The sequence below is a fragment of the Lathamus discolor genome, chromosome 9 (genome assembly GCF_037157495.1).
Source record: "Lathamus discolor isolate bLatDis1 chromosome 9, bLatDis1.hap1, whole genome shotgun sequence".
Lineage (NCBI taxonomy): Eukaryota > Metazoa > Chordata > Aves > Psittaciformes > Psittacidae > Lathamus > Lathamus discolor.
The window spans coordinates 9,475,336-9,547,222 of record NC_088892.1 but is presented as its reverse complement, the minus strand read 5'-3'; the positions used below and the strand labels follow the sequence as shown (position 1 = coordinate 9,547,222).

General features: G+C 45.7%; 1 protein-coding gene across 4 annotated transcripts; it reads right to left on the bottom strand.

Moving 5' to 3' along the window:
- Positions 1-18,004: 18,004 nt before the first annotated feature.
- GABRQ (gamma-aminobutyric acid type A receptor subunit theta) lies at positions 18,005-70,387 on the bottom strand. Of its 4 annotated transcripts, none has more exons than XM_065689338.1 (8): positions 70,363-70,387; positions 61,034-61,101; positions 40,739-40,959; positions 28,271-28,353; positions 23,934-24,071; positions 22,057-22,209; positions 19,059-19,315; positions 18,005-18,581 (listed from the first exon to the last, which is right to left on the bottom strand). In XM_065689338.1, exons 1-8 carry the CDS (start codon positions 70,373-70,375, stop codon positions 18,204-18,206), a joined length of 1,311 nt encoding a protein of 436 aa, XP_065545410.1. In that variant the 5' UTR covers positions 70,376-70,387; the 3' UTR covers positions 18,005-18,203. The 4 variants fall into 4 exon arrangements, with proteins under 4 accessions (XP_065545410.1, XP_065545411.1, XP_065545413.1 ...); XM_065689339.1 differs by having other exon boundaries at positions 19,071-19,315; XM_065689341.1 differs by lacking the exon at positions 70,363-70,387 and adding an exon at positions 69,675-69,750.
- Between the last annotated feature and the right edge of the window lie 1,500 nt (positions 70,388-71,887).

Sequence of the window (71,887 nt, the reverse complement as noted above, 5' to 3'; positions counted from 1 at the left end):
TTATTCCACTAGCAAGCCAGGACAGAGCCCAGCACAGCTCATATCAGGACTAGGTCTCAAGTGAGGCTGTTCAGGCAACTTAAAGCCTCTTGGTGCAGGCAAGGCCCTGACACAGGACAGCAAACAGCATGACTTGGATGGATTCTTTGCAGGTACCTGGTTTGCTTTAGTGGGTTTACCTGCTGCAGGAGCGAGGCCCCTGCACCTTCTGCAGCTCACTGGTATAGCACAGCAGCTTCAAATATCTGCCAAGAAAAGAGAGAAAAGCCACCCTTCTTCCTTTCTGTCTTTGGCTTTAATGTCCCCTATGTCAACATCTGGTGGGACTGAATGTGTGTTGATAAAATGAGTGGAGAAAAGGCAGAGCACAATAATGAGCTGCATGGCTTAGTCCCTACAGCTGAAATGGGGAGATGTAGAGCTGGTTCACAAGAAACTTCCACACCTCAGATGAGCTAAAGAGAACAAACCCAAATCTCTACAGGCAAGCTTAGTCTGTGCGTGAGTCCACCATGGTATTGAATAACTCACAGCACATGAAACAAAACAAAGGTATTCAACCTGCCAAGAGAAACTGGCCCCTATAATCTGGTTAGCTGTCACTAGTACCAAGTTCTTCCAGTCCTGGTCTTTTCTAAGTGATAACTATTTTCAACTGATAACTGTGAGTGCCCTTTTTTTCACTCATACTCTTAGGAGCCTTTCTCCTCTCTCATTTTTATTTCTGCTCTGCGTTTGACTTTGTATAATGCATCTTGTCTTCTCCATTTGCCTTCTGGCTGAAACACTTTACCAGCTGAGCTTTCCCCCTCTGAAGAGTTTCCTCTCTTCCTGTAAAGCTTACAGAAGTGCTAACTCCACATCTTTGTTCCTCCCAGGAAGATGCATGGAGCAGGTGGGGTTGCTGTCCTGGGACTGTGCAGTACTCTTAGGTTAATTTGTGAAATTCAGACTCAGCAGCTGCTGTGGCTGCTGCAACTCCAAGGGAGAAGAAAAATGCTGATGGTAACAGCTGCCTCTATGATTTACGAGCCATACTGGAGCATCTAGCAAGCTCCAGAGAGCTGCATATGGAAGGGGATTTTCCTGTGAATTACCTTCTTTAGGGAAAGGTACTGGGTATATATTTGAGGGGAAATTGCAAAAGGCTCCCTCAGCGATGAGCAGTTCCATCTTCTTTTTGCCTGTCAACCCCCTCCCTGCTGTAAGGAATTATGATAAAGTGGTGATCTGAAGACACTTTCAGGGAAAGGATCGTCTTCTGTAAAACACTGTCCACTCACCTCTAAGATCTGTGGAGATGATGCTTTTCATGACCCCAGTACCTCAACATGAGTGTCTAGGAGCTTTGCATAGTGGCATGTAGGTCAATGTGTGTGAATCTGTAAAGCAGTGAGAAGATGGGTGAAACATCCTCTTCTGTTTTACTGTTCTTGACACCCTTCTGTGGACAAGCTTTTCACACAGTTAGGGAGATCCAGGGCTCACAACAGCTTCTGCCAATGCAGCACTCACATTGTCATAACAGGTCGTAGGACTTTCTCCCTAAGTTGCACAGCATATGCCTTATCCTGCCTCCAAAGACATTACAATGCTTCCCACCACTCCAGCTGGACAGCTCTACCAGTAAATGACATCAGCTGATTGGGATGACAGTCCTGTCTTGTCTTTCTGAACCATCACTGGAAGGGGATCAAGCTCTGCTCTGCAGCAGGAATCCTTGTAAATTCCCCATAAGGACCACAAATGTTCTCTGATTCTGCCACGCTCCAGTGGGTAGGGTACAGCACCTAGGGGATCTAGAGACCTGAACTCTATGTTTCTGGTTTTCTTGTTTATACCATTCTTGGGTGTTCCCTCTTGCTCTGTTTACATACCTCCTGGGGCATTCACGTGCTCCTGTAGTGTGAATCATCATTGCTTTTTCATAACATGAAGCCAGGTGGACACTTTATCCAACAAAAATGTAACAATGAGCAGGCATGTACTTCTATGCCATCCTTGTTTTCAGAGCATAAATTATGGGGTTTTTTTCCCTTTGTCCAGCAAAGCTGACCAGAAGCATTGCTGTGAGACAGTCCCAGAAGAGAAAGCTAAATTCTTCTGGGGGTGGTGCTGGGATATATACATATATGTATGTTGCAGGGGAAGGATGCTGAGGAGATTTTGGGCCTGGCACAGAAATACCATTAGACTCAAATATTCAATAATCATTAGTTATTTGCCTTTTCACTTCTGCAAAATCTTGATTTTGACTTGAAACCTATTGCCTAATTAATAAACACTTAATAGCACGTTCCCTTAATCTACCTGCTGGTAACTGGCTCCAGCACTCACATTTATGAAAGCTTGTCTCCAAGTCAGAAACTTACTTTTTGTTTTCAATGCAAACACAGCCCTGGATGTATTCCCATGAATCGAAGAACATGTTGTTGTTTTTTTGAAGAAGGACTTAGAACTAGGCTCATGGTTAATTCAACAAATTAAATTAAACCAGTTGGCATCTCTGATTTAAAGTTGGCTCATTTTCACCCATCTGACTTCAAAATGGCAGAATGGATTTTGCTCAAACATGAGGAAAAAAAAGAAAAGAGCTTGCCTTTGGGAAAAGGAACAGAGACTAGAAATAGAAATATGAAATAATAATAGTATTTTTATATCCTTCTTGTTCATCCCATGTTAAGCAGAAGAACTGGCTTGCCAGCGCTCTGCCTGCAGGTGCGCAGCAGGGGAGGGATGTCTTTGTCAGATGACAATGACATCCAAGTGCAGAACTGAGATGCCATAGTGGTTTCTGATCCAGCAGGATTGCAACCAGTGGTGATCAGCAGAGTGCTGACTTTCTGCCCCTTTCCTGTAAAGAGACTCCATCTTTACCTGCAGCACCCACATTTAAACTCAGTATTTCAACAAACTGGGCAACAGCTCCTGTTGTGCTCTTCACAGCTCCCTGAGGAGGGTGCATCTCCGCATAGCAACTGAAAGATGAATCCAGTTGAAAATGTTCTCATCATTCACCAATAAACCCACAGAGTGAAAGAATATACAGTGTGAGGATGTGGGTGGGTGAGGATGGATATACCCTGTGAGATCGGGTACATGCTAGATGGGCCATCTCAAAACAGCACCGCTGTGAGCTCTGTACCATGCCACCAAAATGCTGGCTTTTTCCGCAGGGGGAAAGTTCTTTCCTGAGGGCTTGTACAGCAGAGATTTTTGACATGGAGCATGAGGAGCACCGCCTTGTATCTGCCATATCTGCTGATACTGCTTCTTATTTCAACAACTGATACTTTCTAATTGGTCTTGCATGTTTACCTGACAACATCTCCTAAGAGAATGGTGTGAGTGCTAAAGCTGAACTCTTTTCTTGTCGCATGAATGCAAGTACAGGGGAAAGGAATGGGTAGATCTTTCTTCCATATAATGGATACAGGCTAAAGTCAGACACTTCCTTGACAGAGAATAATGAGCTTTAGGGAGCTCCTCTAAATCCTGATTTAAGATTTGGCCTGTAAATACACAATGCAAATGAGACTGCTATTTAACATACAGGCTATAGAGGTGAATTTTCAGTCTTAAAACTGAGGTCATAATACAAAAACACTGTCTGTAACAGTTTATATAAATCACATTTTTAACCAGGAACTCCTCTGGAGACAATTTTTCCAACCACAGTCTTTGCTATCATAATTTGTACCTTCAGTATTGCACTGTTCTCACCATGATGTCAACTTCAGTGAAGCCATTCACCAAAGTTGGTGCAAACCCTGACATGATGCTTGTTAGCAATATCCATCGCTATGTTGTTTGGTCTCAAGCATGTTAGCTTTCTGGTGGTTTATAGGAAGGTTTGATGGTTTGGGATATTTTGGCCAAGTAGCCAAAGACCTCAAACCTAGCTGTTTTGGAGGTGGGAGGTCCTCAGTTTTATGGAGAAGGAGCCTTCATCCCTTCAGCAGGTATGTCCTGGGATGATTTACTTTTGCCGTGTGTTTGCTGCAGCCCTGTCTTCCTACACTGCCCTTTTGGTGTAAGAAACAGTGTCAGAGCTGGCTGTTGGAAAGGAATGTGGGCTATCTCCACTTTGTTCATGATTTAACAGCTCCGATGGGGCTAAAAAGTCCATAGCGGGATTCAAGGTTGAATCCTCTGTCTGATACTGCATTTCCCAGGGGCTGGTGAGAACACATGGAACAGTTAATATTTAAACTGTTGACACAGTGCCCGATTTAGACAGCTGCTTCAGTGTCACCCTCATCTGGGGAAGTGAATTGTCTGGGGGAAAGCCGCATGATCTAAACAGCAAGCACAAAATGTCAGGGCTCCCTCAAACCACGTGCTTTGGTTGCAGCCGAGTTGGCTTGGTTCTACTCTCCAGGCAAAGAATGACTTACGAGGGCTTTTCAGCACAGGTTCTGATAGACGAAACTCCACAAGACAACTGGCTGGAAAATGTTTGTTGTTCTTTTTCCTTCAAAAAAATCTGCATTTTTTCCAAAACCTGTAAAAAGGACAGTGAAATCATGCTCATTCGAATGCAATGATTTCAACTGCCTTGAAATAAAATCTTTTATTTCATTTAAGTTTTAATGTCCACTTTGAGCTCTAATTTAACTTCTCTGAATTTCCCTCCTTCTGCCTCTGCCTGCTTGAAATTACTCAATGAAAATTGTGTAGATAGAAATCAAAACACGATCTATTCTTGGACACAAAATGCTCCAAAGACATACCAATGAAAAACTGAAATCTTTTTGACACTGAACATTTCACATGCATTAAAGACATTAGTTTGAAATTTCCAAAACAACTCATTATATAGAATCTCTGGTCTTTCTCAAATTTAAGAGGTTATATACTTGCTTTAATGTATGATAGTTGGCAGAGCAATGCACTAAACTCTGCCAAGTTGCTACCTTCAGAACTCTGGGAGGTTGATCTGCAGAGGTATTTTCTGCAAATACAGTTAGGAAAGAGTGTATTGATAGTCCTGCATGCTGTTATACACACTGATCTTGAGGATTCCTTTCTACAAACTTTGTGTATTATTTTGGATATAAATTCCCAAGCCATTGAAAAGTCAGAGGAACTTGGATGCTTCAATCACGAAGGGGTTTTGAAAATGTGGAGCTCTCATTATTTGAATATTCAGTAAGTTTATCAGCAGCATTGATGGTAACAATATCCCTGCTGTTATTAGCAAAAAATCTGTTCAGTATCCCATGACAGAGGTGGACAGGTATTGAATTTAATGGGGTGTTTATTGCTGCAAATGTTGTAGACCTGCCCTCTCTGGGCTTCCAGGATGTTTGGGTGGATACTGGTGCTGCTTACTAAGGACATGGGTTAATATAGCAAAATTGCTGTAATTTTAATCTAGACAAAATATTCTTCATGAAAGGACAGAGGATAGTTACCTTGGTCAGGTGTGAACCCTGGAGACTGTCTATGGACGTGAAGCAGTTATTAGCACATTGTCCCAACTATGGCTAGAAGGAATCATTAAAGCTTTTTCCCTGTTGCAGTATGAGATCTACTAATGGGAACCCAGGGGGCAATAGACTAAACAGAAGAGAACAGGAAGGTATGGTGAGATTAACAGGGCTAAAATCTCACTTCAAATTAAATGAGATGGCAAGATGAGGAATTATTTACAGCAGTTAAACATACACACAGTTATCTCTTTAACAAAATGAAAGAGGGGTAAAAGGAGCATCACAGAAGCTCTCCAGACTGGCAGGTTACAGGAACTGTAACTCATCATCACAGCTTGAAAAGATTTCTGGTTTTCTGCTCTCCTCTGCTCTATTCTTTCATTATTTAAGTGTAAACATGGCAGACACCATCCACTTGCTATTTCTTTTTTAAAGCTACCAAATAACTGGCTTTTACTGTTTTTATACTGGGGGCAAAGCCTCTTTATCTCTCACTTGCGATTTTGGTGAGGCTGAGACACTCAAGAGTTTGGACATCCGAGACTGTGGACCAGATGTCTAGCTCACACATTAGGTTTCTAAAAACTTCAGCTTTACACAATTATAGGGTCAGTGGCAAGGAGTTCCAAGAGGAAAGGGCAGCAATGCTCCCAGGGCCTCCTCACTGTCAGGAAAGGGCAGCTTCTCAGGTCAGTATGGCTTAGGGCTTTTAGAGACAAGAACTGTCCTAATGGCTGGTGGGGGGAGCTGAAAGTTGAATTGTAATATTTGAAGAAAGGAAGGTAATGGTTTTGTATTATACATAGACTTCAGTGAAAAAAAATCCAAAGATATTACCTGCCAAATGTCATACAGTTGGTTTGCTGAACGGGTGGTGGCTTCAATCAGTGTTGGAGACGGGAGCAAGAACTGGATTCCATATGTTGGGTGCTGAATGGAGTTCCTAGCATGATTTTTCATCCTGACTTTTCATCCTAGCACCCACACTGATGCCACTGGCAGTAGGTCCCACTTAAGAAGAGATTCAGATACCTGAATGCTCAGCTGGAGCATATCAGCGTAAATCTTCCTGTTTTCCTGCCTGCTTCAGGGGTGTAAGGATGGTTCCATCAGTGGCAAGCAGGTTTCCAGCATCCCATTGGCGTTCCTGCACTATTCAATTTCCCTACACTTTTAACACTTTTACTTAGATGTATGCTTACAGTGTAAAGCCACAGAGGTGTGGAGCAGATTAAGCTGTGAAAGAACACAGCCTTGATGGAGCATGGACACACAGCGCAGCTGCAGTCAGCAACTTTGGGCTGGTAACATCAGTCTGCACCACAGAGAACTGGGGATTCAAAGCCAGCTCCTTCCTTTTATCTGCATTCACAGCTGACCATGCATCCCACCTCCCTAACAGCATCCCCCTGTATCCCCACAGCCCCTTGCTGCATGGTGCACCTGGCTGCTCAATACATTTGCCCACTCTGCACTAGTTGTCCATGGTTGTTCATACAGCCTTACTTGCACATTCAAAAAACTTCTAGATCACCCCAAAAGGCCAAGCCTTTTAAACTTTTAAAATGAAATTTGGGAGTTTAAGACTCAGACTATTAACATGAAATACCTCAGTGCCTTACTGATAGTGGTCCTGTCCAATCCACTTTTGGTTAACATGGCAAAGTCCATAAATGCTTGAGTACTTCACTTGCTTGTGGAAGGACTCAAGAGCCTTTGAAAATGTAATCTGTGATCTTTGTTCCTCAGAGTTAGGGTAAGGTACTCACCTTATGGTGAAATAATAAGACTAGGGATTTATTCTAATTTTCCCTTAGGGTCTAGGAACTGTCACAGAGCTAGTGCATATCCCAGCTCTTGGTTAAAACCAGCAGAAAGCCTGGACATGCAGAAAACTTTGCTTATGTCTTAGCAAAGTCTTAAGTCCTTTGGGCACACATTTCAAGCAGCATCACTACAGTTATGTTCTAAGTTAAGGACTTTGTGAGTGAGAATCCTCTGGATGGTAAGGTCAATTTGCGTTCAGAGGCCAGTAATACAGATCTGGCCTAAAGACAGCACTTTGAAATGGAAACATGTAAGAACATTCAAACCAGCAGAGAAAAAGTTGACTGTTTCTCCTTTAAAGGCTGTATTTTGTAAGTGTTACTTTTGTTTTGGGTAAGAAAAAGAAAACCCCCAAGCCCAAGAAAGATTCCTAACCAACCGATAAGTAACAGTGTTCAAGTACGTTTATGTCCACATACAGCATTCGTTAAAAAAAGAAACAGTTTTTGTGTTTCAACACCTTTTTTTTTTCAAAAAAAAAAAAAAAAAGAAAAAACAAAAGAAAAAGGAGAAGAAGTGAATGTACACATTACATCGGTTTGGCACTGGAATGGACCATTTTTAAAAACATTTCTTGTCAGTATTTATAATGGTTTGTACAAAATTGTAAACTGTTTTCAAGTTTGCTTGTTTTGTTCGTGATCACCTTTCCAAAACTGTTGCTGCAGGAACGAAAACACGCCAAACGGAACCCCAAAAGCAAACCAAGGCAACTCTCCCTGCCCCTTCCCCTTAGAGAAGGTGGAGGAGACAGCTTCTGAAAGCACCCGGCAGTAATGGGTGAGCACATCCTGCTGCACCCTGGGCTCCGGCTGACACAGGACGGCTCTCAGAGCAGAGAGTGCCACCCACCGATCACACCTTCCCGCCTCTGGAGTAGACAAAGATGGCTCTTTAGGTCATTTTATGTTATTTCTTTGTTGTTTGTCGTGTGTCCCCCCCCCCCTTTTTTTTCTTTTTTCCCCTTTTTATTTTCTTTTTTACAAAAATGTCTACATCTAAATCACTTTCTAGAAACATTATTTTTCCTTCTTTCTTTTTTTTTCTTTTTTTTTTTACATCAGTTAAAGCAGAATCTGCTTTTGTGAAAAAAGACAAGGATCAAGGTCTTACTTCATGCAGAAAATGCAAATGAAAGATCATAAAAATGGGTGGTTCTGGTTTTTTGATTTTTGTTTCTTTTTTTTTGTTGTTGTGTAACGCTGTACAGGATGCAATGCAGCCACTCAGGGTACATTAAGATGGTTCACAGCAGTCCCTTTGATAGTATACACTGACATTGATCTCTCTGTCCTGTTGTCACTGCTGTTCAGTTAGCTGTTTGTCTGAATTTCAGGCCACATAAGATGTCCCCAGTTAGAAAAGACATTGATGCTTCTTCATCTTTGAGAGGAAGATGGAAGGGCGTGCAGTTTAAGAGGACAATACATTGGCATAAATGGTCTAGATTTTCCTGGGAAGGATGTCCAAGCCTTCAAGATCTCATTTGTTCACTTTGATACCTCTTGGAATAACATCCCTCTAGTGAGCACAATGTGAGAGGGCATTTATCCATCAGAAACTGGTTTCTCTTCTGAAAAGAGATGTGATTTCACACTAAGGAACAATATTATGACATGCCAGGCAATGGAAAGAAAAAACATCACAGACTGGACAAAGGTTCTGCCACCAGGGTTGAATGTATTCCCAATGGATGGGACATTTCTGGGTAACTCTTGAGGCTTTCTTTTTCTGAGTTTTTCGTGTTCTTCTCTAGCATCCAGCTATTCATCTTTCCCGATGTTAGAAACTTCCGTGTGACAACTGCTGAGCCTTTCTAGAGGGCTGCTCACTAAGGATCTTTCTTTTTGGTCTGCCAAGCACATTGGCTCCAACCCAGTGAAGCTGTCAGATTCAGGCATGATTTTAAGCAGATGTGCAGTCATCAGGTCTCCTCCTGTGCTGACTTGAGCAGGGGATGGGGCTTTGCTGAACTGGCACACTGTGTGGGTTTAATCTCACCATGCTTCTCTGCTCTGCCCATCCTCTTCTTGCTTTGGTGCAGTTGAAATGGGAGAGGGGGAAGTTGTGTCAGCCTCCCCTCCCCTTCTAACCTCTTTCATCATCATCACCTAGCCTCGACAGAGGCTGAAACTCGGGGATTTTTGCTCAGTCTCTGCTTGTGAGAGGCTCTGGGACGCATCTCCCATCTCTCTGCCCCCAAATTCATGGGACTGGTGAGATCTTTAATAACAGCTTAGAAGCTGTACTAGCAAGAGATATATTCCCGTTAAAAACTCCCCTTATGGGTCCCCTAATATCCCTGAGGCAGGTATCACAGGGGTCTCCAGAACTTCAGGTCCTGTGGGCCACTGCCTCTGGAGAAACAAGGATAAACATCTGCAGATATGCCAGTGACAGCTTTCTCTTGAGGTGCACCTCCTCCTCAGCTTCCCACCTGACATGTCATGATATTGTGCACAGGCACTGCTGCAGTGAGGAGTTACCTCTCATCTCCTGCACCCACCACCAAGACCCCCTGGTCTCATTGGGAATGGCAATTGCCTCAGCAAAACTTAGTGCTGCAGCAGCACAGGCTCCATGGCCCTGGGAACAGCCAGGGAATGGTGATGACAATGAAGAGACCAACGAAATGCACCATCCCCAGGTAAAAATAAAGAGGGCCTGCTCGAAGACTTAGTGGGGTTGCGCGAGTCCATCCCAGTGTGGGGCAAAGCATCTGTCAGTGAAGAGGCAGTGCTGGTTCCTTTCTCTGCAGAGAAGAGTTGAGATCAGCCACTGAGAAATGCCTCTGCTAACCTGAGACAGGGTGTTCCTGTTGCTGAAAACCTGTCATTGTCCCTTGTCTGAGTCCCCAGGAGGTTTCGCCATCACAGTAAAGGCAATCATGTCTTCCTTTCTTGCTGGTCTGGCTTCTCCAAGCCTGTTGGTTCCCAAGTCCTCCTTACCAGGTTCAGCAATGCCAGGGCTGTCTGTGCAGCTGGGGAGTGTGAGCCACCAGACAGCGTACCCAGTAAAGCACACTGTAGCCAAAGACATGCCTGAGGGCTGGGAAAGTCAGGGAAAATATCTTTGACCCTCCTTCCTGGACATTCTGTCCACTGGATCCCCAAATAAGACCTAGACCCAGCATATGAGTATGGCAATTAACCCTGGAGCTGCCCATATCATTCAGCTGGCATGGCACTGAGAGCTGGGAGGCATCAGCCTTTAAGGCAAGCCAATACTGTTTTGCTGTTTAAAACAGATACTGGAGGAGAAATTATCACCCTCTCCAAAAAGCCAATGTTACTCACCATGTGCTACCTCATCATTTCTGGGGGAAAAGTTTGCCAGTGTAACTGCTGATCTCAGCCTGTGCAAATGATAAAATGTGAATCCCTGTATCATAAATGGGTCTACCTCTCCTCATCTCCCTGCTTTGTCACACACATATTCAATACTATTCTGTAAGCGCTTCCTGGCTGTGGCACTGGCGAGTTCTAGCTATCTTAGATGGGAGCAGGCAGCCCATAGCATAGAGCTGAGAACAGGTGGCTTGAGGTGGTTTGAGCCCATTGTCTCTAGGAGATAGATGATGACAGCAAAATCTTCTTGGAGTAAGGGATTGCATTCTGTTCCAGGGTTTGCTAGTCTAGAGCACAATAGGGTGCAGGAGCTCATGCTCACACAACTCCTTGTTCTGGCTCTGCAAAAAACTTGTCCTTGCTTATCCACCAGTCCTGCTTGGCCCACTCATCAGCAGAAATGGCTGAGTCAGAGCTGTGTGGCTGCACTGTGCTGATGCACTCTAGCTGGAGTAGCATCTGCAGTGGAGAGAAGCCTTACTGCTGAACAACAGCCTTTCCTAAGAGAACTAACACTTCCCTCTGGTTTGACTTCCACCTGAAGTTTTTTTCTTTCAGCCTCGCTGCAGTAACACAAACGATACAACACTCTTTGGCCCAGCTGTAGAAAAAAGCCATTTCTGCCCCATGGAGGCAAGACTGTCCTCTGCTTTTCCAAAGCACTAAGCACAAGACAGGTAATTTCTCATATTGCTTTTTGCTCTCGACACGCCTCCCAGTCCAAACAAAGATGGATTGTAACACAGAGGGTCACCTGTATGTCTCAGACTCACTACCATCATCATCCTTGACATTCCCCATCACTTATTTCTGCTAACTGGAAGCTGCATAGAAACCAGGTGCCCCTCAATCCAAATTCAATCATTCCCCACACTTGAGCCTACACATTTGTACTTCTGACCCGTACTTCTGCTGAAAAATTTGTCTCTGCAAGGCCAATGGCCACTAAACCAGATAACTAAGCTTAACACATAGTCCCTGCTTTTCACTCCCTTCTAAACTCATGCTTCACAAAACTTGCCAAGAACAGCAAGGTTCTACTGAATTGCAAAGCATCTTAAGATAAATCTTCACATTTTCTGAGCAGCTGGACATTTCCTAGCACTTACCATGCTAGAATAAATCACAGGGCAGAAAGCAGTAGCAGCACAAGCTTTTCAAAGTAAGTTCAAACTCATACTGCCTTCATCCGTGTTACTTCATGTATGCAAGTGATACTTGAGATCGTCTTCACCCCCATCACTACGTCCCAAGGTACAGTAAGGCATACTGCAGGTTGGCTGTCCAGGAAGAGACCATCTGCGCAAGAGGTTAGAGTTCAATACACAGCCTCCTCCTCCTCCCATTGTCCTCAGGGGTGGTAGGATTAAACACTAGAAGTTACTTATATACCATCACTTCCAACTCGACTGCCCACCTCTTCTGCACTGCGCCTGGAGGTGGATCAGGGAGCCAGCCCTAAGGTCACCATCCCAGCGGGCTGCACCTCTGTGTGCAGACACAGGCACCGGGTTTGCCCTCCAACCCCTGTGGGAAAAGTCTGGGGAAATGCGTTATAGTATCAGCCTGGAGGACAGTGCTTCTTTATTACACTTGTCACCTTTCAGCTGTTCTTTACTTCCGAATGTACAGAACCATTTTTATTTGGTTTACATCAAGACATTAGAAATCAAACATTTAAAAAAAAAAAAAAAAAGGAAAAAGAAAAAAGAAAAAAAGAACAAAACCAAACAAAAATCCAAATGAAAAATAAAACCCAAGCCCCAAGACTATTTACATCTTCTCCTCCCCAGTCTCCGCTCCCTTCCCTCCCTTCCCACCCTTTCACCCTCCCTCCCAGCATCTGCGTTAGGTCCTGCTTCCAACACATAGTTTTCACATCTCTCACCCAAACCGATGCTCCCAACCCAGTTTCCATGTCTACTGTAAAGACATCCCACCCTGCTTGGTAAGCCCAGTTGCATCTCCAAGAAAGCATTTGGTAACCCGCACGGTGTTTCTTGCCCAGTTGGCTCTGATCTCTGACACCAGGGGAGAGCTCAGCCCTTGCCCCAGCTTGGCATTCACTCCCTTGCGCATCCCAGTCCAGCTCCTGCAACACTATCCTGATGCAAATGATTGTCCCTGCCTAAAGGGACTGAGCTCATGCTGATGGCAGTGCACCATGAGTCTCCCTCTGTTTATCCCATTTCTGACCTCACCATCTCCCAGAGACCAGGAACTGCTGCCATGGCCGGGTTTCCTCGAGTGCTGCCTGCAGCTATACCCAGCCTGTCTGACTCAGTAGAGGTCCCCAGTTTTCGGTGCTCTAGTCCCTTCAAACCTATTGTATTGCACATACATTTTCACTACCTCTCTCCTATTTGCTTCTGAAGTTACAGCTCTCTCCCATCCCATTAGGATTTCAGTAGCCACCTTCCCTAAAGCCTTTGGTCTGCAGCTCCAGAGGTTTCTCCTCTGCCTGATAACAGAGATTTAAAACCCCTTCCTCTGCCTCACAAGAAAGAAAACAAAACCAGATCCTCCCCACCCCACCCTTATCTCCTCCTGCCAGAGCCTCTGGAGCAGATCTGGTCAAACAGACCAGCTGAATCAGTTCCCCACATGGCTCTGCTTCTGGGAAGTGGATGTGCTGTCCATTGGACAGAGGAAGTGCCAAGCCTTGGCAGGTTCCCTACTTATTTGCAAGACATAAGCTGCTGGCGTGGTGTCAGATGTGCATGCAAGAAAGCTGGATGCCAGTTAAGACCTACAGTCCTGTTTGTTTCATGCACTGTGAACTTAACCTATATACACTACGGGCTGGTTTATGCTTGAAGACATGAATATAAAGGTATATATTTTCCTTTTACCTTAGTAACCAAAGCCTTACTTTCACCCATGGAATAGCAGGGATTTGCTAGCAGGGCTCTTGTTTTCCTCTTTTGCTCTTTCTCTCATTCTCTTTTCAGTTCTTAATACTCAAGGTGAAAGGGGGATAGGAGGGGGACAGGTAGGATTACAGTCCCAAGGTCCTAGTTCCTAAAGGTCCCTGAGTGACAGCACTATACAGTATCAGAAAATGAAACAATAGAGTTGCGTTGGCCATGTATATCCTGAGAGAGATTTCATTTCTATTTCTCCTCTTCCTTCTCCTCCTCCACATGCCTGCCTTAGGCTGTCATGCATCAGAAAGTTGCAAAGCGTTCTCCCCCAGTCCAGCTCCCTCAGGCAGCCCAGAGCATCCCTCATGCTCATGTTTGCAGTCTCTGCTAAAAACCACAACCCAGCAAGCAGCAATCTTGCCCCAAGCTGCGAACAAACCAAGCCCCAGTCAGAACTGCCTCCTGCACCACTACAGTGAAAGTCAGAAGCAGCTCCACTTTGGGACATTCTTTCCTCCCTTTTTCCACACTACTCTCCCTTTACAAAGAAAAGGTGGACAGCAGCAGGCCCATGAGCTGCAGTGTGAAAATCCCCTCCACTTTTCCTATGGGATGAACTTTGTACCCACTGCATGACAGGTTCATGCCTTTCCTCATGCTTGTATGGCTTGAAGCCTCTGAGCCTTAAGTATGATCAAAAATGCCTTTTTTTCTCCACTATCTTCTTTCTGGATCACTGGACCTCAAAACGAGACATGGGTTTGTTGTCTTTCTTAGTGGTGGATCTGGACAGCTATGGAGGGTGAAAATGGGGGTGCCACCTCAGTTATGGAGGAGGGCATTTCTAAAGGCCTTCAGCATTCTTCCCTCACCCCTGTATGGGAACATATTTTCTATTACTCATCTGAGACACAGGACACTCAGTTGTTCTCCAGCTTTCTGCCCTGTCACCAGAAATTATAAGACAGTTCCTGAACTGTGAAAAGTCCTGACCTCACACTCTTTGGCAAAGACTATTGTGTAGGACCAAATAGTCCAGATGTCTGAATATATTAAGACTGACTCTATGAAGTAAAACTGACCTGGTAATACCAGGTCAGAAACATTCAAAGAGAGAAACTAGGACGACTCCCGATAAGAAAGAGAACCCAGCCAACAGAGAACCGAGGCAATAGCAAAGGAGTCTGGCTTCCAGTCCCAGCAGGTAAAAAAATAAGCTGGGCTGAGCTTTTTCCCTGGAAAGCTTTTGGATTGTCTCTATGAAATTCTGGGCTCAATCTCTGATTGAAGCCTCAAATATGAAAAACAGCCCAGCTGTGCCTGATCTCCAGCTGGAGGCCCTGGGCTGTACCTGCAGGGTGCTGGATGGGGTCAGTTAGGACCCTACTCTGTTTGGGGCTCAGTGCCTAAGCAGCAAAGAGCATAGCGGGTTTTGCATCATCTGTGTGCTGTTGCTCCTGCTGGTCTTTGGGACCAGCTGAGAGAGCTCTCAGGTCTCTAATTCCTAACACACGTTTGTCAGGCTTTTACTACAACTATCAAATTACTGGAGGTCCTGAGTCATCTCCCCCAGCTTCATAATATCTTACCGCATGGCTATTTGTTCTCCCTCCAATGGTTATAGGCTTCTTATAACTGCCTTGTTTTTTCCCTTCTCTGGTTTTTACCACCCTTTACATTGCAATCACATATATAAAGGGTAAGTGTTCAGATATTGTATTTATTCATCAATCAGCTGGTTAGACTCCCCTTGAAAACTGAACCTGCTGATAGGCAGCCTCCATCAGGAAACTGCATTCATCTGGCATGCATATATCCACCTACATTATACTGCTGATGTCATAAAACACAACTTTATGACTTCCATTAAAACCTTTAAAAGCCGTTTCCAAATAGAATTCCACTAGAAAGCATAAGTTTCTCCATTGGCCAGGCTTTAACTTCCTGTGTATGGGGTAAACAAAATTACTCAATCCAGCACTATCATCCAGCTCCATTCACTTTTCAGACATTCCTATACAGACCCATCTAGACCATAAACTATAACAATATTGGGAAAACCCATTTTCAACAGCATCACTCTTGAATATGGAAACCAGCAAGAGACTGTTCTGCAGGACAGCTGGAAATCTAAGTCTGATTTAACAATTGTGCTAAAACCTTGGTGAGTCCAAGGAGGCCTGGACCAAATGTGTGCATGCATGAACATGAGAGGAGGAGACAGATTGGGAGTGATTGAGAAGGATGGACTACGCTTAGGACTCTGTTAGTAGAAAATGCATAAGACACATTACTGATATAAAAATAACAATACTTATTACTCTGATGAGCCCTGATCCTGCTTCATCCAAGTCGAGGCAAAACTTTTCATGACTTTAGTGCTACTAGGTCGGGCCTATAATGAATGATTCACATTTTCTGTAGAGACATGAATGAACGAACGAACGAACGAACGAATGAATGAATGAAAAGATGTGCATTAGATGCATCTGTCATCTGAAAAACAGGAGTTTCCCTGGTCTCAGAGGATCACTCTGCTCACCCAAACAAAAAGAATCAAGGAAAAAAGAAGGGAATGCTAGCAGGAAAATAAAGGTATGGCTGGATTCAAGGTAGTGTGTGTGTCTGGCATGTAAAAACTTCCATCAGGTAAGAACAAGGTTCTCATCTTTACTCCAGGAATGGCAGAATGACCTTAGTTTTAAAGTTTTGCACTTGTGAATTTATTATTTTCATGGCTTTTGTTAATATTATGAGGGACATTATTAATCAACAGTGATTGCCAAAGTGGCCAATAATTCAGTGATTTTCCTGAAAGTCACTGGCTCCTTTGGAAAAAGTTGACCTTGCTGTCCCAGGCCAAGTTAGTTACCCTTCTGTACCTTTATAATGAGTGCCAGTGGCTGGAAGCTGCTGTAGACTTAGGGGCTTCCATAAGCACTGACAAGCTCAGGATTTTCATTGCAAGCTTCACCCTGCCCAGGCTTTGAAGACTCTTTTCTTCCAGCAGGATGATGCTGCATGGAACTCTACAGCATCCTTAGTTACATCTTCTGCAAGAAGGGACACAGGGTGCTCTTCTCTACACTCCACATATATTAACAGACATAAAGCAAGGCCTGATAGAAGCAGTACAGATCAGAGGGTTCCAGCCCACAGTTTGCTTCTGAACTTCTTAGGAAAGGGGATAGTTATAATTTCCAGACTTTTTCATTCCAAAGCACAAAGTTAAATGACAACCACCCTTTCCAGCACCTTGCCGTAGGCTATGGTCACTCAGTGGGCTGGAGTGCGAAGTCCCTTGTCTGGCACAAGGAACAGGTATGGGGGGGGGGGAAGGGCTGAGTATTCAGAGTCCTGCAACTGCCTTTCTTACCAAACTCAGTAAGAAAGATGCAGGGTAGGAATGATTGGGAACAACCCCTCCTTTCAGGGCTGAATCAGCTTAGTCTATGAGAGATCAGATGCCAGCAGTGAACAGCAGCACTGTCCTGTTGCTGACCCCCAAAGCCCTCTCTTTCCTCAACAAGTATATATTTGCACAGTTTACCTCCCCAGCTCTGTTTCTTATACGAGCTGAGACTCCGACCTCCAAACTCACGAAGCTGCAGTGAGCAAACAAAACCCTGCTATTCCCCCGAAACACTGCCAGTTAAATGTCATCTGTGTTCTCTTTCTACAAAAGACATTACAAAACCCCCCTCCCCAGCTCCCCTCCCCAGAAAACATGCTTGCACGCACACATCCGTATCTACATACATGCGTACATACACGCACACAGATGCTTCGCACGCACACATGCACTCATACAGGAAAAACAGTTTGCAAACTCCTGAAGGTGGAAAAAGGCAACTTGCAAATGTGCCTTTGTTTTTGATAAGCTCCCTCCTCACTCCCCCCCTCCCGTAACCCCACAGTGCCCCTTCCCTCCCAAATAATTGCCTTGTCCTCCCCCCTTCCCAGCTCTTCCAAAATAAATATTCTTTTTTATTTGTTGGTTTAAAAGATTCTTTTAGGCTTGTAAGCAAGAGAGAGGGAGAGGGAGAGAGAAAAAGAAAAGAGAAATCTCATAGCATGAGAATGAGCCCCCACTGTCTCATGAATCCATGAAAGGATAGATATGAAGGGGTTAAGAGCAGTGACAGAAGAAAGATTAAAAAAATATAACAACACTGAGAAGAGAAAGATGAAATTCAGTAGTGAAATGGAAGTGAGGATAGCGCATTAGTGAGCACAGCCAAAGATAACCTATCGCCCCACCAGCTTTTGACTCTATTTCTTTAAATCTCCCTCCCCCCCTTTTTTAAACTTTTTCTTGGTTTTTGTGTGTTTTTTCTTTTTTTTTATGTCATTTTTTTCTCTTTTTTTCTTCCTTTTTTTTTTTTTTTTTGATTTTTTGAGTGTTCTTTTTTTTTTGTGGTTTTGTTTGTTTGGTTTTTTTTTTTACAATGGTTGAAGTCCTTCAGCAGGAAACCAAAATCAAGGCAAACACATCCCTCCCTGAAACCAAAACCCCTCCCATATACCCTTCTCTCCCTTACCCCCCCAACACACACTCCGTGGTTCTACATGTGCTGAAAAGAGAAGAGTAAGCTTAGAATAAATCTAATGAATCAAAGGAATAAATGATAATGATAGTAAAGAGTAAAACCCAAACCCAAAAGACCACAACACTCCTGTGTTGTCATTGTCTGAGTGTCTGTCCCTATCTCTCTTGGAGGCTGCAGGCATCAATTTACATAGTACAACCAGTAAACAAGGTTGAAGAATCCAAAGGTGATTGGAAAAATGATTCGTGACCACTTGTCAATGGTGCTGACGTCTGCCAGGTCTGGAATTTTGAGCTTCAGCTTAGATGACCGCCGGCGGAGACGGCTGTTGGCACGGTTGCGGGCTGCAGCATGGTGGGTCAGCGGACCGTGGCGGTCCAGGGTTGGGTGGTGACCAAATCCATCCCGAGAGGCCAGCTGCTTGCGGAACTGGATTCCTGAGCCTTCGAAGGACATGACAGAGTTTCGAGAGTCGCCAACGCTGCTCATCATGTCCGTGGCCAGCAGCTCATTGTTCATCTCCAGAGTGCTGAGGAGGATGTTACCGTAAGGGTCAACCTACAACAGGGAAGACAGAGAAAAAGGTAGGGGGGATATCCTGTGTACAAAGCACACAGGGACACACCCTCAGGGATGATGCTGAGCTGTTTTCTTTGTAGCAATACCAGTGACAGGGTCATTTTGTGAGCTCTGAACCTGGACTTTTGCACTTGAAAATGTGGTCCCACCAGTACTGGAGTCAAAGGACCGGCCACATGTACTTGCAACAAACTTGAGTTGGGTAGTATGATTTGCCCAACATGGTAGAAATAAAAGTCACATGGGTACTTCCGGGTACACCGGCCCTATGCGAGAGGATTGTCCTGATGAGACTGGCTTGAGGATGACGACAAAATGATCAGGGAGGAAAATCATACCAGACAGGGGAAGTGGAATTGATCTTTCGTGATGAGAAAGGCTGCTCCACAGCTCACTCATGACTGAATGAACAGTGGAGTCTGAGGTTTCCTGCCACAATGAAAGAAGGGGACAAACCTGCTCTCTCACCCTCTTCTCCTCGTAACGGTGGCGCTCATTGTTGGCCTTGCCAATCCGTTCACTCTGTTTCTTTTGCTGCCGGGGGCCTCGCCCGAAGAATATGTAGTTGACAAAAGCATACTCCAGGAGTGCCAGGAACACAAAGACGAAGCAGCCCATGAGATAAACATCAATAGCCTTGACGTAAGGGATCTTTGGGAGAGTCTCCCGCAGATGGGTGTTGATGGTAGTCATTGTAAGTACCGTGGTGACCCCTGTAAGAAGAGGGTAGATGCTCAGTTACGAAGGTGGGATGGTTTCCTGAAATGCTACCCTCAGTTACCCTAACCCTTTCTCCCAGATGGACAACCTCAGAAAGGATAGGATCAGTGCAGCTGGGAAGAAAAGTGCCATTATTTTTAGCCCAGCTGCCCAGTGCAAATCACTGCAGACTACAAACCAGATGCCAACAGTGGGAGAAAATGTCAAAGCTGAGTATCATCAGGATGATGGGCATAAACATCTTCTGGACCTTGGTTCTTTAAATCCTCCCTGATCTTCCCTCTTTGCCTCAACATGGTAGGAAACATTCAGTTTTACTTTCAGTCTCTCTCAGCCTCTTCTCCCTTTTTTCTACTTCATGAACAAGTCAGGTCTCCCTGCACACTACTGAATGCCTCAGTATCCTTGACATGAATTTATAATTGGCTGTGTCTTTCCAATGTCATGAATAGGAGATAGAGTGAAGAGATTCCTTCTTCATCGTGCTTTCTTTTTGTGCCTACATCATAGGCTTCTGTCTACATCCTTGACCCCATCAATTCCCACCTTCCTCTCACCAGCTTTACTACTCACTACTTCAATTATAATCTGTACACACTCCTCCCATGGTTCTCATGCTCTCCTTCTTAGGTCTAACTCATATTTCCCGCATCTTAAATAAACATTTCTTGGTCTCACTGAACACATTTTCCCCATCTACTCAGTCTCCAAGAGCCTGGTGCACCATAATTACTCTCATAGCTTCAGTCTTCCTCGATTTCTTCTCAGCCTCCTTCCTTCTCTGGACTGTCAGAGTGGCCTCAGATCTGTCTCTTTGACAGTCTTCTGCCAACTTCATTAAGATGGCAATGAGCCTTCATGCTTCTTTTGGGCGCAGTAACTTTCCCTCTTCAACCAAATCTTCTTTTCCAACTTCTCTAGCTCAGCTGTCCTGCTTTTCTTACTACCTTGCTGATCTCTTTTCTTCTAGCATCCCTCCTCCTCATCTCTCTTTTGGCAGCTCTCTTCATCTCCATGACCTTAATTTGCTATTCTGGTCTCAGCCCTACCTCTACAGTGATGGCTCTCAAACCTCTTTGTGAATCCCAGACCTCTGCTTGTCCTGTTTCCCTTTCACCCTTATGGACTCTTTAGTGTCATTCCTGATAAAAGATTAAAGATTTGAAGAACTAATAGTCTTCAGTTCACAGAAGAGTAAACAGAAGTGAGATATATTTTTACTCACAGAATATATTATTTTGTCTATATTTAGACAGTAGTCTAAATATCCAGAAATCTGGGGCAAAGAAAGGTGGTATAGAATGTTATCCACATCTCCATTAAGAACTGGACAAGTTGCATGGAGACTTTGGACAAAGAAGAGCTTTTTGGTTGAATAAGCAGGCAAATCTGGAGATAAAGCCCAGAGGAGGCTGTAGAGTCTCCTTTGAAGCTTTTTCAGGACAAGTTATATAGAGAGCTGTCAGGAATAGTTCAGGGAGAGCTGTTACAGCTCTGATCTACAATGTTTTTCTTCTGTCTTCTCCTCTGAATCCAGATGTCAGCAGAAATTCAACAGCTGTGCATCTCATGTCCATCCTTCTGCTTGTGCTTTCACTGTGCCAGCAATGTCTGCCGTGGTCTCTTTTTTCTTCCCTCAGTGATTATACTCTTGTCAATGCAACTTACCTTTTTAATTTACCATGTTGTCGTTGTTCCCTCCCTGCCTCCCTGCTCAGCCTCTCCAAGCAAGCACAGCCAAATCATCTATTTTATATCATCGTATAAAACATCCCTCCTTTGAGTCTTCTCAAACTCTGTCTTCTCCTAGAGTAAATTTAAGCCCCCAAACTTTTCTGCAGGACCTGGCCTCTACCTATGCTTGATTGCCTCTCTGAGCTGTTTCCCTCTCACAGATGAAATCCTTTTCCTTCCTTGGCTCTCCTATTTCCTCTGAACTTTCTAACATGTTGCACAGCCCCATTCTCATATGCCAGCCATCCCCCCTTTCTCCTGTTCCTTCTCCAAAATCCTCAACTGCAATCCACCCCCACTTCCCTTCTGTTGCTTAAAAGACTTCATTTATTTCCTCTTATAGGAAAACATTCCTATTTAGGGGAACATGTGCTTAAGAACTCAGACTTAACTACTGTACCACATTTGCCTTGGTTATGAAGGTCTTCAGCTACAAAAAGTGTACAGGGCTTAAACTATCATGAAAATGTGTAATGCCATTTCCTTAATTTTTTTCATCTTTTAGCCATTCACTCACCATCCTTCCTACTCTTTGGCCACCCACCCTCAGCATTTATCATCCAGCTAACTGGTCCTGGCACACCCACTGGCCAAGAGATGCCCAGATTTCTCTTAAGAAAACAAGTACAAACCAGAGTGAAGGAACTGGTGGGCTCATGGCATGTCATAGTCTTACATGTATGAGAAGCTATGACCATTTATACTTTTGTTATAGAGCCTAAACTTGCACCCACTGAAGTTCATGGGAGAACTTACACTGATTCACATGATACAGATCGAAGCTTGGGAAATACTGATACATCTGAACAGAAAAAGCAGCTTTTCTGGATGAACATTTATTTTCAGAACAAAATGTAATTCTTTTGGGATGACAAGCTTAACAGCCCTATGTGGCTTTCTTAGCTGCTACCTCATGAAAAAAAAGTATTTTCTTACAGATGTCCTAGCTGATCTCCCTCAAAAAAGCGCCTTCTACAACACACAATGAAAAGGTACATACCCAATGCCACTCGTGCAGCAGAAGCATCATAATTGATCCAGAAGGAGACCCAGGACAGGATGGTGATGAGAATAGATGGCATGTAAGTCTGCAGGATGAAGTAACCAATGTTCCTCTTAATCCGGAAACTCAAGGATAAGCGTAGATATGAACCTGTCAATGAGATATTAAAGGGAGATGTTTGAGAGGAGGGAAAGGCTATATTTATGGTAAGAGCTTAGGTTAGAAATTGAAATTTTATTTGGAAAATGCTGTCAAGAGGCAGGGATAATGAGAAATTTCCTTTTTTTTCTTCATTTAGTTATGCAGACTCATCAGTTTTTAGAAGGGGGCTCTTCAGAGTCTGCTCAGATGGCTCAGAATATTAAGAAGAAATGAAACTTTACATAAAATACATTATTATATCAAACATCACTGGAGAATGGCTGTTCAGTACTGAAACTGCTATTATGGTGTGTGCCAATTTGATACAGCCTTACACAGGAGACTTTAACCCTATATCTAGATGCAGTGAGATGATTTTCCAATGTTTCATGTGCTAGTTTTTGCCTCCAAACAACAATGAAGATCTGAATCATATTTTTCCCTAGCTGTTCTAAAAATGGGTTATGGTCAGACCGGGTAAATTGATAGCAAATAGAGTACTGTTAGTTAATCTCTAGGTCTTTTTTTCTTCTTTCCAAGTTGTTGCAATGTCTTCCTAATCTTTTTTTTCAAACCTAATGAGGATACTGATATTTCTACAGTTCTTTCATTGGAGCAGGGTCATTCTGACAGGAACAAAGCAGGACCTCTCTCATTCCTGTGAACCAAAGTCCAAGTCATTCCTCCTTCCCCTAGGCAACAGAGCAGCCTGAAACATGGGTGTAATCATGGGTTGGCAGTGAAAATAACAAGACAGTCTTTAATGATCAAGGAAGTAGACTAGGAAAAAGAAGGTCATGTTCTCCCAACATTATATGCCATTTGCATAGCTTGAACACAGTATTTCATCAGTCTTTTCATGAAGGTCTTACCTATTTAGACTGCAAATTTTCTTTTGGAGGAGCACTACCTCTTGTTGCGGGTCTCTAGATCACCAGTGCAACGACACCCTGCTCCCAGCATGCCCCCGAGGCACTATTGTAGCAACATCACCATCTGCCACCACTGCTGATAGACTCAGCCTGTGATTTCATGGCATTTCAAAAATTGTCCTGTTTAGCAGGTGTGTGGCATGCTGTTTTGGCAGTGAACTCCGTGCCAGATCAAAGTGAAGACAGCAACCAAAATCCAAACCCTTCTGACTTTCCAACTGGCAGTATGTGAATCGTCCAAGGTATTCTCTCCAGATCTTTTAATTGCCATGCACAGATGGGTTTGCATCCTATCATAGACCACTTGCTTTTCAACTGATATATTCTTCTGCTTACTATTGCACCCACAGTAGCTTCGAGAGCAAGTCGAAAACCACATGATAAGGTAAAGGCTGAGAATCTTCTGAAGAGGTTCTGGTTTGAGCTCAGTTGGTGTTTTGACTGTTCTGACTAAGAAATGAAAACAACTGCAGCAAAAAAAAAATGTTCCCATAAATGTCTGAAGAGAAGAAGCAAAAAAAAAAAAAAAACCAACCAAAAAAAAAAAAACCAACAAAAAAAAAAAAAAAACAAACAACAACCCAACAGCAAAAAACCACCAAGACCAAAGAAACTCAAAACAAAACAAATTTGGTGATTTGTTGGGTACAGAAAATGCCTCTTTTCCAAATGAATGTGACCCTAAGCTGAAGCCTAGATCCTAAGTTAATGCCTCAGCATCTGAATCAGAGGAACAACCACACTGATGCTGATCAGCAGAAGGTTTGCACATTCCATGGCATCCCTTCAGCAGAGACTTACCGGTGGTGAAGACCACTTCTCTGCTGACCAGCCTCTGCTCGATAATGGTGAACTGGGGCAACTCTAGCACCTCCATCCCCGTGACGGCAGAATCATTTCCTTGCCAGAAGAAGACAATGTCATCAACCGTGTAACCGTCTGCAGAGATGAAGAAGCACAGAGTGAGAACTAAGCTGACAAGCTGGAGCTGGTAACACCCCCATTTTCACTAAGTTATCTGGAAGAGGATCCAGAGGGAACCCCACACCATCAGATAGCAGGCACAGCTCCTCCCTGCTGACGTACTTTTCTTCTTCAGCTGAGCTTGGCAGTACAGTCCCCATGGGAAGAGGAAAAAAGTGGTCAGATCTCCCACTCCTGGCTAGAATTCACTGGAAAAAGGTGAGAAGTGGCCAAGCCTTGACTGGCCACTCAATAATCTCCATTGCTAATACGACAGGGACTTGTGCATCAGAAGCCTGTCAAATGCACCAAACACGGCAGTTTGGTTTTTAAAACCTGCCTCCTTTTACCAGAAGGGGGAGATCACACAACACATTCCGGTGGGGACAAGGTAAACAGAGCATCTAGGTATTAAAAATTCCCAGAGAGAAAAAGATCCACAACAGCAGTTGAAAAGAAAATTGAACATCAGAGAACCTCCCTCTTCTAAGTACCATCAGTCAAAATTTGGAGCTGAGAACTGGACAGAGTCTCTGAGATCAGGGGTTGCTTTTACCATGTGCTGGCTGAAAAAGTGCTAATAGGAGAAGAGAGGGAGTCAGGCTGGTAACACATCTCTTCCCTTATGTTGCAGGGGAATGTACGTCTTAACTCAGTCAAGGGTACAGCATCTTACCAACCTATGCATGCCAGACAGGGTGGAAGTGCTGAGGAGCCCACAGCCACAGTCCCAAGAGAAAGCCTGCTGAGATGTTCTAGACTTATAGGGAATGAGGCCCAGAAGATGAAATCAAGCAACTCTCTTCCCATCAGTGTGATGTTTACAGTCCTGCCCATTGCCTTTGTGAGCAAGGATTCATTTCCACTTAAAAATTAATGCCACTTGTGGCAAGCTGGGTTTTGAAGCACTGTGGCTGTTGCTTCACAAGGGGTGGCCTCTTAATCTAAGCAAAGTGCAGAGCTGCATAGGAGAACCTCTGTGTGCAAAGAAGCAGTAATACATGTACAGGCTTTAGTATGGCATGGTGCAAGGCTTCCTTTAGAGCATAAACTTCACCTATGCCCATAGACCACTTTAATTCACAGCCTGCACTGCAGCATGGCAGCCTTGTCCACAAGCCCTTGCAGCAGAGAGGCAGTTGGCTGGTGATACTTAGCAAGGATAACATCCACAAGAGAGCTGGCACCAAAACCAGCACCAGTGGGATGTGGGGAATGATGGGTTGTTGAATGTACCATGGAGGAGATATACTTCTACCTAGCCTTAAGAGCCAAGTGATACCACAGATCAGAGCTGAACCTTTGAGGATGGTGCAAGAAGTGGAGAAAGAGCTGAGAAACCTGGTCTGATCTCATAGCTGACCCTGCTTTGGGCTGCGGTCTGGACTAGAGACACCCTGAGGTCTCTTCCCAAACTGAATTATTTGATGACTGTGTAGCCTCCAAACCCACATCCTGTGCTCTCAGTCATTACTATGCTTATTCATGGGTGCTAAGAAATAATAATGATCTTCCAAATGCCACGCCAGATCTGCTTCTGATGTAAAACAGCCAAGCCAGCGCTCCACCTCCTCATCTCATGGCATGACCCTGCTCCCATGGCAGTGAGTGGTAAACCACCCACACCCATGAGCCCACAGTGATTTAGGACCCTTAGGTTATCATCTCATCTGCCACAGACATTGAGTTACCTCAGGGTGTTGCACTGCCTCAAGTACCCTAGCTTTGTGCACAGGACCTGGTATTTGCATCATCTGTGAAGGGGAAACTGCAGCATCTAGCCCAGAGCACTGAGACCAAGTGTGGCAAGCAGCAAGAAACAGCCACTCCTCCCGCTGGTTGCTTCCAGCAGCTCCAACACTGTCAGTCGAAAACATTGTGTACGATTTTACATTTGAATTCATCTGGCTCAGACTTTCAGACTCTGGTGGTTGTTCAGAATTTGTCTATGAGGTTATCAAGCCCTTTCCACCCAGCACTCCCCCTCTGCAGAGGTGCACCCAGCCTGTAAACAAGTCACCTCTCTACCTCCTTTGCAGTAAATAAATCAGATTGAGCTATTGAGGTTTCCCATTGCAAAACATCTGCTCTAGCCCTTGAACCACTTTCCAGCATCTTTTCTCAACCTCTTCTGATTTCTCAACTTCCTTTCTTTATTTTCACACCCAAACATAGACAGAGCCCCTTTCCCCAGATCACCAGCGATGTATTCAGAGGCTAATTGATGCCCTGCTCTGATTCATGGCTCCCTGCTTTATATAACCAAGACTCACTCCAGCCCTTTGTAAGAGCCTTGCTACAACCCCTCCAGCAATGATGCTTTGGGGTGCCATCCCTTTATCATTCCCCCAGGTCAATACCCATGGGGGTACAAGTCCCTCAGAGTGGCAGCCTGGCCTGTGCTCCTGCACCCAGGCACAGACCTTCACGTTTGGCTGCATCCAAATGCATTCTGGATGCATTCAGATCGGGAGGTATTCATACATGCAGCAAGCAAGCCATGCGGACTGCTATCTTCATCATCCACATATTTAACAGCAGTGACTTCAAATTTACTTCCTGATCTGCAATGAAAATGCCAAATTACAGTAACTAATTTTAGGAGATCTCGCAGTTAACCAGCTCTATTCCATTTATTCCATGACCTGCTCGTATGGGGTACCATTTTCTGTATTTTTTTTTTTTTATTATGGCATTACGCAATATGAAATCAAACATGTTTTTCAGGAAGCCATTTTTTAAAGCGATTCGAAAGGGAAAGGTTGCTCAGTCTATAAATAAATGCTTTGCTTTGATTTCTAGCTTTAAAAAGAAAACCAAATTTCCATTTTACTTTCAAAAAGCAAAAGAACTTGCACAAAGACAAGGCATTTCAACCTGGAATATCATAAAGTATTGATATGACATCTTAAAATGTCAGATTAACAGCCTGTTTGCAGCCTGCCTCATCAGGCTTTTATTGAATCCCAGCACACAGCTAGGCAGGGGTATGCGGTAAGAACGATTTGTGGGATGGAGGGATAGGATCAACAAGCAGTGCCGGCACTGGCTCATCTCCTGCAGGTTAAGTGTCCTGAGCTACAGCGGAGAAGGAGACCCCAGCTGCCTGGCACCCTGCATCTCTGCACCATGAAAGGGTTATTTTGGTGGATTTGGGGTTTTCATTTTTTAATATATAATATTTTTATGCCAGCAGGAAAGGACTGTTGTTCCAGAGCTGCGTGGACTTGGAAGCAAACAAAATGGAGCCCTGCAGATTTTGAATGTGCAAGTGTGTAAAAGACGAAAGCTCCGAGGAAGGAAACTATTGAATCTCTTCATCTCAGCATGGATCTTAAAAATATCATGAGGAAACATAGCTTTGACTAACAAATTGGCTTGACATGTCCCATTAAGAACAAAATCGCAACGTGGGGAACTGTGGATAATTCTCTGCCTTCTGTTTTCTTGGTTGTACCGTAAACTATTCTCAAAATGCTAAGGAGTGCCAGAAATGACATGTCATTAGTGCCTCCAGCAGGACCTAATTTACATCCCATTACCCGCCACACCAAGTGCTGTGCATCCCGAGCAACCCGAGTGAGCGGGAGCAGGAAGGGGGCTCCCAGGCACAGGCAGGGCTGGGAGGCGGCACGGCACCTTCCAGCTATGGATGTCGTGGGACCTCTTTTATGAAGAAAGCAATTCTCTGATAATCACTGCTGAAACTGCATCATCATTACAGTGAGATCTGCTGCTCTGGACTGCTCCTGTGGGGATACTGCAGTGCATTTTTATGAGGGAGAGCCGGACCTCCTCCGCCAGCACGGTTGGAAGAGGTTTTCCATAAGAGCCAAGGGAAGATCCAGGTGTGGGAGGGCTTGGTTCCCATTTCCCATGCAGAGCAGGGCCAGCCACGAGTGAGGGTAGGCTCTCAGGGATTTGTTAGGCTTTCACCCCCCTTCTGAGGGTGAGAGTGATTTTAATGCCCAGCCTGCTACTAGAGCTCTGTTATCCTGGGCATTTCACCCACAAGGTCCTTTCAGGATGGAGGTTGAATTAGGGACCCTGGTCGTGCTGCAGGAGTGGTAGCCCATAAAACACTTGGGAGGCATCCCAGGAGCAGAATGCTGTGGGTTGGACTGGGGGGCATCAGGTACCCTGGGTGACAGAGGATGGGCATGAGGCATACGCACAGCTCTCAATCTCCAGTGTGCAGTTCTGCTGGTCCAGGGGGTACCTCCGCAGGTCCATCATGCAAGCGGCTGTGGTGGTGATCCTAAAAGGGGAAGGGAGAAGAAAAAATCAGTTGTGTTTTTCCTTACAAAATATAAAATAAAAAAAAAAAAAAAAAGAAAAGAAAAAGAAAAAGAGAAAAAGGAGAAATGAAAGGCGGACGTGAAAGTCAGGCAGCATTTGGGGCTGCTGTTTCCCTGGAAACCAGGGAGATCCATGGTGGGAGGTGTGCGGGGCGGGGGGCTGGATGCTGCTCAACCTCAACTGCATGGCATAAACCCTTCGTGACTCACGTCAGCAAGGCAGTATCTCTATTAACAGGGTGGGGAGGGATTTGTGTTCCTCCTCTGTCTCTCCCTTGAGAGAGACAAAGAAACCAGAAGTAGGCAGAGCGGGGAATAAGAGAGGCATGTCAGTTTGTAATAGGGAGACTGCCAATACGTGTCCATAAAACCAAACAGGTATTGATTAAATTGCCCAGCAGTGACCTATGGAGAAGAATAGCTGACCACATCACCATTCCCCTTTCCTCCTGAGTTGCCCCAATGACCTACCTGCAGCCCTCTCCCCTCCACCCATGCCCTCTCCATTGCACCCACTTTGGCACTGCCAAATCCAAAAGCCCAGACCCCACAAGTGTAGGAAGAGGGCATGAAGCAGGGACAGAGCAAATCCACATCTAACTCACCAGCTTGGCAACGTTAACAGACTGCCCCTGTTTCTCAAATATATTACTGCCCTTACTCCTTAATGCAGTTTTCTTCCTGTGCGATGTATGTGCGCAGAGTACTGAAGATGGGGGAGAGATTGGTGCATTCTCCCCCCTCCTTTTTTTTTTTTTTTCAATTAACCATCTGGAAGGCATTAATCAAGCTACACATTTTTTTACTATGTAGGCATAACCAGTGAACTGTTAACAAGAAAGCTTTATCTTCTGAGCCCTGTGGCTTGGGAGAGAGAAAAGGGAGGGGAAAAAAAAGGAAAATCAAGAAAGCGGAGAGGATGAGATGGCGAACAAGCAAAAAAGGGGAGAAAAAAGAGAAAAAACCACCAATGGCAGAAAAAGAGACCACAAAGAGGGAGAGAATGGGTAAAGCTGGACAGATAATTGGAAAGGGTGGCGTAAAAAGGAGGGGGGGACAAGCACCCCCAGTGGGGCAGCATCATCCCGTGGGTACCAGGGCAGGGGCTGCACAGGGCAGGCGAGCAGCCCCGCAGAGCTGCTGGCTCTTTAAGAAATCTCGTGTGCTAAATTTATCTCTCTGCTGTCTGTGAAGTCTGTTTGTAGGAGATGAAGCCTTGAGGAGAGCCTTTGCCACTGCCTGCTGTGCTATAAATAGACCCGAAGAGACGGAGGGAATTTATATATATCCTCACTGAGTCTAGATACAACATTGCAACTGCCCTCTCTCCGGGCAGGGGGCCCAAGTGAGCTCTTAACCCTTTTGTCTGTAATGCGGTTGGGGTGGAGGAGAAAGCTTGGAGGGGGGAGAAGGATAACGGGACATGGAGCTCTTAAATATTATCATCATGGTTTGGTATTGCATGCATCGGTTTTACAGCCTCCCAGCTTGGCACGTCTAGGAAGGCTGCTGGAAACACAATACCTCTCCCACCCTGATACTCATGGACCAGGGTAGGTGGGCACAGGAGAGCACGGCGGAGACACAGACCTGAAGCATCCCTGGGGTGAGCTGCACCTTGCCCAAAGTGGCAGGTGCAGAGTCCGTCCTGGCCAGGCACCGAGACCAAAGAGTCATGCACGGGCATGACTCATCCCCCTTTGCTGCACAAGGCATATACTATATATATATATTGTACTGCACCCGTGGGAAATAGCAGTTACAAACGCGTTTTCCTGTTTTCCGCAAAGTGCAAGATGCAAAAATGACATTTTTCCACCCCATTTTGCAACCCTGTGGGCTAAAACCTTTCCACAGTGTCCACCCCAAAACTGCAGCCTGACTGGTTAACTTGGCCCCACAAAGGACATCCAGAGGAAGCCTTTTCTGGTTCGAGAGGGACCCTCTTGCCTCTTGCCAGGATTTGCTTATCACCTGCAGTGCTGGTTGGAAATGCAGAGCACGACACAGTGAGCTACGGCTACCACACTCCATGCGCCAAATCCTGCTCACAGTAGCAGCCAGCATAAATCCAGAGCCACTCCAATGATTTTTGCAAGATCGCACCAATTTATCTCAGCAGAGATTTACATCAGGGCAGAATTTAGCCCTGCTGGTTCAAAAAGAAGAGAACCTCAGGACTGGTAGGACAAAAGGGAGAAAAACAAGACTAAGAAGGCATCTGTCCCCAAAAGGCACACAGTTTCTCTTTTTTTCCGTATTAAAGGGCAGGCGTATCTGCACTGTATAGTTCAGCATCCTCCAGAGATATCTCAGTTAGCTGCAGGTAATCTGGCCATATAATGCTGGTGAGACCTAGGACCATGTAGGGTGAAGGGTTTGTTCTGTTTTCAGAGTAGAGGTTGCAGAGCCACATGCCAGGAAACACCCGTCTGGAGCAGTTCAGCTGTGGAGCAGTACCCACAGTGAGGTGTGCCTGGAAAGCCCAGGGACACCAGCACCACAGGACCACGTAGATGTGGGCTGATGGGGGCTCCTGCAGCATGACAAGATGTGAGGGGCAGGTGGCCTGGGGCACCAGGTTCAGCTCAGGTCCTGCCTCTGGGCTTCCTAAACTCTGATGAACCAGCTCTACGTGGGATAAAGCTAGCAGCACCGCAGAGAGGAAGGGGTGTTTAATTCTTTAGACTTTAGATGTCAAAAAGCATCCCGGACACCAGCTTCCCTTTGCCGTACCCTGCTTGTGGTCCCTGTATGACCCACAGCACCTGCCACTGTTGGTGAAATGTCCCCTACGGCCCTTGCGACTGACCCAGCATTCATTTGTTCTTAGGTCAAGGGATTTCTCTAGCTCCTTTGGTGGCTGTGTACTATGGGCAGGTGGGACTCAAAGGGATGAGAGGTTCCATGCATCTCTCACAGCCAGAGGGCAATGGAAGCAAAACTCAGGCTCCTCAGTGACCTTGTGGGGCCACAGGACCAACCTCTGCCTCAGGCTTTGGTGGGTATAAATGTATTACCTTGTTACACTCTGAGCTGTTGTGAGATGTGTTTGCTTAGCACATAGCATGAAGAAAACTGGATGGAGAGCTAGATGGTGGAGATTTATACTAGAGAGCTCCTGCGTGTCTCAGCAGGGTTAACAGGCAGTAAAAGTGGAAGGGAAGTAAGAGGTGGAAAAATGAGGAGAGGATCAAAGAGCGATGATGGCATGAGCACTGATGGAGGAGGCAGGAGTGGAAATGAGCGACAGTAGAGCAGATAGTGAGGGACAGGAGGCCACCAGGGTAACAGAACATAGGAGAGGGATCTGGGGAAGCAAGGGGTAAAGCAGCCTGGGGGAGGAGAACTGAAGAAAAAGGAGAGGTTAAAAGACAGAAAGCAGAGGAGGAGTGGATACTCACTCTGTGAGAACGGAGATGAGGAGACGGAGAACAAAGCATCACTCTGTAAACAGCTCTAGACAGAGCACGCTGCCTCCAGAAGATGCAACCAAAGTGAAAGGAAGCAGGGAGCGCGGGGGCCGGAGGGAATGCCAGGGAAGGATGCCACCTTCCCCGTGGCGTTAGCAAGAGGCGCTGGCACCTGGCCAGGCTGCATCTTCTCCCTCCCCCTCCTCCTCTCCAGCTCCTCTACCCACCTCCCTCCCCTTTCAAACTCAGAAATTTGTGTGGTGTGAAATCTCATCTGCTTTGACGGCGATTCACAGAGACAGTGCACCCGAGATGGTGCGCACGATGCGTTCAATGAAGTGGCCCCGCTCCCTCCAGCCGCTGCGCCCAGCCGCCACCTCCACCCCCCCTTTTCCTCCCACAATCTCTGCCCACCTCATAGACCTCCAGTGCAGCCCCCTCACATGTAACAACCTTTACACCTCCTTCCCCAAGAAAGACGTTCATGCCCTTGCCCTCATCCCTTCTCCTAGGTCTGTAGGCAGTCATGCTATCAAGCAGCCAAATCCTCACTGCTCGGCTGCTTTGCTGCACAACTGGCATGTGGACACAGTTCATGTGGGGGACTCAGGGCTGTGGAGAAACTGGGGGGCAAAAAAGGAATATGTATTCATGAGGTGTCAAGCAGCTCTGCCAGACTGTGAGCTGATGGAGATCCCTTTTCTCTGCCAGCACACAGTGGATCCAAGCAAAGCCAAAGTAGCATGGATAACCTTGCTCTGGAGAGCATCTTCAATCCCAGGAGAGGTGGAGACAAGCCACCTCTAGAAAAGCAGCCATGAAACTCTCTGAGTGCTAGATCTCTATTTGCTGCTATGAGGAAAGCTCTGCCCACTTGAAGCTTTTGTTGACAAAGCAGATGCTGGCACAGAAAGGGTAATGCACCTCACCCGGCTGCCCCTCTGCCTGCTCTGCAGCTGAACTCCGCAGCAGCAGAGGACAGTCCCACCACAGCTGCAGCTCAAAAGGGAATGCTCAACTTCCTGCAAATAGAAATACTTCTGTTCTCCACAGATACTTCAATTCTCCGACATGAACACCACCAGCCATTTCATTCCGTCTCTGGCTCTCCACATCACTGTTTACTTATTAATGGCTTCTTCTGTCTTACTTAGAATGATTATATAAATTCACAGAGACTGAGCATCATAGAGCTCCAAACTGTCATTAAAGCCTGCCATGGTTGAATGTTTTATTTCCACCTCCTCCTTGTTCTGTTGCTGGCTGCCTCCAAGGTAACTGCACTTTCAGCTCCTGCCTGAGTCAGATCTCCCTCTTAACAAACTTCAGCTCTATAGGCCTTCCTCAGCCACCCGTTCATCCTCTAGATCATTTCCAGGGTCTTGGGAGAACCAAATTCACCAGCTATAAGTGTAAGGAGCAAAAAATTACTTCCCCAAATAGAATCTGATTTCAAACTGAGCAGGTCCAGACTCTTTAAGGAGGACTGAGTGGGTGAGAGGGGAAGACCTTTGAGGGATTCCTAAAGCAAGTGGCCTCCCATTTCCCTCAAGCTCATCCCTGCAAAATAAACTGCGCTGTTTGCACCATAAGTGCATCTATAACAGTGAACTAACTGCACCTGCAACTGGTTTCTGGAGCCAGTATCGATAAGGAATGGCCTTTGTCTACACTTAAATTCTTCTCTCCAGAAGAAGGGTCTGGCTGCATGCAAAATACCCATTATGCATGGTTACCAGCCTCTGCTGTGCTCCAACTGGGAAATGCCCAAGAGACTGTTTGTGGACACAGACAAAAACAGGAAACAAATTGACTATGTGGGCCACTGATGTCCAGTGCCCAGGAACGTTCCCTGACACCTTTGGCTTCAAAAGGATGCTGCCTAAAATTCTGTATGGATGAGAATAGGAGGAGTATAGCAGAAATATCCCCACTATTGCTTTCCTAATTCAAGGAGAGACAGAGCTAGCAGTTCAGGCACTTACCTGCTCTGCAGTTATGGATTAAGTGTCATTGCACAGGGACTAACACAAACACTTCCACAGCAAAAGACAAACATTTTCTTAAGTTGCTGGCTGCAGCTTTTTGGATTTCAGATCTCCCAAGAAGCTGAAGATGCTCCTGTCCCCCCGGGATACAGACTCCCAAAGCTCACAACAGTTTGTAACGATAAGGCGAAGGGAAGGAAGCAGCTTTGGTTTTGCAGGACTTGTGCAGGCTAACCCCATGGGGGAAGTTAGACTTGCAAGGGAATTCTGGTGACTAAGAGCAGAGAGAGAGGCAAAGACTGCTGTTTTGCTGAACAGGGAGAAAAAGAAACCCAGACAAACTGATTATTTGTACATTCTCCAAGTCAGCCATAAAAACATGCTAGCAAATGTCACCTTCTGCCTGGCAGTAAACACAAACTTTGAAGGGCCTGGAGGGATTTATAAACCCGTGGTGAATTCTGCCATTCTTTTAACACTGCCTGATCTTTGCAGACTCCTGGAGGTCATGTTAGAACCAAGAGCAAGGCAAGGGTACGGAATGTTTTCCCCTTGTGCCTGCTTGCCTAAAACTGACTCCATAAGCCTTGGCACAATCCTGCTAAGGTCACTCTGTTTCCAAAAGCATCTGTGCTTGCATAGGCATCCTTTGACAAATAACAGTGTGCGCTGCACTCAGATGGGCAAGGAAAAAAAACTCTTCTAAACTAGTACTCAGGGTACCAGTCATTTAAATCACCCATTTTTCCGGCCGGCAAAGTTGCCTTGGCTGTAAGGTTTTGCTTTTCTATCTCTTTATTCTATTCCAAATGTGCTGTGCATCTGGCAAGTTGTCAACTGGACTGGGGAACAAGAGGGTCCCAGGTGGAATACGTTTTAAGAGAGATTTGTTTGTTACAGTTGTTTCAGGCAGGAGTGGCCTGCACTTCACAGAGCAGAAGGGCTCTTCCTTCAACAGCATCAGGCTGGGATGAAGTTGAATTAATAAAACAGTAACTCATAACATAGATCTGTGGGATTTGGTGAAGAATTGACAAGGTCCAAGGATGGGTTTAGACTGATGGCTGGGATAGGATAAGGAGGAAGACTAAAGAGATGCTGCCAGGGTGAGCCGTCAGTTTTGAGCACACAGGTGATTTGTGAGGAGACAGTGGGAATTAGCTGTTTGTGGATACTCCTTGACCTCGATTTCTGCTAACACATAAGTCAGACTTATAGGAGATGTAGCACAGGCAGCAATTCCAGCCAGGCCATGATGATGTTTGCCTCTGTTCTTACAGCACTAAGGATGGAGAAGCAGCTCTGGCTTGCTGCTTCATCCTGTTTCAGCGAGCTCCAGTTTCTTCCACAGTTTCTGAAGTTCCCTATTCCTCAGCTTCCTTCCAGTAGTTCCAGCTAAGTCCCCCATTCCAGCCCTGGGAATGAAAAATGTAGAAGGGGATCTGCCCTTAACCTCAGTTGAAGAGCTGAGTTCCCATTTAAATACTCCCTTCTCAGCCACCTAATGAAGACTTCTCTGACCCCCATATCTTTGTGGGAGCTGGCCCAAAGCAGATGATGGAAGAAGCCAAAGCTCTGTGATGGAAGCCAGGCAAGGCTGCAGGACCAGCTCCAAGCCAGCTCCAAGGGGCTGGCTGGATGTACACAAGCCAAACTCCTCTCACCCAGACTGCCAAAGGAGAGATTTCTATTGCCTTTGCCTAACCTGCTGAGGGAGCAGGAAGAGCTACTGGAGACAGCGTAGAGCCTGAATCATCTCTCACATTTCCAGAGAAACCTCTCTCAGGGAGGGAAAAGGAAGCAAAAATAGCCAATTTCTTCCCTTCTGGTCTATTTTCTGGGGAAATTAAAATTGCTCCGTGGCTTCACCACATGAAAAACTCCTCAGTCTTAACCCATCAGGCCATCTTTGCAGAAAATCAAGTAATACCCATGGGAAGAGCAAGGACATGGCTGCAAACTGCAGGTGTCAAGTGAGACAGGAGCAGGAGAAACCTTTCTATCAGCTGGAGAAACCAATAATCCTGGGCTGAGTCCTAGGGAATATAATACAGACAGGGCTGGGTCATGATCAAGAAGCAGGTTGGAGATGGGACATGTGAAGAAGTCCCTGAGATGAGCTCCAGCAGAGCCCCAGCCATGGGGCACAAGGTCTGGCCCTTGCTGCAGTGTGAGGGCTGATGTCCCCTGGGAGCCACTACCTTGCGGGAGCAACTGACTGATGGGAACGTACCCCATGAAAAGCAGAAATGAAGCAGATTCCCTCAGTCTGAAACAGCAAGTTTTGAGCTATTTGAAGTATGCCAGGTTCTCTCCCCCTTACTTTAAGTACTGAACAGGTATTTACACTTATAAAGACAGCTGGGGTCTGCTTCCCTAAGACAGCACTCACTGGGCTCAGAGCCCTGATACGCTTCTGCACCTTTGTATGCATCCGAACTGCCTCGTCTCTAGAACACACCTCACTGCAGTGACAATCATGGACAGGAACTAAAATATCACAACACATGCACATGCTCCCCACCACCACCTTCGCAGGAGGAGATCCCTCATTCTCCCTGCACAAGATTTAGTCTCCGTCATCAAATTCCTCTGCAGATTTTCTGTTGCTCAGTTTACATTGCCTGGGCTCCTCGCCAGGCAGGCATTGCATCTCGCTTGCTGTCCACCCAGCTTCGTGCCTGCTTCCCAGCATCCCACTCCCCCTGCGAGCTCAGGGATGCAGTCTGGGCTCCTCAAAGCACCTGTTTTGCTGGAATCTGGTTTCACCCCTTCATCATTTCAGTATGAAACCAAACAGCCCCAAGATTTCCCTGAAGCATCTTTTAAAGCTGGTTTCAAATATGATTTCAAATTTCCATATGAGAATTTCAGCATTGTTACAGTTGTTTCTATTTTTAGCTCTATAGCAAAATACTGATGACATCAGCATTTGACAAGTGTCAGCTTCTTTCACTACCAAATGGATGCTACACGGGCTAGAAAAGGAAATGAAAGTCTCAGATTGAGATGCATAGCTTGTATGTGTGACAATGTAAAGCTTATTGAATATAGTGGCAGGAGTGGACCAGTCTCTGGAGGTCCAGAGGAAGCCTCTGATGACTCTCTATGTTACTCAGATGCTGCTAATGGTAGTAAAGCGGTTTGAAATAGCTAGGAAAATATTGACAGAGGTGAAAAATTCTCTACATAAAATTAGGAGTGAAGCATCAGCAGTCTCTGAAATGCTTTTTCTTAAAAGAAAAATTTCACTCTATTTATTTTACATTTGATGAAACCAATGCAATTTCTGGCAAAAAGCCATCGGAGGAAAGATACACGGAATTCAGCCAATGCTACCCAGCTCTTCTTCATCCACCTCCCTCCACTACCCATAGCTGATTGATTTGTCTTTGTGGATAGCTCCTGTAAGCCTCCCTTCACGCTGCAGACTTTCCACATCATTTTAACATTTTCCTGCTGTATGCCACAGCTGACCAGCTCTCCTCCTATGCTTCACAGACGCTTCTAACTTCTGCAAGGTGTTTGGGGGCCAGGTGAGCTCATGCCACCCTAAAACCTCTATTACCTCTGCCAGTCTGCATCATCCCATCCCTCTTGGTGTTTGCAGAGACAGGAATGCCCTTTGGGCTGGATCTGGGCTCCAGGCCCCTGTTTGGGCTTTTGGGATGTATGCCATCTGCTAACTCATTGGGGAAAGCGGTAGGGAACTCCAGTCCTGACTGCAGCCCAGCAGCAGCCCAGCATCACCACCCCAGCACAGCCCACTGCTGTTTATGCATTCCTTTTGTTGAAGACCTGGCAACCAGCTTTTAATCCAATCCCAGTGGGAATTAATTTTGGAGTAAGCTCTTGTATTGAACTCTTTCCTAAGATGTAGCTATATTACATCTGCTGCACTGCCTTCATCCATTAATTTGCTAATTCTACCAAAAACAAGCGTATGCTTTCCTGACACACAACTTTCACAATGGAACAGAGCAGAGGAATAAAGGACTTTATTTACTCATGCAAACGAGTTATTTGAAGCCTGATGTTATTGTCGCTAAAGTCAGAAACAAAATACCCATTGACTCCAGTGTGAGCTAACTTGAACCTTGGGGTCTGATCCAGAACTTGAGCCTGATCCTGAACACTTGCTGAAGGCAGGGGCCTGCCAGGGTGTCATTCTCGCTGGTCTCTGACATCAGAGGCTGCTGGAAAGAAAAATGACTGTTGTACCACAAATAGCATGATTGAGTCACTTTGCTACAGGATCGGCTCAAAGGAGGGGGAAGCGACTGGCAAGAAGATATCAGGAGAAGGAGCAGAGCTGTGCTATCTCCTTCAGAGAAAAACAAACAGGCGAACAAAGGAAAAGGAACAGAAATTGCCTCCTTTGGCCTTCTTCCATCAGAGCAACTCCATTTTATGAATCTTCCTGAAAAACGCAGGAAAAGACAAGAATAGGCTTCAAAATACAGGAAGGACCTGCACTTTTATTCCCATTGCAAGACAAGCGTGGGTGTCTTTTTGCAAAGATTAAGGGAAAGGTGAATATTTAATGACTACTTTCTTACTTGCTCACACCTGCTGTGCATGTGGCTGTATTTTTGAATAGGATCACAGTTATTTGCACCTGCAAAACTGGACCTAATACTTGTGTTGTCAGCAAAGTCACAGATGCATGAATCAGTACAGAAAGCAGCCCTAGAGAAATCATTGTTCATACAGCTATGAATAAAGCTAAGAGGGACTTCAAGCATTCAGAGCACCTGGCTTGTACCACCACCGTCTCCCCCCGTCCTCCCCCCCACCAAAACTCAGTGCTTTCAGAACAGTCAAAGCCAGCCACCCTGACCTGAGGCACAGCTGAGGAAGAGGAGCTGCAGTTGCTCAGTTCTTTGTCTTTGCAATTGCTGTTTTCTCCTGGGGCAAGAGAGCAGCTTCCAGGAAAACCAGCCAAAAGTTAAAACAACACAGGCAGCCCTTACAATGGCCCTGGAAATAAGAGGGGCAAACAGCTGTCATGCTCTTTCTTTTGGCCTGGATGCAGTTTTCCTCATCTCACCCATTAACACAGGTCATGAGAGAGAGCTGAGCTGTGTTCCCCACACTTCTGGGCCCCATGGGAAGGGAATGGACAGTGCAGAAGATGCTTGCATAGTGTCCCAGCCCAAGAGCAAACCCTCCAAGGACTTCCATTGCCTGCTACCTGTGCTCATTATTTGAGCTGACTAAATGGCAGCTGATAAAAATACACTGGCATTTCTTCTTCTTTTGCTGGGCAGGTGTGTGTGAAGATTTCCCACCAGCATGGGGGAGGCAGCTCTGCACTCAGGTGGGCTGGCTCAGCAGCAGAGAGAAGCCCGAGCTTAACAGCATTCTTTACCTCCTCCTTCCCAACAGGCTGAATTTATGCTCCTACCTACCCCTAGCCGCAGCATCTTCTTGCTTAGCTTTGTCGTTGTTTTAACACAGTGAGGGAATTCGGGGCAGTTAGCTGTGGGAAGGCTGCTGGTGGGTCAGTAAAACTGGCTCAGGGTTCCCTGGTAGTATCAGCTGAGCAATGTCACTGGCCCAAGGCAGGGAGATGGATGTACCTGTCCCAGGAAGGGAGAGGCAGAACTGGGACGGAGTCACCAAGTGAGGCTTGTTGCACCTTTTGCTGCCTGTGGGGCTGGAGCAAGAGGCATCCAGTAATTGGAAGGGATAAGAATAGTACATACATCACCTCACATATCGCAGCCTGTCCCTCAGCACCAGCAGTGACTGCTGCTCTTTGGTTTCCTAGGGCTCTGCCATAGGGAAAGCACAGGGTGCAGCCACCTTGCTGCCCTGGCAGGATGATGCCCTGGACAGCCTCCTACTTTGCTATGCCTACACCCAGCCCTACCCTCCCCGAAACATCCTTGCTACTTAAAGAGAGGAAAAAAATCATAACAAGTCAGACTCTGCCACAAAACACGAAGCAGCAGAGGAGCTGATACTGTAAATGGGAAGGGTGGGTGTACCCTCTCTTTGAAGGAGAAAGGTCTTTCCTCCCCCTTTGCTGCACTGGGATGTGAGCCCAGAGCTATCGCTATCATTTGTGAATGTGGAGACAGGTCTAAAAAGCTAGCTGTGAATTCTGGTAGTCAAAAAGGAAAAAAAAAAACCCACAAAACAGAGAGGAGAAATGCTCAAAACAGACAAATACAGGGCTGAGAAAATCATTGCCTAGATTTCAGCTACAGCATCCAAACCCAGTGCTCTTACCTATAGGTGCAAGCTCCCCTTTTAGCCCTCTGTCTCCTCTGTTTAACTTTCTTACCTACCCTGGCATCTCCCCTATATCCAGATAATGCCAAGTGTTGCCACCTCCACCGCGCAAAAGCACAGCACTTTCAAAGGCCATGGACTTGCCTATGTTAATTCATTCCAAACACTACAAAAAGCCTCATCACTGGGTACCATTTCCCTACTAGATCCTACTACTTCCCAACTTTCAAGCCCTGATCTTCAGAATTACACCTATAAAGAGACATTTTTCTTTAACTATATAAAAACATGTCTCCTATCTCATACTAAAAAGACTGAAGTGGTTTAACTCAAATGCTGCAGAAATTCAGTTTTAAGTATGAATGTAACACAGTCTCATCTCAATAGGCCAAACTTACAGAAAGTCATAAGCAACTGAAAATGAACGTTTCAAATGGAACCATTATGCAACATGAATGACAGCGACCTGAAATGCTCAGAGCAAACTATTCCCATCTCCAATATTTGTCTTTAGCAGTTCAGGAAATATTGGAGACCTGAAGGAAACAACCATGTCCAACCTGGAGAAAGGACAGATACTTAAAACTGTGCAACACTCGAATATCTTGTGGTCTTTTCAGTCCTGGCCTTACCAGAATATCTCTGGAAGGTTAGATGAGATGTCATTCTTGACCGCAACCAGCAAAGATTCCCCTTAGACTTACCTCAGGCCATACAGGACCGTCCCATCAGGATGGAGCCGAATCATGCGGTTCTTCACTGTCACCCCATGCAGAAAGGACTTCTTGTCATTCAGGAAATAGGTGTCAGGCAGCCACAACTGGTCAGCCACCCGGTTGTCCAGGGTCAGGTTGAGAGGAAGGTCGTTATACGCCAGGCGTTTGTCCCGCCAGCTCTGCTGGAAGTACATGGTGATGGTGTAGTCCTGGGAAAGAAACATGGAAGCGTCAGCCTGTCTCCAGGGCAGGGACATAACTCTGTCCCTTCACTGTTGACACTGCCCAGAGCTTTGGTGGGTCTCCAAATTCCTGGGCACCCAAATGTTTGTGCCCACACCTCCAGTGGTGGGGTCTGTGCTTTGTTCTGGGAAAACGGAAACAAGAGTGAGCTTTGTAGGGGATGAAAAGGCATTACATGACTCCGATTAAGCAAAACTGCATCCCACTTTGTTGTGCCAGTCTGCATAGAGTTTGACTGCAAAGGTGGTAGTAGTAGTTCTGACTACAGTAGCACTAAAGGATGTCAACCAACAGTGGGCTACACTGCGCTTAAGACTTTGAGGATTGACCTCCCAATTAAGTCACGTAAAGGGGTCTGGGCACAATGCAGCCACGCTCAGCCACTGCTTCTTACCACACAGTTGGTAAAAGCCAATTTTAGTTTGAGCAGAAACTCTGAGATTCCAAAGGGCACATGGAGAATCTCACCTCGAGGCCAAGGTTTCAAAGTCAACCCAGGCCAGCCGTGACAAGCTATTAGCACCTGCCTTGTTAGATGAGCTAAGTTGGGAGCATATTACGATTCTCAGGAAGGGACATATGTGAAGGAAATCTGTCACCAGTGGAGCATAATCCACCAGTAAAGGGGCAGTTTCCTAACTATCCCCAGCTAGAACAATGCCATGTATACCTCCTGCTCCTCTCCTGCTCAGTTGACACTGCTGCTGAGACAAGAATTTTATAGAAGGCAGGGAGAGCTGGTTGGTGGCCCACAGCTCTAGCTCTGCAGAAACCATACTAGCTGCTGGATGGTAATAGGACAACCAGGAGAGTGCCAGAGGCCCCAGATCAGCTTGTTCAGAGGCACAGTATTGTGGCACCAAAGTAAAAGAACAATTGTTTCTTCTCAGGTAAACGAGTGGTACAGGAAGGGGTCTCATACACACCAATGTCGGAAAACATTCTCACAACAGGTCTTAAAGGGGTTCTGAGCCAAGATTTTTGGGAGTAAAACAACTGCCATTAAAATGACAAGATGTTGCTGAAGAAGTGGGCAAAAGTCTTGCTGACAGTGGCCTTACAGAAGTCATTTATTTTTCAGAAGCCCTTAAATAAAAAGCATTTTTGCAAACACATGCAATCATCTAGAATGGGGGGGTGGGGTGTTGCAGAGACACATTTTCTTTTCCCAAGCAGATACCTCCAGTGCCACAGGAATCCTTTTGACCACACAGATTTGCACGATGGGCATTTCTGCTCTGCAAATTCCAGCTCTGTGTAAGGGGCTGGTGAAGACCTTGCTCATGTGGTAATATCTGGTCTGAGCGCAGAAGTATCCTGTAGGCCTGTTTTCTCCCATTGACTTGACTTGAAGCCAGGTTTGATTAACACATCTGAAAACAAGCTCAGATAATCCCACACTACGAGTATGCCAGATTTTGGGTATCTAAACGTGATTCAGAAATCTAGAACCACATGCATATCCAAAAGGTCACAGAACAAAATTTGTGGTATAAGCTAGATACAAAAGCTGTATCTGTCACTTTCTGTGTCATATTGGAAAGAACAGAAACCACAGTGACAGCTTTCTGGCCAAGAAACGGTTTTGCTTTGCTTTTTAAAAGACTGTTAAACTCCTGCCTCAGAAGCCTCGCAGTCCATCTCTCCGGGGCACAAACGTACTCATTTTGGCTAAGACCTTGCAAAGGAAAATGCTCTTCCTGGTTCCCCTCCCAGGTGTTTGGACCTGCACTGCAGTGAGAGCACAGAGGAGCAGAATGCCCGAGTTCCTGGAGCCTCTTACCCTCCTTGGTAACAAGCCTGTGGGAAGAGGCATCATTTCCATCCTCCCCCTTCGAGGACTCCACCCGCACGTCTTGGCAAGCTGCTTCACTGACCTGCATTTCCCTAACACTTGACAGAGCCCTGCAACACCTCACCCCTCATCAGGCCACCCTGCTGTCACTGCGGGCTCCTGCCAGCCTTCAAGCAGCAGCAAAGAAGAAGTGGCAGTGATTCTCCAGAAGACAAAGGGGATGAGGTGCTTACAAAGTAATGGGAACAAACTCAGAATGGTGCAGGAATAAAAGCCTATCCCCTAACCATCAGCCTGATGGTGTTCTTCAGGTGCAGAGACCTTTCTGGGGAAGAACTGCCAGCCCAGCCCTGAGTTGAGCAATGTTCTCCAATCTTCCTGGACTTCTTGGCACAATAGATTTCTTTGGCCAGCATCATGGAAGCCTGGAGCAATTCATTATCATGGGTCATCTAGTGCCTGAGGTTTTCCTCAACCCCTCTCCGCTGATTCGTGTGCTCTGCTTCATGTTCTCCTTCTCTCCCTATCCCATCACACTGCTGAAGAGTGGGCAGGATTTCTGAGCAGAAGGAAAAGAACAGGACAAGTATCCATCCCACAGAGGTGTTTCTAGAGGAGTGTAAAATGCTCAGGCAGGGCCAGAGTGTGGCCAAGGCCAGTTACTGCTGTGTCAGGGATGGGAGAGCTTTGCAGAGAGCTCCCTGCCAGGTACCCCTACTGCACCAGGACCCACACTGGAGGGAGCACGCATGTTCCAGGTTACCCCATGTAAACTCCTGCTTCATCTGGTGGCTACTACAGAAGCAGAGGCAAGCCTGGAAGAAGGGAGATACAGCCCCTCATCAGAAGCTCTGTGCAGCATTACACTGCATAAACCTTTGGGGATTGTTCAGTGTGAACTAGGATTTCCGCTTCTGAAAAACAAAGACTGGAGAAAGGGAAAAGGGGTTTCTGAAGGGTGGACATGAGCAGAAGTTCTGTGCTTCTCTCTTCTACCTGGTCCTCCATTTTCCACCCCCAGGAAAAATAAACTTTCCAAAGACAGCTGCAAACTTTCTCTGGCTAGGTTTTGTAGCTTAACTGGCCATGTCAGCCTGTACCTACCCTGAGCAGCATCCCACTGCAGGAAGCTGAAACGCTGTAGGCAACAGCACCGGCAAGAGGAAAGCCTGTTTTGAGACCCAGATGAGCTGTGCCGAGCCTCACTGACTTACAAATCACATGCTCCTTATGCTAAGAGAGCTTGTGCGCTTCAAAAAAAGCTGTTCCTCTCCCCTCCATCTCCACTAGCCCTTGGTTTGTCCCAGAAGTCTGGTACCCAGTAGCTCACAAGCTGCACAGCTCCAGTGTTGTTTCCAGCCCCTTTACTTACCACAGCACTGCTGCGCTGCCCTCCCTGCCCCACAAGGCAGATCCCCTGTCCCTGTTACATGTGAGAGCACTCTACAGCTCCCCTCCAGCCCCCCACACAGCCAAGACAGTACCTGATGCTGCTGGAAAGCTTCTCAGCATGGCCCACCCCATGGGACCCACTTGTCATGCCTCCTTTCAGCCTCCTCTGCTGAGCAGCTCCTTGCAAGCTATCAGTCCCACCTCATTTGCCTCCCCTGTGCCCCGGTTTTCCAAAGGCTCTTTCTCTTTCCTCCTTGCTGTATGATGCACACAAACAGAGGTTAGAGCAACACGTGGAACCAGCACACACTCATATTGTTGAGGTGCCTCCATGTAAGGAGGGAGGACAGGTCACTTAGAGGCACACAAAAGCCCCAGGGAAGGAAGAGAAAGTTGGTGGCCTCACGTGCTGAAATGACAGTGTTTCCCACCAGCTACTGAGGACAGGGCTGCTAGCATCCATCTCCAGACAAGAGGAGGAGACTGATAATCACAGCCTTTTCTGAAACTCAGCAGAGACCCCAAACCAAAGATAATGTAGGAGAACTGAAGAGTGAAAGGCTGAAACGCTGACACAAGAGGGCATGGATGAGGAAGGTATTTCCTGCAGGACCCCAGAGGCAACAAATTCACTGAAGCGTGCACGGGGATTCCCCAGTTTCTCAGAGGACAGGAGAGATAAGTCTAAGGGAACAACAGCAGCTGAGGCACAGCAAGAAGGGAGATAAGTTGGCCCATTTTCAGTATAGAATCATATGTCCCTTTCTGCTCACCATAGTGAAAGAAAGGGTCCAGAATTAAGGCCCCCCCTTCTTCAGAAAAGAGCTGTCCTTCTGCACAGTTGTATGTCAGCATGCAGAGCAAACATGGTATATGTCCCAAGTGGTTTTCTTACAAGCATGCTTGCGCTCATCTGGAGACACAGTGATACTGTTTCAGACCAAAACGTCTTTCTACATTTGCAGCCTGTCTTCAGGAACAGTGAATAGAATAGCAGAAAGGAATATAAGCAAAAGAGAATCTCTGTTGTGATCCTTAGTTCTCCAGCTACTTGAAGCTTAAGGATCTCCTGAGCCAGAGCTGGCAGCTTCTGAATTGAAGCTACTCAGTTTCTCTTCTGAGAGCTTGTTTTATCTCTCAGAATATTGAGCCTTTGGTATCTGCAATCTTGTGACTATGGAAAGTGAGTTCCACTGTTTAGCTTGTCACTGGGGGAGAACTGCTGAATGGGTTAAACACAGGACAGAGCCGTATGATGACAGGGTCTGACATCCTGCAATGGACATTGTACAAGGCAAAGTAATGAAAATAACTTTCCACAAGGCCTGTGGAATTTGCTGAAGAAAAGCATGATGACAGGAACGTAACAGTATTTTGGGAGGTCTAAGCATTAATGTGGATAATACAGTCAAAGTCATAAAAGGAAGCAACTAACAGGAAGGAATAGCCTAAGGAAGCAGAACCTCCTGCTGCAAGGCAGGAGCTCCATCTCCCAACAGAAAGCCACCAGGAGCATCCCCCTCGGCAGGCTGCTTCATAAACCCTCAGCACAGCTCCTAGGAGATGCAGATCATTGGCAGGTTGGCTCACATCATTTTCATTTGTGCTGTGACCTACAGAGTCCCTACTACTAAACTTGTCTGGAGGCAGAAGTGTGCATGCTCATTGGGGCTACACTAGATTCAGAAGTCAGGAATAGAAATGGAAGGAATAACGTATGTGAAAGGGTCAGATCTTTGCTCAAAATACAGTATTTCTGGCAACCTGGGTGTTGCCTGTCCCGAGTCCATTTTGTGGGTGGCAAATGACTCTGATACCTTTTGGAGGCTTTGAAAGTGAAGTTGACTGTTTCAGGCAGCCAGTGGAGGTTGTGTTTCAGTAAGAACTTGTAAGGTACTGGAAGCAATAACTCTTCTTCAGGGGAGGGCACACACTGCTCTTCTTCTGCTGCATGACTTTGGGCTTGAGAGATAAAGGAGATTTCGCAACTTGTCTCTAGCATTAGCTGCACCACTTGACTTTTTCCTCCCCATTTCTCCTCCACCCTGACTTTGATAAAACACCTTCTTTTGGAGAGTTGACCAAATGGAAGTCCTTCCCCATATAAGCAAATGACATATGGTCTCCTTGTCCAAGATCAAAAAAGAACGTTAGGAAAGCCAAGATGCTCCAGAAAGGAGGAGAAAAATGAAACATCTGACTTAGTAAAAACCAAGCTGCCACTGCCAGAGACTAATGAACAGTTTGCTGGCTTCAACTTCTTTGATGATTAAACACCATCTTCTGTTCCCGTCATTCTTGAGAAAGAAATTAAAGGACAAAGTAGTCCTCAAGTATGTTTCATTTTAAGTAGAGCGTAGGGAAATAAGAGGAATTATATTCAAGGGGAGGAGACAGGATGTGTCTGCAATCAATGGCCAAGAATTGGAGCAGTGTGAAATGTACAGGAGAATACATAAAGGACAGAGCAAGAGGGCCACAGCTCTTCCTTAGCAAACTCGCTTAAAAAAACTACTTTGCCCTCATAAGGGATTGTCCATTTCCGTGAAGATGAATCAATGGGTCCCAGACCTTAACAAGTACCAGTAAATCTGACATAAGTAAATATCTGATCCAGTCTTTCCAGCTCTAAGACAGCACAAAGTCTGTTCAGACTCTTACCATTGCTAAGGGCAGGAGGCAGCAGCTCTTGTACTTTCTGTACTTTTCATGAGGAGAGTATTCTGCCAAAATACTGCTTTTAATTTCTCTTTTGGTGCAAGCCAGCGCCCAGTTTACAAGTCTGATATTCTGCATAACTGTTACACATAAAGTCACAACTGTTTTTGATACTGCCCTTCTCCCTGTGCTTCACACAAGCCACAATCTCTTTCTACCTCCCCCATTTTTGAATAACCAGATGTCAGCACTGACTTGGGCATCAGGAAGAGCATCTTCCACCTGCAATCTCTCTGCCAGTAATGTAAGGTGACAGGAAAAGTTAGCTGCTAGGATCACTCTATGCCCTCCTGTGCTGCAGGTTTTTGTGCTCTTGAACTCATTTCCTTTAGGACCCGAGAAGTGCTTTGCATGGAGATGCTCCCTTCACTAATCTGATCTACTTTTGCATTAATTTGCATGTGTTTAATTGCTGCATGCATGTCCAGAAACTGGGACAGGTATCAGCTATATTCTCAACAACTGAGGGCGTGCAAGCAAAGCATCACTATGTTGCCCTATTTCTCTCCTGCCATGCCTTAGCCCTGCAACATCTGGGTTGGCACTGGTCCTGCAGGTGCGAGATAGAGGACATACCTAGATGGGTCCTAAGCCAAAAGGGCATTATCTGCCCATGACAAGACTTTCAGACTTCAGAGCCTGTATATCAATGCCTTATCTGAGCAGGAGACAGCACCACATGTCATCTGCTTAACAGACCCAGTGATAGTGGAGGCAGAGGTCAGGAGGAGAAAACCAGAACTGGTGGGCACAAGGATGAATATCACCTGCTCTATGAGCACATGCAACACAGCAACCTTGTTCAGTGTTACAGGCAACAATCCCAAAATCACCACCTGCAGCATGACATCTTCCTCAGCAAGCTCTTAGAAAACAATGCCAGGCAGTTTCTATTCTTAAGCCATAAAGTCTGTGAGCTGCCGCATGCCATTTCTGCTGGTCTGGTCTCCTCCCTAGTTTGTCCACGAACTTGAAAGCTGAGCAAAACCCAGTGCCCATTCTACTCCCAAAGCAGAATTGTTTGACCTTCCAGTTTCTGCATCACTAGCTGGTTTCCATTCCAAACCTCACTGTAACTTAAAAAATGCCTTCCCATGCCAAACCAGCACAGAAAGCCATGCATTGTCCAGACAGCCAAGTAAGGCTAGAGAAGTAAGGCTATACATTAAATTCATTAAAAGCTGGTGCATGAGTTTGACCCGTTTTCAGACAGAAAGTCAAAGGGAATAGTGCTTACACTACCCTCTTGTCCTAGATGGGCTGGCAACTGCTAAGGACTCATTATAATACCATAAGAGCTAAAAACAGGCAAGATGCTCACTTAAAAGAGGGGGAGTTCAGGCAGCAAATCCCCAGCTGAGTAATTTCTTCAGAAAGACCATCTTTACCTTCCACTGTTTGCCTGCAGTAACTTAGTATGCTACACAGCAGCCTTCTGCACACCTAGAAGTCATACGGCAGAGCTGGCGCCTGTATCCCACCTTTTTTCCCCTCTCCCAACCCATCTTTTTGTGCTTTCCCAGCAACACCCTTACTGCCTTACAGCATGTCGCAAGTGTCCTCCTGCATACGCGTATTGGCATATCTAATATACAGCCATTAAAGCTAAAAAGTGTTTTTAATAATCACTTTGCATTTAATTAAACATGCAACAACTAGGCTAATAGAGTAAATTAAATTTGAGTGAGACATATGAACAGTGACTAGTGAAGATATCAGTTTATAAAGCTCTCAGAAGGACGGGGGAAGAAAACTGGGTCATGTCAAGGGAAAGGTGATGCTAGAAGACTGGTGATGCTCCTTAAACCTTTCCAAAGGGGCTTCACAGCCTCTGCATGTATCATCAGGGAATTTTCACCTGGTGGTGATTTTCTTACTTCTTGCTTGCTGAGATGCTCCCTTCAAGAGATTAAAACTCAACAGGCTTTCTAGCAGGAGCAACCTGGAAGCGGAAAAATGTAATTTCTCCAAAACATTCCCAGAACTTTTCACTCCTCTGTATCTCTCATATTTAAATGAAACATCCCCTCCACCTTGCCAAGAGCTTTACTGGACACCAGTCAAGTCAGACTCTGCCCCAAGCAGCAGAGGTTCTGCAGCCCTCCACACAGACACTGACTAGTAGAGATTATGGGAAAAAAAGGCTGGAGAAATGTGGAATCAAAGCAGTTAAAGGGCTTGGTAGCCCACTGGAACTAGGAAATCTAGAAAACACCTCTGGGTATCAATTTCATCTCAATGCTAATCCTGTAGAAGACTTCGGGCGCTTTCACCTATGCCTCATTTTCTCTTATCTGTAAAAATAAGACACTGATCCTAACTTGCCTCCATGCTGCAGTTTAAGATCCCCAGTTCTCTGGGCAAGTGTTAAGTGTGTAATGAATAGAAATTACCTTTTCCTCCCTGGGGAAAATAAATAAATAAATAAAACTTGTAATTCCCTGTAGCAGTCAAGACCACCAATGCAGCTTTGGGGCTGTATAGGTAAAGAATCATGTTATGAATGAAGCTATACTACCGTATATGGTGAATAAAACGCTGTATACACAGCTCTGAGCACTGGAACCATGAGGCTGTCTGCAATAATTATCAAGACACGCAGTAATTTAAAGACACTCTTTTAACTTGGAGAAGGAAAGCTCGACATTCCAGGTTCTGAAAATTGTCACAAAGACGTCATTGCCCAGGAGGTAGCCAGAGTCTAACAAATCCTTTAAATGATGTAAGACAACTAACGTGTCCTGAGCAGATTACCTCAGCTAGGCTGGCACAGATTGGCTTGACCAAACAGTTACGATGGGTTTATTTCCTGTAGAAAGCAAAGTTGGATCATGTAGGAAGGATAACTGGACATAAGCAGATAAGATGGTGAAATGCGGAAGAGTAAAATCTATTTCTGGCAATAGAACAGTTAGGTCAATGGTGGTCTCCAAAGGGTAAAGAATAACAGCCTTATACTTTGAAAAACAAGGCCTACTTTTCAACAAGCCCAAGTAAACTGAATCCAACCTGTGGCATTTGAAATCCCTAAGACTCCTGCCTGCAGAGACCCGATTGTAGGTCTAGGGTGACTGCTTCTACATAGGAGTATTCTGCACAGCCATATCTGTGGTCCCTCAATCTACCTCTGCCTCCATCCATGGGCTAGTCTGCCCTTGGTTAAGTCAGGATAAAGCCAAAGGAACCAATCCAGGCTGCCACCAGCAGCAGTGAATGCAATATAGCCCATATTATGATTCCCCTACTTTAGCAACCCAAGTCTTTGCTGCAGGTTCATAAACCTGATGGGTGAGTGCACTGTAGTTAACTGACAATAGCATTCAAAAGGCAGCTGCATGAAACACTCTTGTTTCTGCTGAACAAGTCAAGCTTATTACAGGATGCATGAAGCAAAAGAAGATTTCAGCAGGCTGTGGAGGTCCCCAAGCAGGCCGACTTTGACTTCACAGCCAACTGGATGGCAGAGGACAAGCTGCAGTCTCTGTCCATGCTGAGTGAGTGCTCTCTGCAGTACCAGGACCAACAGTCCTGGAGCCAAGGAGCTCTATTTGCAGAGCTGGCTGAAAGTTATTGGCAGGGAGCCCATGTGAGCTCGGTAAATAAAGTATCCACATAATAAAAATACCCAAAAGCACTACTTGATTTTTCTGAGGGTTCTGATACAGCCAGTAATACTGAGAGGGTACAGAAATTTGGTGGAAAGGAACAGGAGCATAGGGCAAAACCGTCCTTCCAGAGAAGTAGACGCAAGGTAGGTCTGATGGTTCACAGCCTGTACAGATAAATACCTGACATTCATTCATGGGGGGACAGTTGAAAACGAAGAGGCTTTGTGTTCAGGAGCTAGACTAAGACTCAGGAAAACTAGGCTTGGACAGGAGCTTGTTTATTGTAAAACCTCAAGTCCCCTTGAACCTTAGCTGCAAACTCTTTATGGATAACAGGGTATCCATGACCTAGGAATGCATCAAAGGGGATGGACAGGGGAATACAAGCCAATGGCTGCCTTCCTCTGCAGTCACTCTGAAGTTAAAGGAGATACTGTGATAGCAGTTTGCTGCAGTGGAAAAAGGAGATGAGGTCCAACCTGTGAGCAGTGAGTGTTTTGGGTTTGTTTCCCCCTTCACTAGAGCCTCAGATGGGAGCTCAGCACACCCTGCAAAGAGAGAATACTCCAACCTGATGACCCACTGTACCCTGGCACAGACACTAGAAGGCCAGTTGTGCATACCTTGCAAGCAGTGACATAGAAGAGGGCAGTGCATCTTGCCTTTTACTCCTTCCTCTGCCATTTTTCTGGCTGAAGCTGACCTGAGACTCTACTTGTGTCAGGCAGCAGAAACTACCCACATTTCACCCCACATGCATGGACACTTTCCTTGCCCTAAAAGATCCCTTCTGTCTGACTGAAGGACCTTTCTGGATCTCCGAACAGCTCAGCAGATCCTCTTCCTTTTACCATCCCTTTTCCTTGAATGTTCATTTTTCTCTGTAGCCTAGCAACTCAGCACAGACTCAGAATATTAACAACTCCTGTCCCCACACACAGTCTTCTCCAGAGGCCTGAAAAATGTGATGGAAGAAAGGCTGAGAGGGGTAAGAGCAAGCATGAGAGAGGTAGGGAGCATGCAGGGAGCTTCTACCAGCATTCAGAAAGAGCAAAGCTATTCAGCTGTCATATCTGCCACCTTCACTTAACATGTACATAACATATAGAGCTATATATAGCCACATTTATTTACATATTCAAATAGCAACACCACACGCACACGCTTGTATTTGGATTTAGGTTCTATATTGAGGCACTGGCACTCTTGCGCACATGCACTCTCTACTGCTAGATGCTTTAAATGTATATATGACAAGATGTCAGAAGGTCAGATTCTCAGCATCTAATTTGGTTTTCAGTCAAACCACATGAAGGTTTCACTTGTGGGAAGATACTTCAACATTCTGCAGTAATTCTCTCCAATGCTGCAGTATTGCTATTGAAACAGGTGGCAGTTTGGAACATTGCTCTCAAATACTGGCAGCTTTTTAATATATATATATATATATATATATATAATATATATAAAGGTTGTGGGAGTTCTGCCTGTGTAAAAACCTGAATAAAACTTAAGCAGGAAAAGAAAAGATGACATTTTTATCCTGGGCAAAGTTTGCTGCAGTAGCAATTCTAACTACTACAGGAATGCCAGGGTACAAGCTGAAGCAGTTCATACCACCACCATACAACACTGACAGGTTCAGATCTAAAGATAACTTGGCTGATACAGGAACAGATGGAGCACTGCAATACATAGCACTGTTCAGCTGAAAGCATGCTGCAAACTATATAGCCATGGACTCTCATCCTTTCCAACATGACTTCTTTCCTGCTGTGGGGTGGAGTCACCTAACGAAATGCAGAGTGAACTTAGCCTCTTCAGTGAGAGCACAGCGATGCTCTCATTTGGGAAATTGCCTAGTGAGCAAAACGTGTGAACTCTGCTTCTCAGCACTGGAGCAGGGTTGACTCAGCCCTCCTGAGGCTTGAACTGGTGATACTGGAGGACTTCAAAAGCTGCTTCTTAGGGATAACAGCATCATGGATAGAGACACAGGGGGAATCATTTGGAACAAGCATTGCCACCACTTTTTATTTGTGCTGCAAACGTCAAGGTCTAGGCTAGGAATCAGCCAGTCTACGCAGCAGCTTTCCCATAACCAAGACATTCCAGTTATGCAGACAAAGAGATTTCTGGAAATTCTCCCATTAAAATATCATGTGAATGCTGCAAGATGCCTAGGAGGAAACAAGAATTGTAGAATAGAAAGCGTCAGGGGCAGAGACACATTCTCTAGGCCAGCAGTTCACAGTCTTTCTTAATCAGAGAGCTTGTTTCAGCTAGGTTTCCACAGTTCACTATCTAATGGTCTATGGCAAAATCATTCAATTCAGCCAACAAGGACATTCGTTCAAGGACATCATTAATGTTCAAAGCATCGGAGCCCTGCAGCACAAGCATAGGAGACCCCTTTATAGGGGAAAGGATAAAGGTGTCCCCTCCCACATGAGGACACCTTCAGGCAGTACAGTGGCAAAGACCTGGCAGGACTGCTGCTTTACCAGGCTACACACACACCAAGTCCTTGAGACCTGTGTCTCAGAAGGAATTCCTGTTGTTTTGTGCAGACCCTAGCTTTCAGCTGGCCACGGCATTTGAAGAAACTCTACGGTGATCTTTGGGTTGTTACTTAGCAACTTGACTCAAAGATGTAGTGAATTTACTGGGCTGTCTCTGCAGCCAAGCAACACCAGGACCAAGGTCATAGGGAGAATTTTGTCATGGGAATGGGATAATCTGTGAAATATTATGGAAGACAGATAAGATTTTTCCCCTCTGCAAGTTGCCATAAATGCAGTAAATATTGACACATGAGTCACACTGACCTATTTTCTCCTTTTTAAGCCAGGACAATTTCATCTGTTTGCAACCAGTTTCAGAACCAATGAATGGGGAGCACTTCAGGCCTTTTCACAGGTTTGCTTTATTCTTAACTGTTCTGTGCAAGAGCTCTACCCTCTTGTGGAAAGACCATTCTTGTCTTTGGGTCAGAAAGGGGACCACTGGTTATTTAAATTTAAGCATCCACACCCCTCTACCATCACACTGCAGAGCACCCCTGAGGCCAGATGCTTTACTTGTCCTCATGCACTACCTTAGTTAAAAGGATCCTTCAGCACAGCCTGTGGGATTTCTGTCAAAGAAAAGTACAATATGGTGAGCACACATCCACACCCGATTCTTGTCTTTTTAGACTGTATCAGAGCCTCAGCAGTCGCAGGATGTCACCACTGCAAGGATAGACAAAGCAACCTCAAATCTAGCAACGGCAGATAAGATGGGTCCCTGACATCTGCTTTGCTGCAAAGAAGTTTCTAGAAGCTCAGTCAATTTCTACTCTTCCCATATATCTAGATGAAGCACGGAGCAGGCAGTGGCATCTCCTGCCTGCAAAAGAGACCAGCTCAAAGCTGCTATGTCTAGAGAGGTTTAGAGGTTACTCTCCACCCTGCTAAAACTATCTTTTGTTTCTGCAAACATCCCTCTAGCAGAAGGAAAGCATCAAGATGCTGCTGCTTTCCTTCAGCTAGCCAAGTGGTTGTACGTTTATGCACAAGCTACTTCCTACTGCTGGAGAAAGAGAGACATGAGAAGGTCACCAACATGACTATAAGTAACTGATAACAGCGTGCTCAGGACACTGCACACGGTGGTTGTGTGGGACTGCCCTCTGCACCTCCTGGTAACTCTCTACTTCATGTACATGTACAGAACTGTCAATGTTTGATTTCCCAAGCAAACATCCATCCAATGCATTGCAGCCCTGCACACCAGGACTTGAAGTGACAACTTCTGCAAGACCTAAGTTGTACTGAAGCAATCACTGGCAGAGGAAGGTGCAGACACTTTCCAGCTCTGAAGAAACCTTCCATCTCAGCTGCATGTTTGCAATACCTTAGTTTACATCACAGCTCACAGAAGGTCCTAGCATATGAAAAAAGCACATAACCCCTACCTGTCCACACCAGCACAGAGCCTGGGGATATCTATCTCACCCTCAATTAGAGCTTACCAGTCTTACCATGCTACACTGTAGGATCTGGCTCTTCTCCAGCACCAAGGCTCCTCAGCATCCTTTGCTACCTGCCACACTACCATGCCAGAAACCTACAGCAATCCAAGAGGACTACAGTCCCTGCAGTTCCATTACAGCTCAGCAACAAAGCTGCCTCTTAGTTTCACTAAATTTTGACGGTCTTCAATATTCAGCAGGCTTAAATACCAAGATGTAATGTATACGCACAGGCTCAGTGTAGATACCACAGTATCACTGGGCTGGAGGTACCCTAGGCTACATGGAAACATTTACAGCACTGGAGTGTCATGTCATACTTGTATCTCATTGCATATAACTCCAGAAACCTCTGACTGTAGGATTTAAATGCTTTAACCTTTGCTTTTTAAAAACCTTTGGATACCCAGGGACATAGAACAGAGTGACTGGGAAATATCTGTATGTCATTTCTCCACTGAAAAGGGATGACAACAAAACAGAACACTCTTAGTTAAAAATAAGAAAAATGCTAATATATTTGACAAAAATACATGGTAGTATATATACAGTACAATAGTAGAAGCTTCTTCCTAAAAAATTTTTTTCTTTTTAAGCTCCAAACATCTATACCAATGGAAAATCCTTTTCACGGGCATAGTGCAGTAAAGTTGCTTATATCCATTATTGCAAGCATATAGAGGGTATGCTGAGAGTCCTCAAAGGCTACTGCCAAAGCTGCATCAGCCCCAAGGAAACCAGCATTTTGCATACACAATTTGATTGTCAGAACAGTTTGAGAATAGATTGGACATCATGCCTCCAGATCAACAATTCACATGGATATATATTCTTCTGCCTTTCCCTTCTCCTTTCCTGAAAAGGTCCAAAGGCAAAGAGCTCTGAAAAGGAGAATATAGAGCCTAAGAGGTTGCTGTGTTTGGTACCAAAGAAAGCCTCACATGGAGCCTAGCCTTCCACACTGCCTTCTTTCCCCAAATACGTCCAGCATACAGCAGTCAAGCACACATATTACTGTGCATGAGTTACACTGGAATTGAAATTCAACTAATTGGTGCTTTTTCATATTTCAGTGAAAACAGAACTCCAAAGCTTGATCTGGACAGATTCCACCACGAAGGCTATCTCAAGCATGCCTAATTAATAGAAGCAAAATTTGATGTAGCGAGAAGAGTGATGCCCCATTGATAATGGCATAACTGTCCTGGTCAAGATCACCCTTACACACAACCTGATCCACTTTCTTTTGAGATAAAAGCCAATTTAAAACCCTTGCTGCTCATCGTTGTCTTGGGACATGTTTTACATCTCTCAAACAGGGAAAACTTCTTTGCCAAACAAGCCAGTTTATATTTCAAGCAAGCTTTGGGAAGTTGGGAAATAACAGACATTACGCCAGCGCAAGTGCAGTCGCTCTGACAAGACAGTCAGCATGGCAACAGGTCATACATGAGTAGGGAACAAGAAGCAATGAAGCATCAAGGCCAGCTCTGCCAAGCATCCTGCACCAACCTCTAACCTATCTGCACTGCAAAACGTATTGCCAGTCCCACAGGCATCGTTCCTTTAACGCGTATATTCCTGCAAACATTTCTATTTGGAAGCCTTGTTTCTTGAGCTATCCCTCTACAACAATCCTTTTGTAACTTTTCAACTTGTCACCAGGTTTATAAAACTTTAAAGCTAGTGCTATACAAACTGAAACGATGTTATTGCAGATGTAGGAGAGCATCTTGGGATGAATAAATTATAGGAGCCACAAAGAAATCACAACTACATGGCTGGATGCTCCAAGCTGTCTACGGTGTGCAGATATGCGGGAGAGAGCAGGTTTAAACTGCACAGATCATAGGGCACAAAAATTGAAGCGTTATGAAGGGGAACCATCTCGTATTTCAAATGCATACAGAACTTCTGTTGTTCTTCTTATTGAAATAGTTCATCAATGCTTGAATCCGTACTGTCAGGTACTAGAAAAATATGTCCCCAGAGATTACGTAGAGAGAGGAAAGGCTACAGTTGGAAGTATTAGCCTCTTGTCCCACCACAGAGCAAGTACAATATGCCCTGAACAGGCTAGTCTTCAGCTGTGTGCTGAAAGACATATAGGAGTGTGGAAAGACTTCCATCTCCTCTGAAGCCATTGGTACTGGATACAGTCAGAATTGGATCTACCAAAGCAGGTTGGTTGAAGCAGATCACTAAGGTGATAGTAACTTTGGCCAGTACTCAGACCATGTACCAGAAGGACAGAAACCTTCATGCTGCTTCAGCTGCAGGGTGTCTTGAGGTCCACACTGCCGGTGCTCTTCATTCTCCTGGGTCAGAAGTACTAATAGGCTCCCCAATAACCTGGGTACCATACTTAGAGGTCTGAACATAGCACTGTCCAAGTACCACTATGCACCAGTGAGCATCTATAAATACCTGCATGTGTTCCATGCTTACTGCAATCAACCATCTGTAGCAAAATGGCATTCAGCAGATAACTCATCCAGCCCATTTCCTTTAAGGAGAGCTAGGATATACCATGCTTCCATTCTATGTAGATCTTCTGAGCTACTGAACATTATTATGAAGATATTCCTCTTTGCAGACTGCCTTTAAATCCCCAACTTGCAAATTTGTGCAGGATATGAAAAGACTCCCAGCTAGACTTTTCATCTTCATGGGTCAGCACTTCCCAGAGGGTCTGTCAGTCAAACATGCCCTCCCCAACACCTATTTAGCCTGACCCCTGGCATCTTTTCCCAGGCATTTCAATTGATGTCACTGATCTTGGCTCCCCAAATAATCCTTCTAATCACTGACAAGAACGGAGGCTGTGGCTCTGTGTTGCTTAGCAGGGCTAAGAGGAGTAAGCAGTAATAAAGCATTACTCTAGCAGGTGAGCTTGAACATACGGCTGACCACACACAGGCAGCAGCTATGATGAACAAGGTGCCATTTTTTTAGTAGTAGTTTTGGTCCCTCATCGCTGGGGGACCATTAGAAAGCCAGTACTGTACCTAAGAACATCCTGCATGCTCTCGTGACTCCATCTTCTGAGGAATATCTGAGCATGACCTTCAAGGAGATAGAGGTACATCAAATTTGTATGGTGTGGCACCAGGAAACACACAGCATGTGCAGCCAGGTGGAAAGCGTTCTGTATATCAGAGCGTCTGGGAACTTCCAGCATAAAGACTTAACTGTGTTGCCTTTGTAGGGAGTCCTGTATTCTCCAGGATTGAAATGTCACTACATCATCACTTTGGGAATACAGTTCCTATGCTAGTGAAGGCAAGGAGTGTTCTTTAGATCATGAGTGAAGCTGTATTCCTCCACATCCAGCTGGACTTGTGTGGAAAACAACCTCTGGACTCATGAAACAGCTAATCACTGACAGCACTTGTTCCCTGCCATCACACAGCCAGCAGGCACTGCGAGTCCCAGGGCAAGACACAGGAGAACTGGGGGCTCTCCTCAGCCTGCCCAGCCCCAGCACCGGGGCCATTGTTCCCAAAAGGATGTCTGAGGATTAATTAATTATCCTACAAGGGGCAGTAAGTAATAACACTCCTTGTGGAACAATAGAAGCTATTTGGTTGCCATGGCAACACAGCTTCACTTGTGTGCCTTTAATTTATTCATTGCACAGTCCCTTTCCCAATCACACATGATGCCAAAAAATGCCTTGTTTTTCTTGCCAGTATCCATGTCCAGAGCAGGGGTAAGGCACAGCCCTTTCCCTGGGGCATCTGTTGCATAGAAGAATGATGCCCAGAAAATCTCTTCAGGAAACTTATATCACATGAGAATTCTTCTGCTCCCTAAATGTTTGTTCTTTAAGATGATTCTGATTTTTCAGCCCCTTTTTGAAGCCACCTCTCCATGGTGCTTATAAACCTTGATCTTGTGTAAGTTCTCACATGCAGCCACTTTGTTCCCCATTCCCCCCTTGCCCTAACATATGCAAGGGGCATGGGCAGATTGTGCTTGTCAAGTAAAACAGAGAGCCAGGAGGGGTAGTGAGAAGCCCAGAAGTGACATGCCTTCCCAGTATCAACAGAGCATGGCATGAACAGTGCCTGGTGCCCAGCCTTATTGCAGCTATGCCACAACCATTAAAACCCATAATGTCCATCAATAGGGCTGCTCAAATTCTGCAAGATCCAGAGCAGCATGTGGATAAAGGTCCATGCCAGGAAGCCTGCTCTCCCATGCATCCCACAAAGACATTATTGCTGCTGTTTCTGCCCAGCCCCATGCATACACATTTGCTCCAGCCATTTTCAGGCAGAGGGAAGCAGTTGTTTACTGGAGAGGGGAGAACATCGCATTCCCATGGCAAGGGTTGGAAAGCGTTGCTAAGGCCTGGCCACAGATCTTCGCAACAGGTATGACAAAGCACTTCATCAGCCTTTGTAGTCCACAGACACATCTCCAGCAGGAGATTCATCCTGAACCTGCTTCTGCAGTGCTCAGCTATCTTCTCAGGTCTAGAGAAGATGATCAGTGCAGGTGGTACAGGGAAGGTGAGAAGTAAATCCCTAACTCCTTTATGGTTGTGCAAGCTGGGGTCTTAAGCTACAGGTCCAGACCCCAAATTGTTCATTCTGCAAGGAAGGTGACAGCTGGCTCATCGCATAGGAAAATTCAGGTCCAAGTTGAGACCGTGGGGAGGAGATGACTCAAAGTTGAGCTCTGGCCTGACAGGCAAGATAGATGGAACTAGGTTAAGCCATCTGTCTCTTCTAAGTTGTGCCTAACCTCAAACACAACTAACCAATGCAATGGGGACATAGGTCGGTACTTCAATTTCTGATTGTACATACTGTCCAGTGCCACTGTTACTAGACCGAGGTGTAACGCACCATGCAGATAATCATGGTAATGGTGGGATGATAGCAAAGAGCCTGCAGAAGAAACTGTTTCATGAGAATGTGGATGTTTATGGTTGGCCCTTCACACTGGGTCGTTCGCATCCAGGATTTTCAAGCAGTTTGGAAACAAAAATGACTTACTCAGATTGTCTCTCCTTCCCTCCTCCCTACCATGCAACAGTAAAATAGCTGGTGGGCCAGGGAAACAGGGCAGGAGAGTCCAGAAACAGCTAAATAGGACAGGAGCACTGGGAGACCAAGGCTTTAATTGACTTGAACAGCAAGAGCTCTAAACTGGCCTAGGATTCTCCTGAATGGGTAAGGAACTGAGGAATAGGACAGCTGCTGCCAGGAGATGCCCACCAGCCTTTCACTCCACTCAGTCTGTTGGAAAGGGGATTGGAGGGAAAGCCTCTGGATAGGAAGAGAGAAGGCAAGATTAGGCAGTGATCAGTGCAATCTATATCCTCTGCTAGGTGCTAGGGGCTTCTAAAATACAGATAACACGGGCTTGGATGTGTAGCCAAACCATGACCAATATAAGTTTCAAACATCACCCCAAGCTGTTGTTATCTGAGCAGATATTTTCTTCTCAGTTGTATGAAAAACTCCAGCCTAAAAATGCCACCCAAAACCAGAGCTCCACTGGATTCCTCCCTTTCCAGTACAGATCTGCAAGGAAATGCCAAATTACCACCAGTAGCCATGAAAAGCCACCGTTTCCCAACTTGGCAGGCACAGGCTGGCTGTAAAGCCACCGCTGCCCTCGTGTCAACTGAAAAGTACAATTCTCATCTACTCTTTTAAGGCATAAGCATTAATGGCTCTGTAAGACGGCTGTGCAACCAGCACAGAAGTATAAGGGATGCAAATATACTCTGGATAAGATGCCACTAGCTCCAGAGGTGCCAGCAGAGTTCCTCCATCCTCATGTTCACAGGGATACTTCAGTGTGCCAGTACAGACATTGACTGACCCTACCGCAATCTACTGCACATTAGGAACTGAACTACAGTCTTCCAGCATGTCCAACCACATCACAAGTACCAGCAGCAGGGGTAGATGTGTACCACAGAGGTCCCACATGCCAGTCCTGTCTTGTAAAGTGTTGTTTCGGTGAGTTCAGGGTTGTTTCAGCCTAGGGCTGGGCTGAGGCTATGGGGGACAACTGAGAGGCAATGTCAGTAACACAAGCCACTCAGGGGGAGGAAGGAGCAAGGCTCAGACTGAAACCAGCATGCTAAGAAATTTGGGAGAAAAATATAATTTCTAGAGCCCAGCTGAGTGTTTGATTGTCGTTTTCATCATATGTGGGGAAATCATCCTTGAATCCCTGATGCTTCAGTGAGGAAGAATTCTGTCTTAAACCAGAGCTCCCATCACCACTCAAAATTCTGTGTCTAGAGCAGAAGAAAAAAAACCACTTCTTCAGTACCAGAGAAGTGTCACTCCTCCTCCAACACCTTCCCAGCTGCAGGAAAGATCTGTAGTAGGAGGTGAAGGAAGCAGGGGTGTGACTACCCTGCTTTTCAGAATGCACCCTCAGATCTGAGGTGGCTCCAAGGAGCCATTGTCTTGGAAGCACATCTCAAACAGAAAAGGGAAGAACAGTTTATTAGGTTTTTTTTTTTTTGTTCCCAAACTTACCATGTTGACTTCAGAGATCTGGTCAATGCTGGAGATATGGATGCTCATTCCCACTGTGACAGGGTTACCTGAAACATAAAGGGATTGCGTTAGGACCATGTTCAAGCCTTCCTGCCTTATCCGCTATTAAAGAATTGCCTAGAAATGCACGGATGTGATTTTAAACAGCCTCACATTCCCCAATTATCAAAAATTTCCAAATCACATGTATTCTTCTCTAATCATTTGAGCACATTTCTCTAATTCCAGGCTTTACAGGCTCACCCTTAGAAGCAGTGCAGCCAATGCTTGATTCTTCAGTTCCTGGAAGTTAATTACCCCCTAGTTATACAATTATCTCTGGTTATTCCAAATAATGCCTTCAGAGACCATCAGCAGGCTCCCAGTGGGCTCGCATAAGGTGTTACTGATTGACCATACAAAGAACATAGCAATCAAGCCCATGCAACACACTGGCTGGAAAGATACTTCAGCTCACTCCTCCATCACTCTGTCAGCTCTGAGTGCTCGGTCTGAAAACCCCAAGTGGATTTTAATACCCAAGATACCAGACAAATACAGGAAGCAGATCTATGAAGTGAGAAAGCAGCATTTGTATAGCGGCTTTTCAGAGCAGACCTGCACTTGGATTAGAGAACAGATTCCCCATTTCAACAACAAGCATCAGGGCACATGTCACTCCACATCCTCTCGCCTGCAGCCATAGGCAGACATCTATGCACAGGTTTGCTGGGAAATTCAGATCTTCCCTTAGCCGCTGACCAAGCCACCCTCATGCTGCAGTAAGTGCCACTGACTGTGACATGTGAGATGAGTTTGTGAAGGAGCACCACACAAGGGCAGCCACAGCCAGACCTATTGCCCTCTCAGAGCAAGAGCTGTATTACCTGTATTAGTCTCAAGGCAGAAACCAGACATTTCAGCCAACTCTTCTGGATGTGTTAGCATCCCAGCTAGATCCAGACTCATAGCCAGTTCTATCTAAGCCCCTTTAACAGGCAGCTCCCACAGCCAGCCAGCAGGACAGCCCTCTTAGTGAGGTTGAAGCCACATAAAACAATTTGCAGCAATACACATCCACTACAAAGCCCTGCAAAACCCCTCCTCTAACTTGAGATGGGGTTTCTGAGTACTACCCCTTTCCTGTCATCCCCACTATGAGAGCACAAACCCAATCCCACTGCAAGCAAAACTCCTCCTCTCACATGTGCAAGGTGGAAAATGACTCCTTGCAATGCAGCACTAGAAAGGGAACAGTGACACAACAGTTATGCCACTCAAGGTATTAACTCTTCCATGGACTCATTAGTAGATATAAGTGTTGAAATATTTACAGATAATCATGAAATGGCTTAGAAAGTAATTAGGAGATTGGGGGAGAGGGGAGAACCACACAACTGGAAATGAAGTGATTGTTTAATTACGTGTTACCAGAAGTAGGGAAGTAGTGTCATTAGGGCTGTCTTGCGATTGGGTGCACTGTTAACCACGACCCTCTGCTGCAAATTAAGCGGCATTATCCTTTAATGGAATATGAACAGCACCAAAAACATCAGAATCAACAACTGTAATTAGGCCCTGCTATGCAAATAGCCTTAAAGAGGTAGTGCTCTTCCCCAGCACCCCTGGCTCACTGGCAGGGGTGCTCAGGACACCTTGCAGAGCCTCTGAGAATCCCTACATAGGCACAGTCCCAGCCACGTCTTTGGTGTAAGCTACATTCATCTTTCACAAGGGAACAAGGTGGGAAAATAACCAAGAGTCAGTTCAGGGAAAGCCGATTCTCCTTCATCCTCCCTTGTGCCAGAGGCTCAGTGCCACAGGAAAGCTTTTAAGGAAGTATCACTTTGGTAGATTGTCCTTTTTTCCTGAAACCTGGGCCTTGTGATAGAAGCCATGGCAGGAGAAGGAAGTCACCGCTTGCCTGAGGATCATACAGACTAATTGGTTACAGGAGGAAAGACGAGGCCATGCGCAGGCTACAGCAGAGCTGGGGTGAAGCCAGCCCCTGACTCTGGAGTCTTTCTGCCATTCCCTGTTTTTTCCTCCAGCAGTTGCCCCACTGCCTGCTTTAGTTTCAGTTTGTCACCACTGGTACCTGTGTCACTGCGGCTACGTGTCCCCTCCTTCCTCAATGCAAAAAGTGGTTCTTCACCCTGCTGCTGTGTAGGACACCCAATGAAACCAGCAGGTTGGGTGGCTATAGCAGGGGAGCACTGACAGTGGCGATATACAAATATTTGTCAAATACCAACTCTATCCAATCTAATCTATCTGTCTAGACATTTGTGCTGTGTTCATCACCATGGTATCTGAGCGCCGGAGGTCATGCAGTGACTCAGTGTCAGAGCCATGGATAAGATCCAGACCTCCTGACTCCCAGCTCCAAGGCGAACACTGGAGTGGAGATCAGCTACACTGCTCCCCATCACCCTGGGCTCAGCTGCACCCAGCTCCCATGCGCAGTCAGCAATGTTCCTCTTGGTTACTCTGAGCACAACCCCATCCATCACAGCAAGTGGGAGGCTCTGCTGCCTGCTTTCAAGCCCTGGTGTGTGTGCCCATCAGCTTACAGGCAGAAGTGTGTGACTGTCATACAAACACTCCAAAGATGAAGGTATGTAAAGTCCTGCCTTTACTGAACCAACTCGTAGCTTGGCTACAGGGAAGCCATTTCACCCTCTCCGTCCCTGTTGTGAAGACTGGTTTGAAGTCTCCTCAGGACAGGGACACAAGAGCATGTACACAGGCAACAGAAAAAGCATGTCCTACCTCTACTGCAGCCCGACGATAAACTAGACCGGTTGGTGCCTAATGTTCAGGCTGTAAGTAGTACACAAAATAAACAAAGGACATCAATTCTGCCAACAATAATAGCTTCAGGCAAGAGGAATGCAAAAGTAGGGTATTTAAATATGGGATAATGTCATCTGTGAATTTATCCAAAAACGCAGGACTCTGCATTCATGCATCTGAGACAAGGCAAAAGAGGAAAACCTAATATTAAAGGTCCATGTTTTCATCTGTGCCTTGCCAAGTGGGTGCAAAGACCTATTCCTTCGCCCCTTAATGAAAAAGCTTATGCCCAGGAAAGATTTGTAGGCAAGATCACAAGTGAGGGAGTGTGAGAAATTCTGCCACATTCACCCAGGAATGGCACACTTGCACATCCCCTTTTCACACTGCCACTGGAGGAATCACCAACATTTTGTCCTGAAATTAGTTTGATGCCTGTGAAAAATGTACTTGGGAAGCTGGAAGGGAAGCAGACAAAAGAGTTATAATAAAACCTGTCTTTTTTTTTTTTTTTTTTTGCAAATGATACTTGTCACATATAAAAACAGTCAAGGTAGAGAACAAGTTGTGCTAATCTGCAATATTTTCCCAGCAACCAGTTATTACTTTCACATTTTATAACGCTTAAAAGTCCCAGAACCTAGAGTCATGTTGCTACGGTAGAAGTCATTCCTATGGCATGACTGCAGAGGCAAGGTTGTTCCCACCCTGTGTCTGCCTGCACTGCAACCAGAGGCGATGGCAGCCTGGATCAAGACATCTCTTACAGATGTCAGCCTGGTACCTCAGCTGTAGAAAGCAGCAAAGACATAGCACAAAATTCAACGTAACAAGTCTCCAGACAGTGTGTTCTTACTTGGGCAACCGCCCTATACTGAGGTCCAAGCTCCCCTCTTCTCCACTCCTACCCTGGAATGGTAGACTAGAGCAAGCTTGGGTTTCTTTGCCATCAGATCCCCAACTGCAATAGAGATACAGCCAAAAAAGACTCAAAACCAGGGCAGACAAACAGAGCTTACTTTATCATCCACTGAAGCCACACCAGTTTTATGAACTACAGCCAATGCTTTGAGGAGCCGGGTTGATGCATTTCTGACCACGTGAACTTGGCAATGTTGGCAGAGCTGAGGCTTGCGGCTGCTAAGGGACAGGCATCAGCCTCAAACCTACCCTTTAGCTTAAACTACAGGAGCAAATGCACCAACAGGGATCCTGGGAGGTTGCATGTCTCTTATCTTCCACTGAAGCAGACCAGAGATTCCTTTGAATCACCAGTGTCAAAATTCCACAGCTCCCCTGGACAAGCTCATCCCGCCTTTCACTGCACTGAAGGATTTTCCTAAATATCCAAACTGAAACTTCTCCACAGTGTACGTGAAGTTTTGTCTCATCATTTCCCCCCAGTGACAGCAAAAGAATAGATCAATCATCCTACCTTAACAACAGCTTTTATGTACTGAGAAACCATGACATCCCTCTCCTTCCTCCACCAATACTAGATTAAATGCACCTAATTTCTTCAACCTCTCCTCAGAGGTCATGTTTTCTAAAGCTCTGACAATTAGTGCTGCTCTCCCCTGGCCTTTTGCCCATTTGTCTACATCTCTATTTTAAAGCATGGTATCCAGAAACCAGCCACAGAAGCGAATGTCACCAGTACAGAGAAAAGAAAAAGCAACCTCCTGTGTACAGCATTGGAAAAGCATCTCCAAACCCACTGCACCCACCCTGCGAGCTGCTCACTTCGTGTAGGAGGTTAGAGATGCTAAAGGGGCAGCCTAGCTCTTGCCAGTAGAGTGCATCATGCATGCAGGAAGAGGGAGTACAGTACTGTCTGTTTAGGACAAGAGGAAAGATTATTCAAGACAGCTTTGTGCATGAGCCCCAGCATTCCTTGCTTGCACCCTGCCTGTGGCATCACCAGTCTCTGAGATCTCTGCAGCAGCAGGAAAGCTGCTTTAAGGCCTTCTGCTGAGTAAACAAACCCGACCAGAGATATTAGAGGCTTCAGCCACTAAACCTACATATAGAACAGGTCTTACCCTGCAATGGTAAATACCCACATAAGGCATAAGACCATGTAAAACCTTGCTCCTCATCCCCAGCTCTCCAGAAGCCAGAGGACAGCAGTGGTACTAGAGACCAGAAACAGCAAGTCCCAGACACGATTGCCCTGCACAGGCTGGCAGAACTGTTTCTGCAAATGCAGGGTAATACAGGCAGGCATGAAGAGGGCAAGGTTTGACAATAAATGTAACTACAGGATTGCAGCCCCTTACCTGCATTTTCAATGATCCTCACCCCAAACAGGATCAGCAGTTAGGATACTGTCAGGCTTGCCAAAGGCATGATCAGTGGACAGGCTGTAATTACACTCCCAGGACTTCTTCTTTCAGTCTTATTCCTGAAGGAGGGGATCAGTATCCCCTGATTCAGTATCTACTCGATCTTTCTGCAGAAAATGGTTTGCCCAAGCTGCTGCCTCTGCTTTGTTCACAGCACTGAACCTCAGGGCACCCTGGCTTTATGTTTACAGCTTAAAACCATGACCCGCGTCACTGCTACATGCAGCGATGAGTTGGTTATACAAGGGCTAACAGACATGGTTAGTTAGGAGGAAAGAGCTCCCAGGTAATCAGAGATGCAGAAGGTCACACATTTCGTATGAGCCTTATCACTGGCTGAGGAGCTGCTGCCTGGATGCAACCATATGATCTCTTCAGAAGTCCCACTCTGTGCCTCCCAAACCTGAAAATGGAATCATTTTCAGCTGATGGACTAATTAGTCCTGGGCCATAGATTTTTTAACCCTCCCAAAAGGTAACTCAAAGGATACTCAAATTCACAATGGAGGAGTCTTTACCTGCACCCCAGGACAGGAAGGATGGAAATGCTCCTGGATTTTCACCACATAGGAGGATTGTAAGAAGAGCTCACAAGCTGGTATCTTCATAGTCCTCAAGATTGAGGCTCTGCTACAGCAGTTAATAAGAGAATGTCTAAAGGATGGCACCCCAGCAGGCTACTCAAGCCAATCACAAATAAGTTTTCCAACACTGATTGTCCTGTTCCTTTCCTATTTATTTTTTTTTTAATAGCTTATGCACAGCATCAGGCACATACTCAGTTAAGTGTTAACATTGCTTGAGGAGTGAGAAAACTTGTCTGTGTACCACGAAAGCAGAAACATTCTGGGAACCACTTTCACCCAGCATCACTGATTTGCGGTGACATCTGGAAGTGCCAAGTTCAGCAGGGTCTTTTAAGAACCTACTTAAACTTTTCCAACAAAATCTAGGTTTAAATAGCCATTAAATATTCTCCAACCCTTTTTCCCACTTGGTTTTTCACTCTTATTTCCATGACCTCTCCTCCACCCACAGCCAACACTTATCTTGCCAGGCTCAGCACAACAGCCAGGGACATCAGACACATTCAGAGGCTGCTACTCCTAGCATATCACTCCATGACATCCACTGGATTTAAAAGAGCAAATCATTCCATGACATTATGCTTTTGGCCACTGTTATACAGTACCTGAAAAAGAGGTGGTCTCATGGCAAGTCAGCAAATCTGACATTGCCTTCTTGTCTGTGGGGGAACAGGGAGCTATTAGGGACTTGCTGCTGCCGAGGAATCTTCTCCACATGAAGCACATGTGATACTTTTCTGCAGAAAGACAAGGCCCTAGTCTCCAAAATATCTGGGGCTGTCAGTACCTGCTGCTTCCCCATGGATTCATTGTTGTGCAGAGGCATGGAGATTGCAAGGAGGTCTGGCAGAAAACAGTTTCTTCTGCCTGACAGGTTTCCTGCGTTTTGCCATACTTCTTTAGGGAGTGCTTGGCACTTTTAAAGCTGCTGAGCCTGTGCACAGAACAAGATTGTGCCTAACCTTGCTAGGTTTTCCATCCATCCCCATCAGACCAGACACAGCGTCACCCTGTGCAAGGAGGCTAATGAAGATTTCCAGCCTTTACCATTCTGTTCTCCTGGCAGCCTGGCTTTTCACCTCATCCGGTCAGATGGCTGAGTTTGTGCTATTCATTTAAGATGGGGTAATACTAGGGACTTCCAAAGAGAATTGAAAAGTTAGAGCAAGCTCTCTCCAAGACAGCGATAGCAGGGACAGCACACATGTCTGATGGAGTATCTGAGGGAGGGTACAACTATAGCAGAGCTCTTGAGCAGACTTTTGGGATATCAGCACACTGAGCAAATCAAAGGCTTCAGGAAGAGACAAGCTTTCCTCCAAGCAAGCAATGAGGCCAATTCAAGTAGCCAAGAGACACAGCACTTGCAGAGCAGGCAGAACTGACCGCTCAAGTACTGCTATCCTGTGATGCTCATTGCAAACACACAGGTTAACCTTGATAAAGGCAGCCACTTTTCCAGCATGTTGTCAAATGAAGCTGTCCCTGTAGATCTGAATAGATACAGAGCATTTTCTCAAGCAAGCTGTGCCTGCTTGTGAGCCAGTGCTGAGGGATCCTTATAGAGGAACAATGCTTTCCCAGTGCAGATGTACCACTCGTTCTGTAACTATTCTAGGGAAAGCAGAAAGCTAAGGAGCACAATCTGTGAGGCACAGTGGATTACCTAATCTATCTCGTGGGCATTTTTAATGGATTAGTAGGTATTAGAGTGGAATATTGCAAATATCCCATGGAAATTTGGAAGTGAGAGAGAACAATCAACTGGCTGCAAGAACAGTGTAAAGGTTGTCCCAGGGGTATCGAAGGATTACAGATGAAGCTAAATAAGGGTTGATTTTAAAAGATGTTGGTAGAGAGCTACCCAAGATGAATAAAAACAAGGTCTAAAATGCACAGTCTTGAAAATGGAACAAAAGAGTAGACAGCATCTATACTACTGGTGGGCTCAGCAAAGCACCTGTACACACACAGGGCTTTCAGCATTGAGAAAAATTACTGACTGTTCAGAATGCCATCTGCTCTTGGGAAAGGCCTAGGTCAGCACGCAGGAGACATTGGTTTTTAAAGCTGTTTCATCCTCAGTGACCATGATAGCCTTCCATATTCATCTTGCATGGGTGATGCACACTTGGTAAGGTTACAGCAAAGTGAGGGGAAAATAACTTCCCAGGTGTGTCAAACTGCATATTTACTCTCATTTACAGACATGCACAACTGCATCACCTTACCAGATCTGTTCATTATGAACCTGGCACTACCAGTGGGTCCCAAGCAATCAACTCTTTAAGAGCAGCTTTACTAAGAGCACCAATTCTCATCTACTATTGATTTCTTGAAGCAGGCAACACCCAGCTCAGACCACAGCCAGTTTACTTCGCAGGGTTGCCACAGCCATCAGTTTCTTTGTTGGAGCAGGGTGGTTGCAGAAGGCAGATCCAAATCTGACTATCAGGAGATGAAGGCAGTGCCCTGACTTCCTGGTGCACTGCGCTGCTAGAGCAAGGATCTCTCACCTGCTCTCCCCTCCCAGGGACATTCTTCCTTGTGTCCTCCAGAGTATCCACACAAACCAGCTCTGTAGCTTTGCCGGCTGCAGGGCACACACCGTGTGTTTTGCTTTTACATCCCTCTCTGCAGAGCTGGGCACAAGGAAGCACTGCATTTCCCTGTGGTTACACTGAGCTATCCCTGGGCAAAGCAGAGACACTGAGCACCCCGGATCTCTTCAGCTTTCTCTCAACCAAGAGCAGCAGCAGGAGGGCAACAGAGCCTCCTGAGCAAGCGTACATTGTAGACTGACAGCAGATCAACACAAGACAAGCAATTTTTCCCCAGCTGCAGTGTGAAGCATCAGACCCACACTGATCAGCCACCCCCATGTTTTTCCACCTGAGAAGACTTCCCTCCTACCTCTGTCAGGATCCTGGCAGGCAAGCACATCTCTCCTGTGGGCCCTGCCAGTGCAGCCATGGGGCACAGCTCTGCCCTCCTACCTGGAACGTGGGCCGGGGCAGGACTCAGGAGCAGTCCAGCCCTTTTGCTTTTACTCGGGCCCTCAGAGCTTGTGTTTGCTCAATCACCTTACAGCTAACCCAGGTACTTCTCTGCGTGCCCATAGCTACCACTCTCCCAGGTGAGGCAGGCTCAGAAGCCTTTGGCACTCTTCTGCTCCTCATTTCCTACCATCACTCCCTGGTACCCTGCTTTTTAAGAGGGCAGACCTTCAGAACGGTTGCACACAGACACTACGTACTTTGAACCCTAAGTAAATGTGCAAAAGGGAGCAAAGGCATTTAGTCACATGCCCACAGCTTTCCACCAGAACACACTAATCACAAGCCTCAGTGCAGACAGCTGCCTTCTCCTGCCTCTTCTCCAGCTCATGAGGTTAGCCTCAGGGCAGACCCTCTCACAGGGGTCCCTCCTAGCCTGGAAAACACTTTTATAACCCAAAATGCTGGGTTGCACAAGTGCAACAAGGTCCATGAACACCTATACATTTTTAAGTAGGATTAAGGCTGAAACCCTACTGCTGGTACCCTCCCAGCACCATGACATTCCTTGCAGCAGCTAAGGAGACAGAAGAGCAACAAACTACCTGGGAAATCCATGGCACTATCCTCCTTTCCACAACCAAACAGCTCCTAATGGCAGGGGTGGTGCTATATGTAGGATATCCCATCCCACCTCATGCTATCCCAGTGCTTGCTGGGGACTGATCCAAGCAAGATCCAACCACCTGACTCCCTCCCTCCACCCTCCTTGTTCTCTCATGTTGCCCATCAGCCTGTCTCACTTCTCATCTGCCCACTCAGGGCACAAAGGTCCTGACCTGCCTTTTCAGTGCTGGGTTTATCTAGCACATTACCAGTAAACATCTGCCACATAGAGGAGCCCATCTCGTATGTGCACTGGAAATAGCATCCCCAAACAACTGCAGACCTGGCCTATACTTGGGTATGTGACCCGTCTGGGAAAACACTCTCACACATTACCAAATCCTGAGCCATCTAATCCCTTTAGCTGAAAATGAGCTGAACCAAATTAATTTAAATGGGCTAACACAAGCTTCCCCGTTCATACCAAATCCATTACGCTGTCTTGGAAATATTTGTAAGAACAACCAAATATCTGGACTTTTAATTTTTAACAAAACGACAACAAGAAGGTGTTTTCCTTTTTTCCCCCTGTTTTCAGGTTTTAATGAGTTAGTCACACCTCCTCATTGCTGTTTACATACTTGTCTTTAAAGGATACCAAAACACCTAATTCCTGGATAGAATCCAGTTGGACGCATGCAGTATGAAGGGAAAAAAGAAAAGAAATAAGACAGCCAGGTCAAGACGTGCCAAACTTGCACAGATATTGAAATCAGGGCTGGGACATCCAGGAGCAGGAGGGGACAGACCTGCTGTGGTCCCCTTGCTATACCTCCATGAGATGCTTTTTGAACATTGTCCTTTATCACCCAACACAGAGCAAAATCAGCGGCTGGAGCACCCAAGGGAGAGACGGTCAATCCTTTCCTGTTACTTTGGAGATAGAGCCCTTTCCCAGTTCCTTCCTTATCCCTACTGACAGATCCTGCTAGTGGGGCTCTTGTTAATGCTGACTATAAATGCCCCCCACCACCATGTCTGCACACCCAGTACTTTCCTTATCCTATGAAGGGCACATGGTCCTTTAACTCAGCTTGAAGGCAGAGCTTTGGGGTAATACAGTGTCCAAGACTTACGCTCAACGACAGTCAGGACACTTACAGTGCAAGTATTGAAGAAAAAGAATGGGTCAAGCCTGAAAATGTCATGACATTCACATTAAAATCATGAGTCTGAGTTAGAAATCATGAGAAGCAAAGCACACACGAAAACAAGCCTCCCTCTTTCCCAGTGTTATACATGGGATGGTATGTTCTTATCTCCTGGTTTCTGGGTCGCTTGGATGTGTCTTGTTCAGGTGTCTCTGCCTTGAGACAGAGAAAATCTTACAAAACTCAGTGATGACTGAGGGGTTTTGGAAGAAGAATTCAAGTTTGTAAGTTGGTCACCTCTGAAAGACTGAGCCCTGTGCTGGTGTTTCCGTCATTTCAGCAATGATGGATTTGCAAAGGTGTCCTGGAAATT

Bases quoted from the DNA above. Each gene is read 5' to 3' on its own strand.
- GABRQ (XM_065689338.1), bottom strand. The intron at 40,960-61,033 runs GTAAGTTTGGGA...TTTCTTTCCCAG, and splicing joins AGATCTCTGAAGTCAACATG to GACTACACCATCACCATGTA. The intron at 18,582-19,058 runs GTTTGTCCCCTT...TCCCTGTTGTAG, and splicing joins AGAAGAGGGTGAGAGAGCAG to GTTGACCCTTACGGTAACAT.